At 44.0% G+C, this 60,948-nt stretch overlaps 1 long non-coding RNA gene across 3 annotated transcripts; it reads right to left on the reverse strand.

Moving 5' to 3' along the window:
- Positions 1-46,500: 46,500 nt before the first annotated feature.
- LOC136456033 (uncharacterized) lies at positions 46,501-59,417 on the reverse strand. Of its 3 annotated transcripts, none has more exons than XR_010759324.1 (5): positions 59,120-59,417; positions 58,921-59,032; positions 56,618-56,736; positions 47,947-48,169; positions 46,501-46,833 (listed from the first exon to the last, which is right to left on the reverse strand). It is a non-coding gene; the product is annotated as an uncharacterized lncRNA (long non-coding RNA). The 3 variants fall into 3 exon arrangements; XR_010759322.1 differs by lacking the exon at positions 46,501-46,833 and adding an exon at positions 46,873-47,345 and having other exon boundaries at positions 59,120-59,415; XR_010759323.1 differs by lacking the exons at positions 46,501-46,833; positions 47,947-48,169 and adding an exon at positions 46,873-47,345 and having other exon boundaries at positions 59,120-59,399.
- Between the last annotated feature and the right edge of the window lie 1,531 nt (positions 59,418-60,948).

The following is a 60,948-nucleotide window of genomic DNA, read 5'->3' on the forward strand; positions in this document are numbered from 1 at the left end:
TAGAGAGGGGACGGAGAAGAACACCTTATAACACACACACACACACACACATCTCGGCCGCCTGAGAGCAACGTCTTAGACGACCCACACGACACCTTGCCAAGACCTGGGACTAGCTCCCTCTCTCACCTAGCTTGTAACCCCCTACTACAAGCACTTCGGTGCAAGGAATACAAGATCAATCTCTCAGACTTGACGTAGGGCATCGATTGCCTAAACCAGTATAAACCTTGTGTCTCTTTGCATCACCATCCGAGATTAGGGGCACACAGTTCATATTTATTGGTTGGTTGAGGACCCCCCCGGTCCAAAACATCGACAGCGATGAACTTCAACTGTTCATCGACCAAAAGCTCAAGCATGACATGGGCGATGTAGCCATCCCGACAGGCCTCGCACGATAGGGCCATGAGTTTAGGAACCTCAGGCTCAGGAAGGATTTGCTCCCATTGCTCATTGGTGAGATTGAGTTGCTGCAGCCATGTGAATGTCCTCATCATGCCGCGGAGGGCATCACAGACTCCTTCCTAGTCATCGGGGATGCCCACGGCTTGATTCACCTTTAAGATCCTAGTGGTGCTGCCTCCTTTATACAGAAGTTACACCGACCGCTAGTGACCGCCGGCTTTGAGGGTCTTGGTCATCGTGCATTCTAGGGTCATAGAGAACGATGCTTCAAGGACGCTCCCACTAGATGGATCCTTGATGGTTAAGATGTTCTTCGACGTTGTTCTACACTTGATGTGGTGTTTGAAAGTGGAAAACTAGGCAACAGGAATTCTGGTGAAGCTCATGGCAATGGCTACTCTATGGGTCTAGTGGCTTAGTTTGTAGCTAGGATTTGAATTGGTTTGGAGTTGGAGCAAGGACGATTTAAAGGGAACCCGGTGTTAAATAGCTACGAGATGAAGGGGGGACAGTTACAAGGTGGAATTGGAAGTGAATCGCTTCAAATGTAGAGGACCTTAGATGGCTTCTAGTAAATGTCATCCTAAATTCTAGGGGTTGGTCGAACAGTCTGGCTCGGTTAGATTTACAATGCTCAGACTTTCTTGGGTGTGCTATATAATTTGAATAGCTATGTGGCTCCTCCGCTAGGCATTACATCAATGCGAGACTTGATCGGATGAATTCTATTATGCATGTTTACCATTCTACAAATCAAAAAGAGAACCGCATCAGGGATTCAAGTCTCAAGCATGTCATGGTGGTCAAAAGCTCCTTTTCTCAAGTATGAAGTCATGTTAATCATCTATAGTTAGAATTAGTATGTATTGGTAGTAGTTGGATGACATTGAGTAGTTCGCATCACGAGACCAGTTGAAGTAAAGATATGTTGAAAAGGTGTGTTAGCCCCATGATCTTATTATTGTATTACTGCCTGAACCTATCTAACTCGTGTGTCTCTGTTGCCTTCTTGTTCTTGATCTCACGCTCCTCTACCGATCAATCTACCTTCATAGGATACCCCTCGGAGGACTACCGACGATATTCTATCGATAGTTGGCGCGCCAGGTAGGGGCTGTGCGTGCTATTTCCTTATCGAACAAGATGGCTTTTTTCATAGGCTCTTCGTCCCTTTTGTAGCCCGGCTAGATCTTCATGGTCGAATCCATCTCGTGGGTCATCAACGCTGATGGAGTCAGAGAGCTCCTCGAGCCAGTGCAAATCATTTCTGCGTCGACCACCCCCGCGCCTGCAACTGTAGATCTAATCTTGGAACCACTTTCGAGGTCACCTTCATCAACAACCCGCTGCCCGCTTCCTCGCTACCAGAGGTGGTAGATCAATAATGACGATCTGATCGAATCCATCGATCGGGTCGGTCTAAAGCTCGTCGATTGCCTCTCCATCGCTGAATCAGCCCTGGACACTATGGTTCAGCACCGACCACCCTCCGATCTAGATCTATCAGAGGCTACTTAGAAAACTCTAGGAGTTGCGGCTCTGCCCTTCAGGCTTACCAACATCGCCGCTACTTACCAAGACGCCCTGAGGGGAAAATTCATCGACCAGGTGGGAGATGCCCATCCACTCGCTGACCAGCTCGCCGTCTAGCCTCTGCTAGCCGTCAACATGCTACACATAGGCCAGTGCCCTAGAGTGTCCCTCCAAACTATCCTAGAGGAAAATCTGGGCTCCAAGTCTTAGGGCTCTATGAAGACCCTCGCTGAAACCTTCACCGAGCAGCTCCTTTTCCCACCCTTCTAGGGTGGCACAATCTTCAATGTTAGCATTGACAGCCCTCCTTGGAATGGTGAAACCAAGAAGGAATGTGTTGCTCATGAGAACCAAAACGTCAACCGCATGTAGCGCCAAGAAAATGAGGTAGCTATTGCGCGGGCCGATGCTGCTCAAAATAATCGGCTTGACTCACAAGGAAGGCCATTTCCACTCCACCGTGACCTCGATGAAGAGTTTCTCTACATTGATGGCCATGATGTCTTCAAGACTCCAAGCGCCAATCTGGTAGTGGCCGCCAACAAGCTCACCCATCTCCCACTAGACGCCCGAGCTCACCAAGGTTGCCACCATGCTTAAAGCGGACACACTGTTAGGTTAATGAGTATTGTGAGGATCATAGACCTTCGTGCTCCACAAGCACGATTCACTAATCAGCTGTGCCGAGATCCAATCACCGCCCTAGTCAAAGCCATTTCACCGACCTAGTCACTGCCTCTCTAGGGGGGAGCTAGGGGCCATCAGCGTCGAACACCATCGCCAACATGACCAGGAGCTCGAACAGGATGCTCGAGTGCACCTCAGCAACCTCTGAGATGCATGAGGGTGTATCGAGCAACGTCGCTTCGGTCACCACGAAGACGAAGTACACCAGCCGCCAGGAGTACGAGTAGGAGTATGGAAACCTAGACTTAGCTCTCGAGGAGATCGACGTCGGCAACACTGTAGTTGACGCCGATAATAACCCCGAAGGGCCTCTAGTGCTTATGAGGGCATTCCAAACACTTCAATGGCCCTATGGTTTCAAAATCACTAGGGTCAAACCCTACAAGGAAAGGATGAATCCAACATAGTGGCTATAGGCTTACACCACCTGCTGTCTGCACTGCTAGAGGACACACCAGGGTCATGGCGAACTATCTCCCTATCATGCTCATGCCACCCGCAATGAGCTGGTATACTAGCCTTGCCCCGAACTCCATCGGATCCTAGGAAGAGCTAAAAAAGTCTTCACCGATAATTATATGGCTACGTGTACTCAGCCGGGCACCAAGCATAATCTCAACCGCATCAACCAGAAGCAGTAACACCCTAGGTGTTTGGCTTCCACATTTGAACTTTCATTTCATAAACATGAGCATCATTCATCCATTCATGAGCTTGGATTGTTGAAACATGCTTTTAAAACATTGCAACATATTGTTCTATTCCATGTGTGTTTGTTTTATGAAATGAATAGTGTGCAACACTCAAGTGCAACATGTGCAACTCACTCTTGAAATGTGTCACATACTTTAGTGAAACATGGTTAGTTAGTGCAATGCAACAAACTCATGAAACATATGAAACATGTCTTTGAAACAAAAGTAACATTTCACTTGTTCTTCCTTGTTTCAACACATGTGATGCTTGATTTTTGTGTGATCAATGTGTGGGGTGGCTAATTATCCTCTTAAACAACTTAGTTACACTTAGAATGTCATTAGGAATAATGTTCATGTTCACCATATTGCCTAATTATGCTTTCAAGTAATGGTTTGACTTGTGTTGACCCCTAGAGCTCTTTGGTTTGACTGTTTAAAAAGTATAGTTTAGAGTGTTTGCATGTCTGAGCAACCTAAAGCAAAGTTGTAGCAAATTATATAATGAAAAAAGTTATTTTATGACCATCGCATAAAAATGTGCAGAACATGCTCAAAAATGGCCCACAAGTCAGTTTTGAGGTCTAGTTGGAGACTTAGAATTTTTCTAAGTCTTAGGACTGAGCCTTGTATCTCCCAAACCAAGCTGAACCTAGCTCGAGCTCCAATTGTAAAAGTTGTAGTCCTCAATTAGATCTACCCACTTTGTCAACTATGCCATGAGCTAGATCATCACGGTTTAGTAGATATGGAGTGATGAACTTGCCTTGTCAGTCGGCACCGATGAGCACTAAAACGAAAGTTCAGTCCGGCACAGTGGCCGACCGGCGTTAGGCTGAGCTCACCGAGTGGTGGCCGTACACCAGCGCTGCCCCGCCTAGTCAGGCTATTGCTGCCATGAAGAAGCCATGCGCCTGTTGGCTCGCTTACTCACTTCATCCGCGCCTCATCGCCTCTCCAGTTCACCAGAAGCCGAGCAGCCGCGCCTTCGCCATTGCTGCCAAGCAGCGTCGCCTGTCGCCTAGCTCCCTTCGCCACCACAAAATTGCTCCCTCCAGCTAGCCTTAAGCTCTACCATCTTCCTCCCTATCTGCTCGACGTGTTCTCTGGACCAAACGAGCTACGGTGAGGGCGTATTTCACCATTTTTCCCTTGCTGGAGTTCACTGCCTCCTTAACCGCCGTCACAGCGAGCTCACCGTCGCTCTATGCCTTCACCCATTCCCTTTCCTTCTTCTTGATAGTACTAGCTTAGGGTGTCCTTTAGCTTAGGTGCTAACCTCACGGCGAGCCGTGACCTCACCGGCATCGATAACGACGGACAGCGCCGTTGCGCGCTCACCGCCGCGCGGACCTCTCCGTGGCCAGGTGTCCCATGAGCATCCCCTAACCCTAGGCTAGCACTAATCATTTTGCCTAATCACCATGGTGCCTATAGAGCCTCTCGCCTAGACTCGCCATGGCCAGAGCCGACCGGCGCACCATTGTGTTGCGCCGTCGTGCCGCCATGGCCGGCGACGAGTGGTCTCCGGTGCACCTCAGCCCCAACCACCTACACGTATAGATGCAAAGAGAGAGAAGAACACCATGGTAGGGTCGGTTTCGCTGGACGAGTTGCCACCGGTGAGCTAGCGCCATCCCGCACCATACTCTGTTTCACCGTCGCTGACAAGCGGGCCCCGGTTGTGAGTGACTCACAGTTAGAAGGATAGTTCAATTATTTCCAGATTTGATGTTGTTTTGTAAAATCCATAACTGGTGTTTTGTGGATCCAAATTGGATGGTTCCAATTTTGTTAGGATCTTGGTGAAGTGTAGTATTTAGGAAAAATATAATATTAGCACTTGTAGTAGAGTTTCTGGAACAATTAAATTGACACTTGTACTCAGGGTTTATTCCCTCTTGTTGCAGATGACCTTCTTTATCAAGGCTTCTGTAAGTATTGTCTCCACCCGGTGGGTGACAAAGACTAGATCACGGGCATGATCTCTGTTTATCTTATCCAAATGCTTTTATGGGATGTGATCGGCAAGCTGGTACTTGTATTTGAACTCGTGTGTGTGAGTTAAACTATTTGCTTCCGCTACTTTACAAGACTTGGTTTGTAATAACTATGACTCTGATGTGTTGTAATCCATCTGCAAACTGTTTGTGAAATGTTGTAACATGTGATGTGTTATGTTGAATTACTATGATCTTGGTTGTATACAAGTTGGTTTGAGATCCTTTGTGGTTTTAGTTGACTACCAGGTTTATATGAGCTCAAGTGCGAGAATTTGATCATTTCAATGATCGTTTTTGTACTTGTGCTCTTATAAATTGGATGGTTCTGCGACAGCTAGTATCAGAGCTAGATTCAACACTAAACATGTCATACGGGTATTTAAAAACAAAAGCTTTTGTTGTGAAAACGGTTTTCCCACTTATAGTTATATATAGGTGTTTCAAATCTAAAAGTTTATAGTGTGCTGGTGATCACATCCCTTGTAGCCCACATAAGGACTTTTTGGTGGCTTATATAATTACTAACTTGGGGGAAAGTCATTGTTTCTATTTCGCCAGTCCATGCGGTGTGCTATTGCATGGGTGCCATTCGCTTGAATGATAATGTATGGATCAATTGCCTCTACGCCAAGGTAAGTGTGAGTTGTGAGAGCAAGACCATCCAACTGTCGGTCTAGGGGAGAGTTAGTTGTGGTTACTGGAATATTTACATGTTGCATACATGTACATACAAAGGTACTTAATTGTGGGTATATCTGTCAGGTAGTTTTGGATACCAAAGTATATATATATCTAGGGATATCTATATAGAGAGTATCTTAGCTTACTACTTTCATTGTATGCTTAATTATCTCTTGTGGGGATGGGTTGTAATGAATTTTTCTATAGGTACGCTAACAACGCACCGTGTAGATCGACTAGTTACCGCTATTCGAGAGAACGTGTGTATGCCACCGTATATTCCGCTAGAACTTAACTTTTCTTAGGTTTGTGAGGACATACGGAACGTGCATGCATCATATCCACTCATGTCATTCATATTGCATTACTTCCTCCCTTATAATTGCTTATCCCAAATATTAATTTTCATCTCTCAAAAAAATAATCCTCTCATGAGAATTGCATCCCTTTTGATATAGATGGTCACGCCCATGTTTCCTCCTTGTAGCAGCTCCTTTTTGGACTAGTTTGGTACGCCTACCTTGCTCTAGGAGGGTGCTAAGCTTAGTTAGGTACCCGGAGGCGCCCCATTACATGTGGGTGTAGACGGTGCCATTTGGAGATGTGCCATGGTACAATGTGACCTTGGTGATGCTGCAGAACCCCGTGAGACTGTTGTGGCATGGGTGGAGCACAGAGTCGGATGGGCAAAGCCCATGGGAAGCCACGCAAGTTGCTGCCCTTGATGTGCTTATGGACAAAGCACAGAGTTTCGGAGATGAATTAGTGGGTGGATCAGCTGCATCCATTCCCTGAGTGGCTCCTACAGATGCTGCGAGGACTTAAGAAGCTGGCCAGTCCTTGGTTCAAGGCCGTGGTGAACGTGTTTAGAGCGACAATGTGGGAATGAGTGCTATGATAGCCGTTTTGAAGCTTTGTCGAGTCAGGCAAGACACACTCTCTAGAGTATTAGAAGAAGCTGACAAGGCAATGGCAGCCCAGCGCAAGTTCAGGTGCGTGCCCGCAAGTATCGCCATAGGGCAGAGGCATGTGGGCAAGCTCAGCTAGAGGTAGATGAGATTCAGGGCATTGTAAATTATCGCCTATAGCAGTGGGGGCAAGCAGCACGCGAGAGAGATGAGCTTCATAACCAGTTTATGAACCTCACCATAGAGAGAGATGAGGCAGTATAGGAGTTGGACCATGTGACCCGTCATAGAGATGCAGCTCTGGAGTTAGCAGAAGAAAGGCGTCAGGGATGGATCATGGCTAACCACAATGTTTTTCAAAGGGAGAATGCGCTCCAAGAGCAGCTAGAGGAGCTTCAGGTTGAATACCATAACTTGAACAACCGCATGTTTCCTATTCCTCACCCTCCACCAGTTTACCCAAATCTTGGACCTCAAGTGATTGAGGCCGATGAAGAAGAAGAGGACATGCAGATAGATGTCAATGTAGCTGAACCTGCAAATGAAGAGGAAGAAGATGACCCTAAAGAAGTCCAGGGCGTCTCCGATGTGGATAGTGACCACTACGGCGAGTAGTTAGCTAGCAAGTCTCGCTAGTTTAAGCTTTTGTAGCCATTTGTGTAATGGACCAAGTACTGTGGTGGATGTTGGATGTACCTTTAATTCAAACTTGGCATGTAATGTACCTTAATCCGCTCCCTTTGGGATGCTTATCTTAGTTGGTGGATTTTAAAAACTTGTCATGTTGGAATGCACTACGAATGGCGCTAGTAATCTATTGATGATGTGGTGATTGGAGAATGAATTATTGCCTCTGTTTTATTGCATGAATTTTACATTCTCTAGTAAATTCAGTTTGGCAGAATTACATTGTTCCTCTCCAATGTGCTAACATCACCAATAATTGCTGGTTGCGCATTGTAGTAGATGCCTCGCACTCGTTCCACTGGTGTGGCTGGTGGTGGATGATGATCTCCCACCGCCACCACCACCCACACTAGTGGAGTTGATGGCAATCCTTGCTGATGGATAGCGCACTATGGCTGAGGCTCTCCGCACGATTGCAAATCATGATGGCCGTGGTGCACGCCAAGTACCTGAACCAAATCAGTATAGCGACTTTAAAGATTTCCTTGACACTAAACCACTGATCTTCAAGGAGGCTGAAGAGCTCCTCCAAGCTGATGAGTGGTTGAACACTCTCAAGCAAAAATTTTGTCTGCTTTGCTTGACTAAGGTGCTGAAGACTGAGTATGCATCTCACCAACTGCATGGGTCAGCTGGTATTTGGTGGAGTCATCATCGGTCCACTATGCTCGTTGACGCCTAAATCACTTGGGATCAGTTCAAGTCTATTTTCAGGGGAAATTATATTCCTCCTGGTCTCATGGCAATCAAGCACACTGAATTTATGAAGCTAACATAGGGGAATAAGAGCTTGAATGAATACCTGTAGGCTTTCAATAACCTTGCAAGGTATGCTACTGAGTTTGTTGACACTGATGCCAAGAAGATTCGCTAGTTTCCAGTGGAGATTTAGCCCCAAATTAATGAAGACTATGGGAAATTATAAGTGTGCTACCTTTAATCAGTTTGTTAGTGATGCTTTATCTCAAGAAAACAACAATGCTATTTATGCCGCTTCAAAGAATCACAAGAGAGCCTATGAGGCGGGTTCCTCATAGTCCAAAGCTCCTAGTCACATCTAAGACTCCATTCCAGTCCTCCGGCATCAGCTGTTAAATTCCGCCCACCACTGAAGAAGAATCCAGGCAAGGACTGGATTTCGCAAGGCTTTTATAGTTGCTCTTCCAAAGGGCACTACTAGTCAAGGTAGCTCCAATGTTCCTCCAAGCAACATGCCATGCTGGAACTGCAACAAGCCTGGGTCACTAAGCAAGGAAGTGTCCTTATCCCAAGAGGAATAACAACCAAGATGGCCGCCAGGGGCAGGTGAACTACACTAATATTGCTGATATTCCTCAGGAGAGGTAGTCACGGCTGGTAAGTTTCTGGTTGATCAACACCCTGTAGTTGTACTATTTGATTCGGGTGCTTCACATTCTTTTATGAGCCCCGCATTTGCATCCAAGTTTAAACAGAAAACATACACTATAGAGGGTGAGGGTTATTGTATTAGGGCCGCCAGTGGTAATATCCCAACAAAGCTAGTTGTCGAGGGTGTGCAACTTGAGGTAGAGGGATGAAGTTATCAAGTGGATCTGGTAGTTTTACCGGGGCTGGGTATTGATGTGATATTAGGAATGAATTGGATGAGCAGTCATGGGGTGCTTATTGATACATTGACTAGAGTAGTCATGCTCAGAGATCCTAGTAATCAAGAAGGTTTTCTAGTGCAACTACCTAGGGACATCAATCTCTCTTGTGTGGCAAATGCGGTGCAAGCAAAGGCTATTGTAGATATCCTAGTAGTGTGTGATTTTCCATATGTTTTTCCTGATGATTTACCCAGATTGCCTCTGGATCGGGATGTGGAGTTCAAGATAGAGTTGCCTCCCAACGAACTAGCCAAACTTAAGACCCAGTTGAATGAACTTCTAAAGAAAGGCCTTATCCATCCTAGTTCATCTCCGTGGGGGTGTCCAACTATTTTTGTGAAGAAGGATCAATCACTGCACATGTGTGTAGATTATAGGCCTTTGAATGCAGTCACAATCAAGAATAAGTATCCTTTGCCATGCATAGATATCTTATTTGATCAGTTGTCTAAAGAAAAAGTATTTTCCAAGATTGATTTGAGATCTGGTTATCATCAAATCAAAATCTGACCTAAGGATATTCCAAAAACTGCCTTCTCTACAAGATACAGTCTTTATGAGTATCTTGTTATATCTTTTGGATTGACCAATGCCCCCACACATTTTATGTATTTGATGAATTCAGTGTTTATGCCCGAGTTGGATAAATTCGTGGTGGTATTTATAGATGATATCTTGGTCTATTCTGAGAATGAAGAAGATCACGTTGAATATTTGCTGAGTGGTTCTCACTAGATTGCGTAAACATAAGCTTTATGCAAAGTTTAGCAAGTGTGAATTCTGGCTTCGTGAGGTACCTTTTCTTGGACACGTGTTGTCCGATGGTGGAATTATGGTGGATCCCACCAAGGTGCAAGAAGTGTTGGACTAGAAGGCTCCAATCTCAGTGCACAAGGTTTAGGAGTTTTCTAGGATTGGCTGGCTATTATCGTTGCTTCATCCTAGATTTCTCTAAAATAGCCAAGCCTATGACTCGGTTGCTGCAAAAAGACATGAGGTTTGTTTGGACTTCTGAGTGTGATGCGGCTTTTCACACCCTGCGAACCCTTCTAACTTTGGCTCCAGTTTTGGCACAACCGGACATCGAGAAACCTTTTGATGTGTTTTGTGATGCATCCGGCATAGGTCTAGGAGGTGTTCTTATGCAGGAAGGACGAGTCATTGCGTATACCTCTCGCCAACTTCAGAAGCATGAGGTGAATTATCCTACGTAGGACTTAGAACTCGCTGTAGTTGTTCATGCTTTGAAGGTCTAGAGACATTATTTGCTTGGCAATATGTGCAACATCTACACTGATCATAAAAGTCTTAAGTACATCTTCACTCAACTGGAGTTGAATATGCGTCAGTGAAGATGGCTCGAGTTGATCAAGGATTATAACCTCTAAGTGCACTATCATCCTGGCAAAGCAAACGTTGTTGCGGATGCCTCAAGCAAAAAATCTCATTGCCACTCTTTGATTGAAAGTGACCTCCATTTGTCATAGCTCCTACATCCTGCAGTCCTTTACAACATCACTGTCAGTTGTACTCTTCAGAGTCGAATTATTGAGCTACAGAAGATAGATCTAGGTGTGTTCCACATCAAGCGCAAGATGAAAGAATAAGAAACCAAGCATTTTCGGGTAGATGAAAATAACGTGTTATGGTTCAAGGATAGGTTAGTGGTCCCAAAGGATAGAGAGCTTAGAAATCAAATTATATCCGAAGTACATTCCTCTAAATTATCTATTCATCCTGGTAGTAGCAAAATGTATCATGATTTGAAGCTTATTTTTGGTGGACCAAGATGAAGAAAGAGATCGCCGCTTATGTGGCTAGGTGTGACACTTGCTGTCGAGTCAAAGCTGTGCACATGAAAGCTAGATTGCTTCAGCCACTCTCTATTTCAGGTTGGAAATGGGAGGAGATAAGTATGGATTTTATTGTTGGACTCCCTACTACTTAGAGGAATTTTAACTCTATTTAGGGTGATTATAGACCGTCTGACCAAGTCTGCACACTTCATTCCTATTCGCGTAGATTTTCATCCAACTGACTATGCTGAGTTGTACTTCAATCAGATAGTTCGACTTCATGGGATACCTCGCATTATTGTCTCTAATAGAGGACCAAAGTTCACTGCTCGCTTTTGGGAGCACTTACATGGATTATTGGGAACTAAGTTAGTAAGAAGCTCTGCCTATCATCCATAAACCAATGGGCAAACTGAACGAGTGAATCAAATCTTAGAAGATATGTTGAGAGCGTGTGTCATCTCGTCTAAGGGTTCATGGGAAAAGTGGTTGCCCCTAGCTGAATTCTCTTACAATAATAGTTATCAAGAGAGTATCAAGATGGCACCGTTTGAAGCTTTGTACGGCCAAAAGTGTAGAACCCCGTTGAATTGGGTTGAAGCCGGTGAAAGGAGATATTATAGAATTGATTTTGTTCAAGAAGCCGAAGAACAAGTCCATACTATCAAAACCCATATGGCCACTAGCTCAAGCTAGGCAGAAAAGTTATGCTGATCACCATAGAAAACCTATCGAGTTCGAAGTTGGAGACTTCATTTATCTGAAAGTCTCGCCCATGAAGAGTGTCCAACGATTTGGTGTGAAGCGAAAGCTTGCGCCGAGATATGGGTCCATTTCAAATCATTGGACAAAGTGGTAAGGTAGCATACAAGATCCAATTACCTCCTGATATGAGTGCTATCTTCAATGTCTTTCACAGTATCTCAGTTCAAGAAATGTCTTCGCGTCCCTGAAGAGAGAGTTCCACTGGGGGATATCAAGTTAGAATCTGAATTTGACTTTTGAAAGAAAAACCTAGTCCAAGTAATTGACACTCATGAGCGAGTGACTCGAAGTCAGGTGGTCAAGTTTTACAAGGTCATGTTGAGTAATCAGGGATAGTGAACACGATGCAACTTGGGAAAGAGAAGATTATTTGAGGGAAGGTTATAAGGAATTCTATCAACAATGGTATGCTTGTCAAATCTCGGGACTGAGATTTTTATAAGGGGGGAGGGCTGTAACACCCCAGGTGTTTGGCTTCCACATTTGCACTAGCATTTCATAAACTATGAGCATCATTCATCCATTGATGAGCTTGGATTGTTGAAACATGCTTTTAAAACATTGCAACATATTGTTCTATTCCATGTGTGTTTGTTTTATGAAATGAATAGTGTGCAACACTCAAGTGCAACATGTGCAACTCACTCTTGAAATGTGTCACATACTTTACTGAAACATGGTTAGTTAGTGCTATGCAACAAACTCATGAAACATATGAAACATGGCTTTGAAACAAAAGTAACATTTCACTTGTTCTTTCTTGTTTCAACACATGTGATGCTTGATTTTTGTGTGATCAATCTGTGATGTGGCTAATTATCCTCTTAAATAACTTAGTTACACTTAGAATGTCATTAGGAACAATGTTCATGTTGACCATATTGCCTAATTATGCTTTCAAGTAATGGTTAGACTTGTGTTGACCCCTAGAGCTCTTTGGTTTGACTATTTAAAAAATACAGCTTAGATTGTTTGCATGTCCTGAGCAACCTAAACCAAAGTTATAGCAAATTATATAAGGAACAAAAGTTATTTTATGACCATCTCATGAAAATGTGCAGAACATGCTCAAAAATGGCCCACAAGTCAGTTTTGAGGTCTAGTTGGAGACTTAGAATTTTTCTAAGTCCTAGGACTGATTTTTAGTTTCATGTGTCGATGTTTGGAGCCTTGTATCTCCCAAACCAAGCCGAACCAGCTCGAGCTCCAATTGTAAAAGTTGTAGTCCTCATTTAGATCTCCAACTTTGTCAACTACGCCATGAGCTAGATCATCACAGTTTAGAAGGTATGGAGTGATGAACTTGCCTTATCAGTCGGCACCGATGAGCACTGAAATGAAAGTTCAGTCCGGCACAGCGGTCGACCGACGTCAGGCTGAGCTCGCCAAGTGGTGGCCGTACGCCGGCGTTGCCCCTGTCAGTTAGGCTGTTGCTGCCACAAAGACGCCGCGCGCCCATTGGCTTGCTTACTCACTTCATCCGCGCCTCCTCACCTCGCTAGCTCGCCAGAAGCCGAGCGTCGCGCCTCCGCCATTGCTGCCAAGCGCGTCGCCATCGCCTAGCTCCCTCGCCACCACAAAATTGCTGCCTCCAGCTAGCCCTAAGCTCCACCATGTTCCTCCCTATCTGCTTGATGTGTTCTCTAGACCAAACGAGCTACGGTGAGGGCGGATTTTGCCATTTTTCCCTTACCGGAGTTCACTGCCTCCTTGACCGCTATCACGGCAAGCTCACTGTCACTCTATGGCTTCACCCATTCCCTTTCCTTCTTCATGATAGTACTAGCTTAGGGTGTCCTTTAGCTTAGGTGCTGACCTCATGGTGAGCCGTGACCTCATCGGCGTCGAAAACGACGGAAAGCGCCGTCGCGCGCTCACCGCTGCATGGACCTCTCCGTGGCTAGGTGTCCATGGTGCTATAGAGCCTCATGCCTAGACTCGCCATGGCCGGAGCCAACCGACGCACCATCGTGTTGCGCCGTCGTACCGCCATGGCCGGCGACGAGTGGTCTCCGGTGCACCTCAGCCCCAACCACCTACACGTATAGATGCGGAAGAGAGAGAGGAACACCATGGTAGGGTCAGTTTCGCCAGAGGAGTCGCTGTCGGCGAGCTAGTTCTGTCCCGCACCGTGCTCTGTTTCGCTATCGCTGACAAGCAGGGCCCCGGTTGTGAGTGACTCACAGTTAGAAGGATAGTTCAATTATTTCTAGATTTGATCCTATTTTGTAAAATCCATAACTGGAGTTTTGTGGATCCAAATTGGATGGTTCCAATTTTGTTCGGATCTTGGTGAAGTGTAGTATTTAGAAAAAATATAATATTAGCACTTGTAGTAGAGTTTCTGGAACAATTAAATTGAAACTTGAAAGGTGTTTTTAAATGAATGTAAACTTGTTTAATTTATATCTAGAGTTCCTGTGCTCCAAAAATTATGAAATTTATATGGTGAGCTCTTCTTCATGAGTAGAAGCTCTGGTAAAAATTTCAGAGTCAGTGCATGAATAGTTATTGAGTTATAGATTTTCCTTTTATCATTAGATGATCCTTGTGTGAATTTTAATAATTAATCTATGAATCCAATGATCATAAAATTTATTGGAGGTTGTCCTAGTACCTTAAGGATGCTAAGAAAAATATAAAATCTATTGCTTGACACTTTTTAGTAGGGTTTCCTATTTATGTTATTTTAAGCCTTTATGCCTTATCATTTTTGTGTAGGATGTTATACTTGTTCAAATGTTATGAAATTTTTACAGTAGTCTACTCGGAGCATGTAGTATATACTGTAATTTTTGTAGATTAAATTATGCAGTTTTCATATATGTTTATTATTCCCCTTAAATAATTAAGTAAATTAAGAAAGGCATTAAAAGAAATGAATTGGTTGTGAACACTTTACTTTCTGGTGTTCTTTTTATATGTGTGATGAGTTATTAAAGTTGGTTTTGTCAATTTATATGTTTGCCACATAAGTTAATAATTATTTTCTTGCATTATGTCTTGCTGGATAGTTCTAGGAACTTTGCAAAGTTCACCATGATAATTTGGTTTTCTAGGAAAGTGGTGAATACAAAAGTTGTAGATAACTTATTTATCTAGCTCCAGTTAAAAGTTGGTGACATTTGTCCCAGTAGTTTAGGAGTTACAGTCGTTCAAAGTTGGATCGCTAGTTTTGCTTGCTCTCTGTCTTGTTTGGACCTGATTATGTGGTTATGTAAATTTGACCAGGTAAAGGTTGGAATCATGCCTTGTGGTCTGAACACGAATTGTAGGAAATTTCATAAGCTTTCCAAATTGTCTTGTTGCTTGTCATTTTGATTTGTAGATCTCCGGTTATGATCAGTTTACTGTACCACTGTATAGTTCATGTTTTGCTGAAATATGAATGTTTGTGTGTATGCTTTGTTGCAATGTTCTTGTTGATTGTTTAGGTGCTAGCCTAACTTGAGAACATGCTTAGGTGCAGGTGCTAGGTCCTTAACTGAAGATGAGCAATTGTACATTAGGTTGTATAAACTTGGTAAGTTAAAGTGATTTGAATAGAGCTTAAGTTAGAATATGCGGACTGCAGTAAGCATGTGCATTCCCCGAGCATCCCTAACTTCGTTCATATGCATCCATGATATTTATCTTATGCATACATGCAATAGTTGTATCGAAGGGAGTGACGCTTCTAGAAGTTCGAGGGAGCGAGCTAGGAGGAGGAGCCCGAGCTTCAGGCAACCGACGAAACAGCCACCGAGGAGGAGTTGCCCAAGTGCCCTGACCACCACCCATCCTCTTTCCTAAAAGGCAAGCCCCAGAGCATTCTAAGTCTCCCATACTTTTACAAATATCTTGAGTATCGTTTATTGTTGATGATGCATTAAGTATAGGAATTGGTTGGAACCAATTGTTGTATTATATATCTATCCTTGTCTAGATATCACACTTGAATCATATTTAAGTTCAGGAACGGGTTAAATGCTTAGCCATGCTTAGTGTGGTAGAAGTCGGGTGATTTCCTGTCACCTGCGAGCTTTAGGATGAGGTGGGTCACGATTGGCTATATTTGCTATCATGGAAAAGAATCATGTTAATAATGAATTAAGACCGGGCGGAGTCTTGTGTAGGTTTGGACATAGTGACTCCGTCTGTGTCGTTTATGGACCTGATACGCTGTATGTCCTCATGTCATGTTGAACGTAGCTTAACACTTAGCTAGCCAGATAAGTCAGTTCCAACCACAAAGCCTAGTAGCTCGATTCAAGCCAGGAGCATGAGCAGTTGGTCGCAATTTGGATGGTAGTAAGGATGTGTGGAGAACCATTGGCGTAAGTCCCAAGGGTGGGTTAAGTCACCGAGCACTCATGGCAGAGTGGTTCTCTTGTTTTGTGGCAACTGATCGTACCCACGACTCCTGAATTGTATCAAAGGTGACTTGTTTGCGACCCTGATAGGGGAAGCAGGATTTGTGTTAGGAATACCCCTCCAGCTAGATAGGAATCGATTCGAATCGCCGTCTCTCCTAGATAGTGAGAACTTGACTGAGCAGCGGCAACATAGATTCACTTAATTTAACTGATATGGTTAAATGGAGAATGATGAAAATGTTGCCACAGTTTATACCTGCTATGGTTAATAATGTTTGCATCTTAATCAAGTGATTGCTTAGTACAGGTGCTAATATAGATGATAGGTTAATGGCTAAAAGTCACTACTAGCTCAGGTTAAGAGTTGATCATTATAACTTATGCTTTTCCACAAAAAGAAAGTGTCAGCCAGATCCACTAAATTAAGCTATGCATGATCCTTGGTGTCTATTATTTTTGGTTTCCGACGGGTAAGTCTAGCTGAGTACATTCTCGTACTTAGGGTTTATTCCCTCTTGTTGTAGATGACCTTCTTTATCAGGGCTTCTGTAAGTACTGTCTCCACCCAGGTGGGTGACGAAGACTAGATCATGGGCATGATCTCTGTTTATCTTATCCAAATGCTTTTGTGGGATGTGATCGGCAAGCTGGTACTTGTATTTCAACTCATGTGTGTGAGTTAAACTATTTGCTTCCGCTACTTTACAAGACTTGGTTTGTAATAACTATGACTCTGATGTGTTGTAATCTATCTGCAAACTGTTTGTGAAATGTTGTAACGTGTGATGTGTTATGTTGGATTACTGTGATCTTGGTCGTATGCAAGTTGGTTTGAGATCCTTTGTGGTTTCAGTTGACTACCGAGTTTATATGGGCTCAAGTGCGAGAATTTGATCGTTCGATGATCGTTTTTGTACTTGTGCTCTTATAAATTGGACTGGTTCTATGACAGAAGCCGTCCGAGCTCCTTCCATAGCTACATTCGACGCTTTTCCAAGATGAGGAATTCTATTCCAAATATCACGGAAGCTGAGGTCATCACCGCCTTCACCCGAGGACTCCACCATTGTGAGCTTCGCTCCAAGTTCAACCGCAAGCCACCCAGAGGCATTGGCGAGATGATCACTACTGCCAACCAGAATGCCGATGCTGAGGAAGCTGAGGTGCGCTTCAACGAGGATGCGGGCACCCAACGCCCACCTCACCGCTATGACGACCACCCCGACGACCGACGCCACAAAGACCGCCGCTTCGATGACCATAGTTACCATCGTGATAGCGGGCGTGATCGAACAAAAGGACCCAAGCCTAGCCAAAATCACCGCCACCGACCAGACCACATCATCATCGCCATCAATTAACCTCGCGCCAAGCGCAACTACGATGAGCAGTACCAAAAGATCCTCGACGGCCCATGCCCTCTTCACAAGAATGCCAAACACAAGATGAAGAACTGCCTTGGCTTGGCTAAGGAACTTCAAGACAAAAAGCTAGAATACGACTGCCAACGATGGAGCTAGAGGCCTGCCGACCACCTAGGGGCAACAACAATGCCTTCTAGGACCACGACAAGGTGGTCGCCACCATCTTCGGGGGCCTCGCCTCCACTGAAAGCAGAAGAGAATGGAAGCTCGCCGCACGGTGGGTGCTCTCTGTCACTACGGAAGACACCACCGCCAACCCCAGTTATCATCCATGGTCCTGAGGTACCCATCACCTTCAGTAGGGCTGACCAGTGGGCGGACATCCCCTACATAGGGCATTTCCCCCTCGTCCTCAACACAACTATCTAGAAGGTGCTTTCTAGAAAGGTGCTCGTGGACGGTGGGAGCGCCCTGAATCTCCTCTTCGCTAGGAGCCCTAAAGGAGCTGGGCCTCGGGTTATCAGATCTCACACCCTCCTGACTCCTCCTTTTGGGGTGTGGTACCTAGCAGGGCCTCCAAACCGCTTGGGGAGATCACCCTACCAGTATGGTTCAGCACGGTAAGCAACTACCGCATCGAACACATCAACTTGTACATCGCCGACTTCAACACCTGCCTACCACACCATACTTGGTCAGACCAACTCTAGCCAAGTTCAAGGCTATATCTGCACTACGCGTATCTGGTGCTGAAGATGCCTTCAGCCTACAGGAGTTCTGGCCCTACGGGCCAACCTCTCCATCGCCTACACCTGTGAGACAGAGAGTCTCGCTCTCGCCCAAGCCACCGACCTCTCCATCTAGATGGCCAGCATGGTCACCGAAGCCAAGACATTACTCGTCGACAACATGGAGATCCTAGAGCTAGAGCCTCCCTGTGCCTCCCCAAGTCTAAGGAAATAAAGGAGGTCGGCCTCGGCCTCGACGACCCTTCCAAGACCATGAAGATTGGGGCTCACCTTGACCCCAAATAGGAATGCACGCTCATCTTCTTCCAACATGCCAACACCGACGTGTCTGCTTGGAAACCTATAGACATGTCAGGGGGTACCATGGGAGAAGATCGAGCACTCCTTGAATGTCTCACCGACCGCCAAACCAATCAAGCAGAAAGCTTTGTCGATTCACGCCAGATAAGAAGGAGGCTATTAGGGTAGAAATAAAATGGCTCTTAGTTGCCGGATTTATAAAAGAAGTGTATCATCCTGAGTGGTTAGCAAACCCTGTTCTCATTCAAAAAAAGAATAAGGAATGGAGAATGTGCATTGATTACACTGATCTTAATAAACACTGCCCTAAAGACCCCTTCGGTTTGCCTCAGATAAATGAGGTTATAGACTCCACACACCAGCTGCGAACTGCTCTCCTTCCTTGATTGTTACTCTGGCTATCACCAGATCTCCCTCAAGGAAGAAGACTAGATCAAGACATCAGTTCATCACTGCCCTTCGGTGCATGTTGCTACACCACCATGTCCTTAGGACTCAAGAACTGCCGGGGCGACCTATCAAAGGGCCATTCAGATGTGCCTCGATTAACAGATCAGCCAGCAATGTCAAGGCTTACATCGACAATGTGGTTCGTCAAATCCAGGACCGCCAATAATCTCATTGCTGACCCTGAAGAAACGTTCACCAACCTAAAAAAGTACCGATGGAAGTTGAACCCTTCAAAGTGTATCTTTGGAGTTCCATCCAGTATACTGCTAGGCTACATCGTCAGCGCTCGTGGCATCAAACCCAACCCTAACAAGGTCTCTACCATCACCAACATGAAACTGGCCAACATGCATCAAGGATATACAGAAACTTATAGGCTACATGGCCACTTTAAGTCGCTTCATATCACACCTCGGTGAAAAAGGGCTACTATTCTTCAAACTCCTCAAGGCCTCTGAGCGCTTTTACTGGTCGGAAGAGGCAGATACAGCTTTTGAGCAGCTCAAGGTGTTCCTAACAAATCTTCCAATCATGACGGCGCCATGGCCAGACGAAACTCTCCTGGTATACATCGCTGCTACTTCCCTGCATCGTCAGCACAACCATCGTGGTCCAATGCGAGGAGGCTAGGCATGCCTATAAGGTGCAACTGTCTAGTATACTTCATCAGTGAGGTCCTTAATGAGCCCAAAACACTGTTATCCTTAGGTCCAAAAGCTGCTATATGCCATCTTGATTACATCGTGTAAACTCCGCCACTACTTTGAGTATTACAAGGTCGCCTGTGGTCTCCGAGTTCCCTCTAGGGGACATCCTTCATAACAAAGAGGCCAACAGCCATATCATCAAGTGGGTTGTCGAGCTCGACACTTACTCCATTGAATTCAAAAGTAGGCCTACGATCAAGTCTCAGGCGCTTGCTGATTTCATCACTGAGTGGACCGAGATCCAAGAGCCCATCGCCGCCACTTGCCCCGAGCACTGGGTGATGTACTTCGACGGCGCCATTAACATCAATGATACTGGTGCGGGCATTCTATTCATTATGCCAACAACGGATAAGCTCTAATATGTTCTCTGGATACACTTTCCGGCCTCCAACAACGTCGTCGAATATGAAGCATGTCTCCATAGACTCCAGTATAGCCAGTTGAGCTCGGCGTCAAATGCTTCATGGTATACAGGGGACTCCGCGCTGGTCATCAACTAGCTTAACAAAGACTGGTCTTGCTCCAGTGAGAAGATGGATGCATATTGCGCCAAACTCAGGAAACTTGAAGGAAAATTCTACGGCATCGAGTACCACCACGTGGTACGCGACCAAAATCAGCTCACCGACCATTTATCCAAGTTGGGCTCTTCTCGCGTCGTGAGTCCACCGAGGGTCTTCATTCAAGATCTCCTGGCTGCCGTCCATTAAGGAAGATAAGGAAGTATAGGAAGTTCCCCCCACTGAGCAGCTGGTACTATCGGTACCTTTGCCGACCACCGATTGGAAGGAATAATTCATCAAGTACCTCACCAGCACCGAAGTATCCGCCAATAAGACTGAAACCAAACTTCTAATTCGTCGAAGCAAGCATTACATGCTGGTAGATGGCAATTTGATGAGGAAAAGTGCTAAGGAAGGGATTCTGTAGAAATGCATCACCCAAGAAGAGGGAGTGAAGCTACTTCTCGAAATTCACTCTGGTTCCTACTGACAATCACACTGGCCTCGAGAACACTGGTCGGCAAGGCTTTCTGAGCAGGTTTCTACTAGCCCACAGCCATCTTTGATGTAGAAGACCTTGTACGACATTGTGAAGGATGTCAATTTTTGCCAAGCAAATACACATGCCGGCACAAGAGCTGCAAACCATTCCAGCTTCCTGGCCCTTTGCATGCTAGGGACTAGATATGATTGGGCCTTTCAAGCCTACGCTAGGTGGCTTCTAGTATGTATACATTGCCATTGATAGGTTCTCCAAGTAGATTGAGTATAAACCGGTCGTCTCGGCTACTACAAAGAAAGTAGTCGAGCTCTTCGAAGATACCATCCACAGATTTGGTCTACCAAACAGCATCATCACCGACCTTGGAACTACATTTACTGACCATCACTTTTGGGACTTCTATGAAGACCGTTGCATCTCCATCAAATACGTCTCCGTTGCTCATCCTAGAGCCAACGGACAGGTCGACCGGGCAAACGGCATGATCCTTGATGCCCTCAAAAAGAGACTATAAGAAAGAAGAAAAGCACCCGGGCAGATGGCTCAAGGAGCTACCAACTGTAGTCTAGGGACTACATACTCAAGCTAGTCATAGCACCGGTGTGTCTCTATACTTCTTAGTCTATGGCTCAGAAGCCATCCTACCAGCAGACATTGCCTTCTGAGCACCTAGGGTGAAAAACTTTGATGAAGAGCAGGTCGTAGTTGTTCGGACAGAGGATGTTGATAGGGCCAAGGAGGAACGCCTAATCACATGCGTTCACACAACCAAATATCTGGAAGGCTTGCAGAGGTACTACGACTGCAACGTCAAAGGTCGTTCATTTGCTATTGGCGACCTCGTTCTCCGTAGAAAACAAAAAACCGAAGGGATGCACAAGCTCTCTTCCCCTTGGGAAGGGCCTTACGTCGTCAAAGAGGTCACCTTGACCAGGGTTTTATCGCCTATGTGACTTAGACGGAATTGATGTTCCCAACTCATGGCACATCGAGCACCTTATATGTTTCTATCCTTGAAACACTCTAGATATGTTCTCCCCACTTTATGTTGAATAAAGTTTTGGTCACCATAGCTTGTCTCCACTTTTTCTGCATTGTGGTTTAAGCCCCACTTACGATCGCCAAGCTCTATACTACTCCATAATAAACTCCAATACGAAATAGGCATAATTGTGTCGACCATGTTTCTCCAAATCTCCAACATTATCGCCGAACGGTTCACTCTAATATCGCCGAACGATTTCTCCAAATCGCCAACACATTTTCACCAAAAATCACCAAATAAGTCTTCTCCAAATCACCAAACACTTTGCTCCAAATCTCTAAGATATTTTAGCCATTAGCGAGTAGCATACTTTCTTTTCTGTTCTCTTTGCAGAAGACCTAGTTTTCAATCTCTCCCTACACGTGCTACGGGCTCCGCGCTCTACGTTATGGGTGGTCGGCTACGGTTCCTTGGTCATGCCTGTTCATCCTATACGTCCACAGGCTCCACGGCTCATCGTTATGGACCATGGGCTAGCCAAGGCCTGAGAGCTCAGCACAAAACTAATTGCTCAGACGCCGCTTATACTACCTATATCTCCAAGTTCTTTCAACAATCACCGAGCAGCACATGTTTCACTCTATTCTCTATGGAGAAGACCCAGTCTCTAATCTCTCCCTACATGTGCTACAGGCTCCACGCTCTGCGTTATGGGTGGTCAGGCTATGGTTCCTTAGTCATGTCTGTTCCTCCTACACGTGCACGGGCTCTACGCTCGACGTTATGGACTATGGGCTAGCTGAGGCCATAGGGGTCAGTATCGAACTAACTACTCAGGACTCTACTTATACTCCATATAAATACATCATGATCAACACTACGAGGATTTTTTTCGCCAAAAATACAAGCAAACTGCATACACATGCACCTTGTAACATTCCTCACATACATAATTGTTTTTCGTGCTTTCGCAGTGTTCTAACTACACTGTCAAGATATTACAGATGACAATCTCTGAATAGATCACCGAGCTCCACCATCACCGTCCGTCTCATCGAATAGGTCTATATCGCAGGCCAGCTTCGTCGTTGCATCCCCTACCTGATCCTCCAACTACTAGGTCTCCGCATCACTCAGTCCTTTGGTGAACCCACCCCCTATCACCTGAAGGTCAATGGTTGGGTAATGGGACCAAACCACCGCAAGGGTGTGAGTAGTGATGGACACAACTGTGTTGTGGTTGAAGCTCTTGAAGTTCTCCCATGCTGCCTTGCACCTCTAGACGATGGTGTCCGAACATTGCCGCCTACCATCGAGCTGAATATCTGGTTCCAGGTCGACGCAGTCAAGCATCGGTTTAATTGCGGCAACTACAACATCGAAGTTATCCCTTTGGGTCCTAGCCTCCTGCACCAACACATCAAACTATGCCTTGGCTTTATGATGGTAGCCTACAAGCGTTACAATGTTCCATCATACAAGGAAACTACTTTGATAGTAATTCTAACCAAGAGGTATTCACCTTTCAGCTCCTCGGCTAGTTTGTCTGCTCGCTCAGACTCCTTTGCCTTCTCCTGTCGAAGTTGTTCGATGGCCTGGCATAGTTGGTCGAGCTCTACATCTTGCTCTACAAGCGCAACAGTTACCACCAAACATATGGTTGTTCAGCAATACCAAGTGCATTCGCCGATATACCACACCTGCTTTCTGCTCGGATACACTTCTGAGCTCTTCGGATTTCTATTCCAACTGCTCAGAGGCACTGCTCAGTTGTCAAGAGACAGTAGCTAGCTGCTCGAACTAGCTCCATAGCTGCTTGGACTGGCTGCGTAGCTGCTCGGACATAGCTGCTAGCTGCTTAGACAGGACCCCCCTCTGGTATTCTAGGTCTCGCGTGTTGGACTCTACAAGGTCTCATTCGTGTCGAGCCCTCTATATGTTTCTCTCCGAGACGTTCACCGCCTCTTTGAGTTTTTCATTCTCCTCAATGAGGGGCTCCATCCTCTTTATCATCTGGCAAGCGCTGCTCAGCAGTCTGAGTTTTCTCCTGCAAATGCACAATGACAATGTCGAAATCCAATTCCCAACATCAAAGAGGAGCATTCTAGACGCAATACTAACTTTGATCTGCTTCATCACCCTAGCAAGGGCAATTTCTAGTCTCCTGAACTCCCTGGTGGTGTCCTCCTCTTTGATAATTACTATGTCATCGCCGCGCTTTTGGAGGATTCGAATAGCTTGGGGTCAAGGTTCCTCATACTCGATCTCCTCCACCTCATCCTCCTCTGCTATAGCCGGAGGCACCACATAGGGGCTCGGTGGCCGGATAGCAAGTCTGACCATGCCCTCTGATGCCTCGGGGAGTGCCGTCTGCTCCTTCGGCACCACAAGATTCTCCACTCTAGATTTCGACACAATGCTAGTAACTATAGCTTCTACTCCAGAGGACCTGGCGGCACCTCTAGTTGTCGAGGATGCCGTCGTTGACTCGTTCACCGTCGACGGCAACTGTTCACCACCGCCAAGTCCACCAACGGCGGTAATTGGCTCCCCCGCGGGCTAACGAGCACCTAGGGACTCTAGGATGGGGTCCACCGGCATCCCCTCCATCTTAGAGCCAGCCTTTGGCTGCTCGTCAGTCTGGATGGGTGGGACTGGATCCATCGTACACCTTGCTCTACATCAAGTCAGCTCGTCAGGCACTGCAAAAGTTAAGAAACTACAGCAAATTAACTCAAAGACAAGGATACTTACGGTTTGGTCTGCCGATTTAATTTCTTGAACCGGCGGTGCCTGCCCGAGCACCCAGGCGCAGCCATGGGGTCAACTCCTGTACTTCCGCGGGGGAGGTCATGGATCATCCATAGTTGACCTCTATTCTGCCTGCCGCTCGAGGACCCTCTCCACCTACTGCTCCGGGTTTGCCTCCGCCTGTTGCTTGGGGACTCCCGTTGTTTGCCCCGTAGGGACTCCCGTCGTCTACTATGTAGGAACTTCCATCATCCGCTGCTAGGGGACTTCCCTAGTCTATGGCTTAGGGACTTCTTCACCTCCCCTTGATTGATTCCCCATGGGAGTGCTGCGTGGAGGCTCCTTCATGCTCGGTGAAGGGTCTGTCGGAACTTCATCGTCATCACACCAGTCGAACACATCGGTCCTTCACGTTTGACTGGTATGATCATCACCAAGCAAGATGCTGCCCTGGTTTGATGGGAGCAGCAACCATCATCTTCCTCCTCTTCTGGGCTGGCTCGTCTACCGCTGCCCTCTTCCCCCGGGTTTTCTCTGACACTAGGGGAGAACTCTCCGTCCGACCAACATCCGTGCCTCTAGAATCCGATGAGACACCGATGGCACTTCCTTCAGGTTGAGTAGGTGGTCATGCATCCATAGCTACTGGCCAATTGCCCTTCAGCACACTTGAAAAGTACATCCGCCCTATCTTGTGACTGGATCTTCACATAGGTAAATCAGTCCACTGTTCAGCAATGAAGAAGGATAAAAAGCATCAGGAATACACAACTGATATATTCACATGAGGAGGCAGATTTTTGCAGTTGAAGGGCTTCATATACCCTGACATGTTGAAAGAGGAAAATGGAGCGAATAGCTCTATAGCTCGCACTTCACAAACGTTCCTCGACAGCATCTCTGGCCTCTCTCGGGTACCGTCGGTCTCCCCCTTGAACTCAAAGGCTAGATGTGCCCTCTCTTTATAGGGCTGCACACGGCATACTATAAATCTTGCTGCTACCAATCCGCTGTTGGTTCTCACACCCTTATTAGGGCAAGAAGCTCCCTCACTTGCTCCATGTCAGCGTTGTTCGGTGTCTCCGACTCTCAAGGATGTGGTCGGTGTCACAGCGGATGGCTGGGTGGCTCTATTTCAAGTAGAACCACCTGGCATTCTACCCCTTCAATCATGTGTTCAGTGGCATAGTAAGGTACTCGCCCGCCATCCCATCGCATTGCTGAAGGTACACTCCGTCGACCACTTTGGAACCACCGCCACCTCTCTTTTTTAGCCAGAACAGGTAACGGAAGAGGTTGAAATGGGGGAGGATTCCAAGATATGCCTCATAGAAATGGATGAAGATTGAGATGTGTAGAATGGTATTGGGATGGAGGTTGCACAGACTAACCACCCAAAGCTCCATCAGATCCCTCAGGAATGGATGAACAGGAAATCCCAACCCACGCTAGAAATAATCCTCGAATACCACCACTTCATCGGTATGAGGCGTTGGGAAGGACTCACCAAGGGCTGGCCACCATCCGGCGGTAGCACGGTTAGGAAGAACGCTAGCCTCCACCAATCTGTTAAGCTCTGCCTCTCCCGTTCGTGATGGCACCCACTCTTCATCCCGCCGGGCGCTGGCACTCGCTTTCTTGGGGCTTGTTTTCTTCGATTTGACAGCTCCTTTCTTCGGCGCCATCTCTTCGATGTGATTGGGGTTTGGTGGTGGAAGCAAATGTGGAAGCGAATCTAGAAACATGAGGATTGAGGATGAAGATGGAATGGCAGAGTGGCAAAGGTATGCACGCGGGATGCGGTGGCACAATTATAAAGCACTTTCCCCACCGTCTCGCATTCGAGGGTTTTCGGGAAACCGTGCCCGCAATTTGCGCCCCTCCGAATTCTCTGACACGGATTAATGGGCCACAGCCTGGGCTTTCATGTAACTACAGCCCATGTCGCTCATTTATCACCACCGTTGGTTATTACTCACCGAATAATCGCTGACTTCTCCACCATTTATTGAGGCTCAGTAACGGTTACTGTACAGCCATTACCCCAATTTTTTCTCCATGGTGGAGCTTTTCAGATATCTCCGTAAATGACTCAGGGACTGGCTGCCTGCTTAGGCCGGTCTTTTTAATATTTTTCTGTTTCTGACCCTGGCACCACGTGACTGCATCACCTACTGTTAGGCTTGGGGACTAAGTGGGCACACTCCCTCTCTCTCATTTTAGGGCTACGCTCGAGAACTGGCTGCCTGCTCGGCTAGTCTTTTACTATTCTTCTACTTTGGACCCTGGCACCATATGACTATGTCATCTACTGTTAGGCTCGGGGACTAAGTGGGCACACTTCACCTCATGGTGAATGTGCTTGCTTTATTCTAGAAGACTCCGTGCCTCTCGAAGCTGAGGGAGATTATCTTCTTTTCTCGTGGTCAGACTCTAAGTGGGCACACTTCATCCACTATAAAGAAATTTTTGATTCTAACTTAAGCTCCTTACACCCTTATGGCAAGCCATGCTTGGGTTATCCTGCTCAGCTATGGTTCGTGCTACTCGATAACAGTACACACTGCTCGATAACTGCTCATAACTGCTCGGCAACTCATCATGGTGGTCGGACCATGAGTTCGACTGCTTAGCTTTGTTCGCACCTGCTCGAACAAGCTCAAGATGGTGTTGCACAATGGGTACAAGGTGCTCGTGGACTAGCTGTGGGGGGTATGACCCTGGATACCCATGGCAGACCACATGGGCTACGCCCTCAGGGGCAGCCCAGCCCATAAGACGAAGCCTTGCGGGGCACGACTCTGGTCGGCGCCTTCCGCAAGACATCTGGAAGATATCCCAAAGATACTATGAGATCTGTTAGGATATGTATGATCCCAAGATTCCTATAATTAGTTATTACTTTCCAATTATCTCTTAGATCTAACCGATTTGTAACCCTACTCCCCGGACTATATAAGGCGGGCAGGGACCCCCTCCAAACACACGCAATATCAGACGATAGCTAATACAAAACAACAGACCACAGGAGTAGTGTATTACATCATATTGATGGCCTAAACCTGTCTAACTTGTGTGTCTATGTTGCCTTCTTGTTTTTGATCTCATGCTCCTCTGTCGATCAATCTACCTTCATGGGATACCCCTCGAAGGACTATCGACAATATTCTGTCGATAATTTGTAACAGTTGTAGTAGTAGTCATGAGTGGCTTTGATATATGTTCAACCCAACTCATCTTATTTTCGTGTATTTGATAAGATTTGTTGAACTTGCAAGAACCATGCATCAATGATGATTTTTATTCAGAATTTTTATACTTCACAGGATCACACAAGGTCCGATCGTTTGAAATCTTGACTACCTGGACGACGTGCTCCTGCATTCCCATGTAGGCGCATGTGTGTGGGTGGCATCAACAGCCTGTTCTAGCAGGGGACGACGCATTCGGCCCATCGCATTGACATGATGGGGTGAAGCCCCACCACCCACCCAGGCAAACGTCTCAGGCGTGGGGTGATCGACGGCCCCCAAACCATAGCAGTAGAGACAAGGGGCGAGAGGGAAGGTTATACACCTATTGCCTTCTCTTTTCAGAGCTCCTAATTCCATCCCAAAGCTTTGGTCTTCCACCCTACTTCACCATCAACGCCTCCTGCTAGGACCATGGCAGAGCCAACGAGGTCGTCTATCGATGAGGAGGCCCTGGAGGCCTTCCACGCCGGCAATCCTCCAACGATAGATGGACCTCTTGTCAGTGTGGTCTCTCACCTGATAGTTCCCCTTTGGAGGTGGATCATCACCGTACCACTATTCATGTTATTTATCTTCATTTAACTAGAGTATATGCGAGCAATGCTCACACTGGTATTTGTGTTCATGCTATTTAATTTAATTAGTATTTGGAATCTGCCTACTATCTCAATAGGAGGACATGGGCGTGATGGCATCCCAAGCCTCGTTGGCCCTGCAGCCTGGTTCTTTGTTTGCGGTCTTGCTTGGAAAGCGGCCCCATGAGGCATCCCACAATGGAGGCAGTTGCCCATGATTCTGTGCCATGCTACACCGGTCAGTTTGGTAAAAGTCGTTTGCCTTCTCAATCAGATCACTCTCCATCTTATCCTATATGGGCTTGAACTTGGCTTGCATTGTGCAGTGCTTCCTCCATGGTGGTGCCATCCCCGATCGTGGGGCTTTCCCCCGGTTGTGTCGGAGAGTCGTCCCATCACTACTTGTCACCGTCGAGCCTATCTGTCCCCGCATAGCCCTCTGGTTCTAAAGTGGGTGAATCATCAAAAGAGCGTGAATCCTTAGATGACATAGGGTACCGTCAATTATTGAAGGATTACCGCGAGGCACAAGCGGATTTGTCATCGACCAGGCTAAACGCTGAGATGTTGCGTGCTGAGCTAGACACCACGTGCGATGCAATTCATTTTTCCATGACAAAGGTCTCCAAGGTGCAAGTCAACTGGGTAATCCACCTGGAGCAGGGCTAAAACATGATGAACCTTCTTGTCGATCTGAGGACGTGGGTCGATACCCTCGTCCTGTGCATGCAAGACGCCATTAACTTGGGCTTCCCCATGCAAGCAGTGGATAATCTATTCATCATAGAGGAGCCATTCTGAGCCCTGCTGGCCCACCTTCAAGCCATTTTTCAAGGGGCTGCCATGGCGCTGGCTGCTGCCCAGCTTCAGATTGGCGCAATGTTTAACGTCTGGGTGGCGGAGCAGGGTTTTTTGCCACAATCGAAGGACAATGATGTCACCGATATGGTCAAGGGTTTCAAGCCAGCCACCAACGTCGTCTTAGCGAAGGTGGACATGGACAAGATCATGCACGCCCACCTCGACCCTTGATCTATGGGACATACTAGTAGCACTAGTAGTCATGACTAGGTTTGATCTATGGGATGCCCTTGTGAATATGTGAACTCTTATTTGCATGCATGTCTGTGTGAACTTTTGCTGCACTTTGTATTAGGTGGGTTAAACTCTGTTGAGCGTGGTGTAGCTCAGGTCGTTTGGTCATTTTATAGCTGGTTTCTCTTCGCTATAGATTTTGTTCTAGTTGTCTTTGATCTAAAACTTAAGTTTCCAAACATTCATGAGTGCCTTTGCTCTTTGTTAAAGTCAACTCGTGTCTTTGATAATATTTGTCGAACTTGAAAGAACCATGCAGTGAGGAGTTCATCTAAACAAGTCTCACCTCAATCTAATGCAAAATGGAGGAGCCAAAGCTATTGACTGTTACTGCGAATGCAAGAAAGTCTGGTTGCTGCGTATTTGATCTCGTAGGACAATAGAGTGTCATAGCAATCAGTCTACCCCTCGATTGCCGTGACTGCTTGGATTGGAGTCAAATAAGTATAGAAAAGACCTATCACAACCGCACTAGGCATTCAAGTCTCAAGCATGTCATGGTGGTCAAAAGTTCTTTTTGTCAATTCACTTATGTCTAGTTTTCCTACCGCATTCGCTTCATTCTCATATTTTACTGCACTTGCAACAAAGTTTAGATGCGGCACATTTGATCTCGTCGGACACTATATAGTATAGAGCTATGGGTAAAACTAGTGTGTATGGAGTGCACTCGGTCACAACATTCATATCAATAGTAGTAGTAGTCATGAGTGGCCTTCCCCTTCCGTCGATTGACACTAACTGAAATCAAGCTTATAGGTGGCAACTAGTTACCATACCACGGATGTGTAATCTACAACATGAGATGTGTTCAGCCCAGTCAGATTTACGATGCTCAGACATTCTTGCATGTGCTATAAAATTTAAATAGCTATGTGGCTCCTCCGTTAGGCATTACATCGACATGAGACTTGATCGGATGAATTCTGTTATGCATGTGTACCATACTACAGATCAGAAAGAGTACAAGAAAGAAACCTATAGGCAAAAACCTCTGTACATTTGAACACGTCTAACACAAAATGCAAGGGAAGATACATAAGGAAGAGTAACAACATAAGGAAAGAGTAACAACATGTACTCCATCCGTACTCCCAACATAAGGAAGATACATCAAATGCAATGTGAGATACATCAAATGCAACTTTATTTACTCCTCTTCTCATCATTGGTATCACTCTCCTTGTCCTCATCCTCATCATTGGTATCAACGTCGCTGTTGTCCTCCTCTATAGCCATGAGGCCCTTTTGCTCATCAGCGGTGGTGTGGTTGGCCACCTGCTCAGCATCAGCACGAACTAGGTTGTGCCAGTGCTTCTCGGTGTTATGGGAGTGTTGATTCCTTGTGTCATGATGCTAGTGTCAAAGCACGATTCTTGTTTAGGTAGGCTGGCAGTTCTTCTAGGACATCGGTGAGTTGTTGAAAAATGAAGACATAAATGCTCACCTTTTCCTCCCATGGTGGGTTGAGGGTGCCCACACTAATGTTCTGTAGCACATGCCAGATCATCAAGAAAGCCTTACTCATGATGCCAATGGCCAATCATCTCTATTTCTAAAGGGATCCACCAGAGCTTCATCTAGATTCACCACGGACACCATGTCATCCTCCTTCACCACAGGCATGGCGTCATCCTCCTTCACCATAGGCATAGCGTCATCCCCCTCCCATGCGAGCTTCGTAGAAGGCTTGCCCTTCACCATGGTGGTGGCTAAGAGTGAAGTAGGTTTAGAGAAGGTAACCGCACGTTCCTGGCGATTTTAGATCTATAGTGGGAATGGGAGGGCTCGGGGAAGGAATGAAAACAAGCGGAGTTGCGGAAGAGATCATGGCGGTTAATATATCACTACTATAGAGGAGCCATTGGTATTTTTTTTATTTTTTGGGAACAAAGAGGAGCCATTGGTGCTGAAATGTTACTGCACACGCAAGAAAGTACGACCTCTGTACATTTGAACGCGTCTGACACATTGCACAGACATTAGCTTACATTACAAACAAGTTAAAGTTGCTGCAAAATAATAACAACATCCATCCAAGAGGAAATTAACATGTCCATAGTCAATCAAACAACATTGATCCATTTAAACATGTCATGACAAAGAGATACATCAAATGCATCTTTATTTACTACTTTGTTAATGACTCCAACTCCGAGAACAAGGCAACATAGGGAAGATAGTAAGGTCTATCGATGATTTATGGCAGGATGTTACGTCTGCCATACAAAATGTAATGTATAGAGATGACATGATCTTTTCTGTTGTCCATGTTATATGCGATGATGGCTCTTTCCACCCCAACCACAAAGAAAACTAAATTCCATTCTAGGTGAACTATAACTGTTGTGTAGCATGACTCAAAATCAAAGTAACCCATTTATTTCTTAGTCTTTCCAAACAACTTATGCAGGCTGATAGTATGCTTCAATGTCCATTTATTATAGTACCATAGCCTTCAAGGATCCCGGTCGAAAACTTGGACATATTGCGACCACCAACAGTACATTGACACAAGTGACCCTGAGCTTGATGGATGGAGCATGAAAAATCACACGGACAGTTAGGAATTTTCCTCCATGCCTTTCTGTTGTCACAAAATGTGACGCACTGTGCCTCACACACAGCAAGCCGAAAAGCGTAGCTTCAACCGGGTTCCCGGGTGCTTCGTTATCCGGAAGCGTGCCAGTCAGTTTGACCTGAAAACTAACAAGGGATAAAGCAATTAAATGTCAAACCGGAACATATCTGGTATTACCCGACAGTTCCACATATACGGCCCTGAAGCCACTTACAACGACATACAGCTATAGAGAACTGTCTGCCAATGAATTCATAAACCATTCAGCTAATAGTAAAATAAATACACGTGGAGACCTGATTGCCGAATGCACGTGCATGGGAAGACACGTTTGAACAAGTGAGACTAATTATGAGTTAATGCATAGCCAAGTCCGGCAGTTTAGCCGAATTGGGGTCCATGAAGAAGGAACGTGCAAACAAAAAAAACGATTAAACTAATCTAAAACCTGCATCTGCCGCACGACACCTGGTTTTGTTAAAGCTTAAACGTAGTTAACATGCATGAACCCGCGACATGTGACAATCTAGATTAGAATAATTCAGCCATTATATGCACACTATCTAGTTGCAAAGGTATTATGAAAAAGCAATGATCGTTGAAGCACGAATAAAATCACAAGAGAGAAAAGGCCGAACAATATCAATCTAGATTGGGCAGAAGTGTGTTACAAATATATATAAAATATTCCGTAACATGCAACACTGGATAACTTAATGAATCTATTTAGATTTTGCCATATCTAAAAGAGCCGATAACTGTCTTGCTTTTACTGAGCATATTGAGCAAACGCCTGCCGCACGGTATCTACTCATAAACAAAGCATAAGCAAAGACGTCTTGATTGTCAAACAAAGATCCGCCGCACGACCATTGAAAACAAACAAGACTACTTGCATCATGTCTAAATCCACCGCATGATACTAAACATGATAACAAGGTTGTCGGAACTTACGGAGGTCGACGGATCGATGACTCCTCTCGAAGAACTCGACGACACGACAAAAGGACTCGAAAATTGGCACGGGGCCGGTTGTATTGATTTGGTTGTGAACCCTTATTACAATGGTCGAGGGTCAATATTTATACCCTAGACAAAACACGAGTCCTGGAGGACTACGATTTACAAAGGAACCTTAAAATAAACTTGGAAACTCACGATTCCTTACCCTAAACTCTTAGAGTCCTTTACTATTACAACTTTCACCTCTTCGATCGGCCTTGCCTGCCATCTTCTGTTTTTCCCGAATGGAATCACCGCCTTCTGGAGTAACCGACCGCAATGCATTTAGCCGACCGCTCGCCTCGTTTGCCGAATACCTTTCTTCCCGCACGTGGGTCTACCTGTCATCTTCTAGAATCGACCAAAATCCAGTGTTAACACATGCCCCCTCAATTTCGGGATAAAAGTTGTTTTATTCTGAAATTGACCACAAGCTCTTTCATTCTCCTAGGTCATCACCGTTCAAAACCGCAGCCGCTGCCCAAAAATTCAAGCTTTCAGCGCAACCTCGGACCTTCTTCAAATCTTCAATGGTGACCCAGGATGAAATCCCAGAGGTAAACTTTACTTATATTCGGCAACTTTCATTTTATCCTCCCGTTCCTCTTTTGATTTACTCCCCTTTGATTTCAATCATCTTCTGAAGGAATACAAGAGCCAGATTTTGATCCCCTATGCTGCCAACCCCGACTCCTATTTCCTTGGCCCAGTGGGAAATCCTGACCCTTCTGAAATTATTGAGAAGGAAACCCAAAGAATTCCTTTCAAGTCTGGGATTACCTCGCCAAATCGATGGCCAAACACGTTCAAGAATTGGCCATTTCCCCCAATCACCGGATGGCGTAACTGGTACAGGAGAATGCTGGAGAAAAGCAGCAGCCACTAGGGAAAGTCAGGACATCAGTCATTGTCTGGAGTTATCTTTAGCAGAGACACCCAGGAATGACTCCCTTCTGATAGCAGGCTTCTCATTTTTGGTCTGACGCCATCAATGCTTTTATCTTCGGTCATGGTATTATGACCATCACTCTAGCCGACGTATTCATGATGACTGGCTTGAATGTGTCATTGCCAGTATATCCCTACAAATACAAAAGCAAAAGTAACCAAAGAGCCGTCAGCTCTGGATGTGGATGGGTCAGACATATTCAGAACTACATGAATGCATCTGGCGCCGTTTCTGACAAAGAGTTGAAAGCCTTCATGAATATGTGGCTATGCAGATTCATCTTCTGTGGAAAATCCAATGAACCAACCCTGAATCACATGGTAATGGCTGAAGACTTAGCTGCAGGCACTCAGATCCCACTAGGCAAATATCTCTTAGGGTCTGCTTATCATATGATGCATCAGATCACCCTTCAGATGCGCCAAGGTGGAGAAATTTCTTGTGTGAATGGTCCCTGGTGGCTAATTCAAATGTGGCTCCAACTATATATGCATCAGATAACCCCTGTGAGCCTCTTCAACCTAAGTTTCCCCTCAGTTAACTATGCTGAAGGCAGCACAGCAAAGGTTAAGGCTTGTCAGACTTACGGGGAAGCAGCAGCATCTATAAGCATTGATATAGACATTGGTCATTTCTTCAAGCTATTTTTCAAAGGATTCGGCAATGTGCTCTGGTTTCCTTACAGAGAAAATGAAGATCTGACTTTGCCCTGCAAGTTTAGCTATGAAATTGGTTGTTCAGGCCAAGAATCCACGGAGATCTTCAACTCCTTTATCAAACCTTGCACTCTGCCAGCTGAATTTCATCATGGGAGATTAGTACAATCAACCTATGAATTCTATTACCCAAACATGGTGGCCAGACAATTAGGATGCGGCCAACTGCCTCCAAAATTCCTCTTCTCAACAATCATAAAGTCAAGGGAAATAATAACAGAAGGAATGGAAGCCAAGAAGGTCTTTGAATTAGGATGGGAATTGCCAATATACGAACCATCTCCATTTGGGCTAATAGATGTTGCTCATCCCTTCTTTGTTTCTTGGTGGCAAGAATGGCATGCTCATATCTTCAATATATCAGTTCATTCTTTATGCAAAAATTTGCAACCCTGATTTTGCTTCTGACAGTGAGGTAATTTCATTATGCCCATCATTTCTCGTTCTTGAATCCACTTCTTACTTTAACATCTGGTCATGCACAGGATCTTGAGCTTACTCCCCCAGCCAAAGCAATCCAGTACTATTCGGCTGGTCCCAAGCCTGCTCTGGGGTTTGATGCTCCAGACTTGAAGGAATTCATGAAAACTCCTGTAACTTTGGATTCAGCACCTTTAAAGGCATTCATGAAAACTTCTGCTACTTCAGCTGCTGCATCTTCAAGAGGAAAAAGCAAAAGGAAAACACCTGAAAGTTTCCTCTTACCCAAGAAACCAAGGACCAAGAAAGCCAGATTACCTCCTAAGGTATGAACCTTTTATTTTCTTCATCAAGTTAACAACCTTACTTAGCAGTAAACTTGACCATCTCTACATTCACTTCTTCCATTGCAGCCACAAGTCGAAATTCCCACACTGGGTAATACCTCAGCGCCTGCAGAACCAACCCCTGAAGTTTCTACTGAAGATGAAGAAATTCATGATAGCGAAATTTCAGAGACTCATGAAGCTGAAGGTTCAAGGGCTTATAAACCTGATGAGACTATAGGTAACATTGTTCAACCAATTCTCTTTTCCTTTCCTTCAATAACATCTATTCTCTTATGCTCATTATCATTTACTTCACTGAAAACAGATGAAATCTTAGATGAACTGGCAAGGGAAACCTCTCCTGATCAAGCTCCAAACCTGTCCCCTCTGAATCTTCAGCCAAGTTCCCCAGCAAGCCATGGTATAACCCATCCTGATGATCAACCAGCTCAGCAGGTAATCCTTTGTTTTAACCTATATTTTTAGCAAAATTACCCAATCGGCTAACACCTTCTTTCTTTTCTTTTCTTTAGAAGAACATCACTAAACCGACCACCAGCTACTCCTTCTCTATTGAGGACTACGTCATTGAGAAAGGTGAAGAGATCACTTCCCATCAAACCTTATCACTGGAAAATCAGGCTCGGCTAAAAGAAGTGATCATTCTGCTGAACAAGGATACCATCAGTCTGGTTCAGGATGCAGACCAGATAAAAGACCTCCTTGAACTCATTGATCAAGATATCCCATCTGCTCTCAAAGCTCCCCTAGAATCTGCAGCTCATCTTGACGACCATTTTGCTATGGTAAGAAGAGCAACCAAAAATATATCTTCGAGGACCGCTCTGCAGAAGGATAGATCTCTGAAAAAGTTGGAGATTAAAGATCTTCACTCTCATATCCAAACTACGAGAAATTCCTTGGCAACCTTGGAGCCTGAACTGAAAGCCATGGAGGATGAAAAAAGCAGACTAGAAGCTCAACTAGCCGAACTGAATGCCAAAATTCAGTCTCACAGGGCCCATATAACTAACTTGCCGAAGAACATAGAAGCAGCTTCACTAAAGATAGCTTCGACCATCAAAGAAGATCAGCAGATCAAGACTAAGCTATCCAGCATCCAGAGTTCTGAAGATGAAGATCAAAAAGTGCTAGATAATGTTAGCCGAATCAGGACTGAGGCTATAGAGGCAATTAATCATCTTCTGAACCAGTAGACATTGGATTTGTAATAAACTTAAGTGTGATATCTTCTTCCCCTCGATTAACCAGCTTTATGTTTACTTATTTTTATTCATTCAAAAGCAATCGGCCCCTTTCCCTTAAATTACTCGATTGGAATGTAGCCAATTGTCTCCATTCTTCCGATAGCCGAACGAGTCCAATTCAAACATTGTGAGGGTATAACCGAACAACGTTGGCTCCAACAAACCAAGGAGATATTCGAGCGACGTTCGACTTAACCCATGCCTGGCCCAGCCCAGTAACGGCCCAGCCAAAAGGGAGAAAACCTACTCCGCCGTTCGGGATTCTCGCCCCACAACCCCGTGGAATTCGCCACTGATCCCTCGCTTCGGCTTATAAATAGACTTTTCCGTTGGCCTTCATCACTATCTTCGCCTCAGCGTTCTCACATCCGTCTCTTCCACTTCCTTCATCCGATTCACTCCAGAAGGAAACCCTAACTTCCATCAACGCAAATGACGAACAGTGGCAACCGTGGCAAGCGTCCTGCTGATGGAGAGGCTGAAGGAAGCAGGGCATCGCGCTGCCGGCGTCGTGGGTATGATTCGGCTTTTTGCCCCCTTTGCAATTTCCTTGTTCATCTCTTAATTTCGATTTCTTCTTCCTCATTCATCAGGATAAGGGTCATCAGCTCCAGCCAATACCATCTCCTTCCTCCAGTGACGGCAGCTCAACCGGGAACTCCATCATCCGGCTCCTCCGGGTCTTCTAGCTCTTCAAGCTCTTACCACTCCAATCCTTGGGGTTCGGCAGAGCCAGCAGATGCACACCATCCATACTCTCACGAGGAGGCGCTCAAGTTTCGCCAGGAGAGGGACGAAGCCCGGGAGGAGCTAGGCGACGTCTCCAAGAAGTTCGGCATCGATCAAGCCGAATGGGAGGACCAGCGGAAGCAATTCTGCGACGCCATCACCGGTTTGATATCCTCATTTAGTTTTATCATCCTGGCTTCCCTTTGCTTGCCTGATTCATTTCTTCTTTTCTGTCCAGCTCTTTCTGCGGAGAATGACCGCTTGAAGGTGGCGGCGAACAAGATCGCCGACAAGGTGAATGCCCAGGGGGAGACATCCGAAGCACGCCTTGATGCTGTGGACGGCCGCATTGATCAGGCCGTCATCCAAGGTGTGCACCTCGGTGCTTCTCTCGGACTGGCGGCAATGACCTCCCAAACCAACGAGGACTACTCCTCCCAGCCAGTCGGCTTCGTTGGAGGACGCCCGGACGAGATCGACGACATTGATGAACGTCTGGAGGCCTACGATGATCATGCCGCTGCCCTTGCTGAAATCACAAACCCCCAGTCCATCCTCAACAAGTTATTTGAGGAGTAGTTTGTATTAGGATGAACTTTTATAAATAATCTCGTCCTTTGGAATAATATTTACTTCTTTGAATCTTTCCACTTGCGACTGTCAGAAAAATGCTGAAAAACAACTCAGTTTTGGATAAACATTCTTGTGCTAGAGGCGATGCAAACTGCATCGGCTATTTTGTGCTAAAGGCGATATGAACGATATCGGCTATTCTCAATCTTGTATCTGATTTCTAGGCCAAAGGCGATTTTCTCTTTGTCGGTTTTTCTGATTTACATTCATGAACCAACCTCAACACTGGGGTAGTATTTCTTAAGAAATCTTCCATTAATAGCTCTGGTAAACTCTTCTCCAAATAAAGTCTTTAATATGTATGCATTGCCAGGTACACATTCTACTAATTCGGAAAGGACCTTCCCAATTTGGAGACCATTTGCCGAATGCTCTATCCTTTGTTCCAACTGGCAATATAGTTTTCCAAACCAAATCTCCTTTTGCGAATTGCTTCAGCTTAACCCTTTTGTTATAATACCTGGCAACGCGCATTTTATTTTTCTCAATATTTTCCAATGCCTTGAGACGAATCAAATGTAAATCTTCCAATTCATCCATCATCAGATTCTTATAATCTTCTTTTGCCAATTCTTTCTGTAACACAACTCGCCTTGAATCTAACCGTAACTCCCATGGTAGTACAGCATGATGCCCATAAACCAGTTCATAGGGAGACGTTTGAGTGGATCCATGACAAGCCATTCGGTAAGCCCACAGTGCTTCATTAAGAACCAAGTGCCATTTCTTTGGTTTTTCATCAATCTTCTTCTGGATAATTTTAATCATAATCTTATTTGATGCTTCTGCCTGACCATTAGCTTGTGCATAATAAGGAGAAGAATTATACAACTTAATCCCCATACTTTTGGCAAAGTCACAAAATTCTGAAGAAGTAAATTGAGTTCCTTGATCAGTTGTTATAGTCTGAGGAATCCCAAATCTGTGAACTATATGTTCCTTAACAAAACTGATCATATTCTCTGACGTTACCTTCTTCAAAGGGATAGCCTCAACCCACTTGGTGAAATAATCCGTGGCCAAGAGTACAAATTTGTGTCCCTTACTAGAAGGAGGATTAATCTGACCAATTAAATCTATACCCCATCCTCTGAACGGCCTAAGGCTTAATTATAGGATTCATAGCAGACGCTGGAACTTTTTGAATATTGCCGAATTTCTGACAATTGTGACACCCTTTGTAATATTCAAAACAATCTTCCAACATAGTTGGCCAAAAATAACCAGTTCTTCTAATTATCCACTTCATCCGATAAGCTGACTGATGTGCACCACACAATCCTTCGTGAACCTCATACATCACTTTCTTGGCCTCTTCTTGACTTAAACATTTGAGCAATATTCCATCGATGGACTTGTAATATAACTGATCATCAAGAAACACAAATTTGAGAGCTTTGTACCTAAGTTTTCGGGAAACCTTTTGAGATGGATCTTTCAGATAATTGGTAACTTCGTATCTCCAATCACCATCTACTTGATCAGTATTTAAAACATCTTCTTCCATAGCAAAAACTTCCCGACTCTCTCGATATCCAGAAGCAGCTTGAGCTAACTTATTTGCTTCTTCATTGCACTCTCTAGGGATATGATGCAAGGTCACTTCCAGAAAATTCTTCAAAAGTTCTCTACACTCCTCATAATATTCTCTTAATACATTGTTCTTGCATTCATACTGACCATTCAGTTGATTAATCACCAACTCAGAATCCCCAAAGATTTCAACAGCATCGGCCTTTACTTCTATAAGAAGCCGAAGCCCTCTAAGCAATGCTTCATACTCTGCCTGGTTATTAGTAACATGAAAGTCAATAGGAACCGCATACTCAAAAGTCTTTCCTTGTGGGGAAATCAAGAGAATACCAGCACCACCACCTTTGTTACAAGATGATCCATCAAAGAACAAGGCCCAAGGCACAATGCTTATCGCCTCAACAGAAAGATCCCGATGTTGGGTAATAAAATCGGCAATAATTTGACCATTTACCGCCTTAGCCGATTCGTATCTTAAATTAAATTCTGACAATGCTAAAATCCATTTGCCAATTCTTCCATTCAAAATCGGCATTGATAACATATGTTTGATTACATCAAAACTAGAAACCACCACGCATTCGGAATTCAACAAATAGTGCCAGTGATTTGGTACATGAGTAATATACACACAAGCAAAGTTTTTCTGTAGCCGAATACCTTGTTTCTGGGTCTAGTAGTTTTCGGCTAAGATAAGCTATGACTCTTTCTTTTCCTTCAAACTCTTGCATAAGGGCCGATCCTATCGTTAGGCCATCAGCCGCCACATACAACTTAAAAGGCTTGTCAAGTTGTGGAGGTACCAGCACAGGTGGTGCTTTCATATATTGTTTGATCTCATCAAAAGCCTTTTGTTGTATGTCACCCCATATAAATTTTTGATCTTTCTTGAGTTTTAATAAAGGGGAAAAGGGTAAAACTCTTTCTGATAGATTGGATATGAATCTTCTTACAAAGTTGATTTTGCCTAACAATGATTGCAATTCTGTGAGATTAGTTGGCGGCACAACTTTGTCTATTGCTTCCATGCTCTTTTTCCCAACTTCAATTCCTCCTTTATGAACTAAAAATCCCAAAAACTCACCAGCCGAAACTCCAAAGGCACATTTGTTTGGATAGATCTTCAAGCCATGCTTTCTTGTGCACTCCAGAGTCTTTCTTAAATCGGCTAAATGTCTTTCATGATTTCTAGACTTGACTACTACATCATCGATGTAGATTTCTACAATCTTGCCGATCAGCTCGTGAAAAATATAATTCATAGCTCTTTGATAAGTTGCACCGGCATTCTTTAACCCAAATGTCATGACTATCCACTCGAACAAACCAATATGACCAGGACATCTGAAAGCTTGTTTTCGAAATATCTTCTATTGCCATAAAAATTTGGTTATAGCCAGCATTACCATCCATAAAACTAATGACCTCATAACCTGCTGCTGCATCTACCAGCAAATCGGCAACTGGCATTGGGTAACCATCCATGGGAGTAGCCTTATTAAGATTTCTAAAATCTATGCAAACTCTCATTTTTCCATTTTTCTTGTATACCGGTACTATATTTGAAATCCACTCTGCATACTTGCATGGCCGAATGAAGTTTGCTTCTATTAACCTTTCAACCTCCTTCTTCACATCGGCCAATACTTCCTCTTTGTATATCTTCCTTGGAGGTTGTTTATAAGGACGAAATCCAGGTTTAATGGGTAATCGATGCTCAACAATGGAACGATCCAATCCAGGCATTTCCATGTAATCCCAAGCAAAACAGTCTTTAAACTCTTTCAACAAATCTATCAACTTTGATTTATATTCTAGGTCTAACTTTGCACTAATATACATCGGCCTTGGCTTAGAACCATCACCAACACTAATTTCTTCCAATTTATCAGCCGACATAAAACCACGTCCCAACTTTCCTTTGTTGCCATCGACAGGATTTCCCATTAAAAATTGCTATGAGAGCCGACTGCTTGGATCGGTTGTTGGCCTTCGCTGAAAACATTTACAGGACCTTCTTTCCACACTTTTCCAGAGAAACAATCGACGCCCTCATATTCCCAATAGGTAGATTCTGTGGCAGCAACACTTACCGAATTATCAGCATGTACAACTTCAACATCATCTCCAATCCATTGAATGAGAATTTGATGCATAGTTGAAGGAATGCAACAATTAGCATGGATCCAATCTCTGTCCAAGAGTAGACTATATGCCCCCTTGCCATCAATGACAAAAAAGGTAGTAATCAGAGTTTTTGACCCAATAGTCAGCTCGACATGGACAGCACCTCGGGTATCGGAAGGATTGCCAGCAAAGTCCCTAAGCACCATGTCAGTTTTCAACAATTCTTCATTATTCATCCCAAGTTTCCTGAAGGTAGTATAAGGCATGATATTGATAGCAGCCCCTCCATCGACAAACATCTTAGTTAAAGGCTTGCCATTGACATATCCCTTTAAATAGAGTGGTCTCAAGTGACGATTCTTGATTGGTTTATCAAAAACAGCCTGCTGTGTTAATACAAGCTGAGCCATCAAATCCTGACATTCACTTTCATCAAAATCAGAGTACACCTCTTCTTGGACATCTTGGGTTTCGGGAGCTATAAATTCTGATGGGAGGAAGAAAGCCATACAAGCATTAGCCGAAGGATCACATCCATCAGGCTTCTTTTTTGGACGCCATATTTGTTTTGTTTCGGTAACTTCCAGCTCTAACTCCCTATTCCTCAACCGTTGCACTCTTCTTTTCTGACTTTTCCTCAGACCTGGAGGACACCATTGTCCTTTTTGCCATACATATTTATAGAAGTCAGCTTCTTCATCATGCACTCTATCATGAATCCAACCTGAACCTGCAACTCTTTTCCTTTGCTGACTCTCAAAGCCACCTATTTTTAAACGCCGATCATCCTTAGAAACCTTCGTTCCAAGTCTTTCATCGACGGGACGGCGGTTGACTCGAGATTGCCTATACTCGGAGTACTGAGCACTACACTCCGGACAATTATTTCTTGCAGGCAACCTCAAACCTTCATTCCAACAATGCCTAAAGAACGAACAACCCCAATGAGACTGCTCCTGTTCTGTCATGTATTCTTCTTGCTCCCTTCGGTATACTTCTTCCTCATACCTCCGGCGTTCTTCCATAAACCATTGCTTCTTACAGTATTCCTTCTCTTGTTCCCTCTGCCACTTGTTTAGCAAAATACGTGATGTAACTCTGGGTTCAGAAGTTTGACCTTTTTGGTTCGGCTATTCTGAAACCGAACTCGTTGCTGCAGCTCTCTATTGGTGACTTGCCGATATGGGTCAACAGCACCACTCTCCTTTGCCCTATCAGAAGTCAATACCTTCACCTTGCCTTTACCCTTGAGATCATTGGCAGAGACCATATTCATAGAGAAAGAAATCATATTTTGTGGAAAAGGCTGATCGTCAATTTTCATCTTGCCATCAAACCTCAAATGTCCCTCTTGGATAGCTTTCTGGATTCGTATTCTGAACACTCGGCAATCATTGATAGAGTGAGAATTAGTGTTATGGAAACCACAATACTTTTTGTCTTTCACTCCTTCAGGACGTAGCATAGGATGTCCTTCTGGCAGCTTGATGCGTCCTTCCTTTATCAACAATGCAAAAAGTCTGTCTACTTTAGTAACATCAAAATCATAGGTTCCCTTTTGTTGTTTCAACCAACGTTGACTAACTTGAGTGGGTTCCTTTGCCCAATTTAACTCAGCTGCAGCTATTTCATCTTCATCAATATACTTAGTCGCTTCATCCAAAAAGCCTTGATACACCTCATTAGTGGCATTGTTTTTCTGAAAGCGATTATCTCTCCTGAATCCTTGGGCTTGATTACTCATAGCTGCTAAATGCTGTGCAAGTTGGCCAAGATCATCAAACTCTAAACCGAATAACTTCTCCCTGATATTCGGCAACATTCCTGCTATAGCTATTCCAGGTAGTTGATCATCTGGTAAATTTAGAGAATAACACATATTCTTAGTCTCCCTAAATCTGCGAAGATACTCCAATGGTGTCTCATTTGTTCTCATCCTCAGACTCATGAGATCAACCAACTTCTTCTCATTGGTACCCGTATAGAAATATGAATGAAACTTCTGCTCTAGTTCTGCCCACGTACCAATGGAATGAGCTGGTAGAGACGTGAACCATGTGAAAGCTGGTCCTGTAAGAGACAAAGGAAAATATCGAATCCTCCAAGCTTCATCTGAAGCAGCTTCTCCAAGCTGCATTAAATACCAACTGACGTGCTCTATGGTACTAGTATCATCTTGACCAGAAAACTTGGTCAAATATGTTGGAGGCTTCACCCTTGGAGGCAATGCCACTCTGTTGTACCATTTTGGATAAGGAGACTTGTATGAATAGGATTGATTCTTTGGCTTCAAGCCGAACTGATTTTGCATCATATCAGCCATCCTGTGCATCAAAACATCAATGCTTGGATCCTGATTTCCTTGTACTTGCATTCCAGAAGGCAATCCTGAAACACTTCTATACCCTGGATTTGGCACAGCATTGATAGCACTGTAATCAGTAAATTCTTGCTATCCATCTCCATACATATTCCTCTGCAATATGTTTGATGCTGGAGAAACTCTATAAGCTGAAGGTGGCACTTCTCCTGTGGTACCAAATGTCACCTGACCATAGGTGGGATGTGATTGCTTTTCAGTGTGAGTCAATCCACCTATATTTGAAGGCGATGCTACTTCTTTTCCAACAGGCTTCTCTTGATGCTTTGGAACATTGAAAAGCGTCGGCCCACTGAGTGGTCCAACATTTTCTTCGAAATATTTATCAACCATTGGACCAAAAGTACTGATCATGATTGCTCGAAAGGTATTCAGGAAAGCTGTGTGATGGTTTGTCATGGTTTCTCCCATAGCTTTATAAACTAGGGCTGCCATCTTCTGAGCATCCTCCTCTTCAGTGTAATCAGTTTGATGCGGAAGAAGAACCCTTGGCATTGACTGCTTTTGAAACACTTTATTGCTCTTGTTTTTGGAAAAAGACATCAAGCATTTCCGTTGGTATTGCTCACATGCTTGTAGCACTAAATCCTTGTAATTATCTGGCAATTCTGCCATGCTTACATCCAGAACATGATCATTGTTGATCTCAGACGCCATCTTGAACTAACAGATTGTCCCACCGGGCGTGCCAAAAAGTGTGTTGACACAAAATGTGACGCACTGTGCCTCACACACAGCAAGCCGAAAAGCGTAGCTTCAACCGGGTTCCCGGGTGCTTCGTTATCCGGAAGCGTGCCAGTCAGTTTGACCTGAAAACTAACAAGGGATAAAGCAATTAAATGTCAAATCGGAACATGTCTGGTATTACCCGACAGTTCCACATATACGGCCCTGAAGCCACTTACAACGACATACAGCTATAGAGAACTGTCTGCCAATGAATTCATAAACCATTCAGCTAATAGTAAAATAAATACACGTGGAGATCTGATTGCCGAATGCACGTGCATGGGAAGACACGTTTGAACAAGTGAGACTAATTATGAGTTAATGCATAGCCAAGTCCGGCAGTTCAGCCGAATTGGGGTCCATGAAGAAGGAACGTGCAAATAAAAAAAACGATTAAACTAATCTAAAACCTGCATCTGCCGCACGACACCTGGTTTTGTTAAAGCTTAAACGTAGTTAACATGCATGAACCCGCGACATGTGACAATCTAGATTAGAATAAATCAGCCATTATATGCACACTATCTAGTTGCAAAGGTATTATGAAAAAGCAATGATCGTTGAAGCACGAATAAAATCACAAGAGAGAAAAGGCCGAACAATATCAATCTAGATTGGGCAGAAGTGTGTTACAAATATATATAAAATATTCCGTAACATGCAACACTGGATAACTTAATGAATCTATTTAGATTTTGCCATATCTAAAAGAGCCGATAACTGTCTTGCTTTTACTGAGCATATTGAGCAAACGCCTGCCGCACGGTATCTACTCATAAACAAAGCATAAGCAAAGACTTCTTGATTGTCAAACAAAGATCCGCTGCATGACCATTGAAAACAAACAAGACTACTTGCATCATGTCTAAATCCACCGCATGATACTAAACATGATAACAAGGTTGTCGGAACTTACGAAGGTCGACGGATCGATGACTCCTCTCGAAGAACTCGACGACACGACAAAAGGATTCGAAAATTGGCACGGGGCCGGTTGTATTGATTTGGTTGTGAACCCTTATTACAATGGTCGAGGGTCAATATTTATACCCTAGACAAAACACGAGTCCTGGAGGACTACGATTTACAAAGGAACCTTAAAATAAACTTGGAAACTCACGATTCCTTACCCTAAACTCTTAGAGTCCTTTACTATTACAACTTTCACCTCTTCGATCGGCCTTGCCTGCCATCTTCTATTTTTCCCGAATGGAATCACCGCCTTCTGGAGTAACCGACCGCAATGCATTTAGCCGACCGCTCGCCTCGTTTGCCGAATACCTTTCTTCCCACACGTGGGTCTACCTGTCATCTTCCAGAATCGACCAAAATCCAGTGTTAACACTTTCCCTCCATATCCACAGCAAGTATACGATGGTAATCCTCATAGAACCCAATATAGTGCAGACAACCGTTAAGAAACATAGTTGCTGATTTTGACAATGTCCACTCAGCCTCCTCGCCCCATTTAGATTCCTTAAAGATCCATGCTATAGTTTTAGATGAGTAGATGTCCACACCCACACACTGACCATCCTCCTCCATATATTCAAACACATGGAAGTACGAGGAGGCTGTCGGATCAATCCCTAATTGAGCCTCACCAACAGAATGGATTCTAGGTGGCAGTACCTTCAACTCCTAGGTTGCCGGATTGCAAACAACATAGTGGTATCCATCAGTCCCAAGGCACCAGCATAGGATGAGGTCATTGCAGCAATCTAAGATAGCTACATTATTCATGGTAAAGGGCAAGAACAACAAGGAGGGGTAAACACCGATGATGCTGGTAAAGTTTCTTTGATCGTAGATTCCATCATAGAAGAAATCGGCCACAATCTGGGGCATCAACTTATGGTTGTCTGAGATGAGGCATCTCCAGGAGTGACAGACACATTTGCAGTAGAACAAGGAGCGGGCGGGGAGGCGGCGAAGGATCTCAACTAAGACATCATCCATGAGGCTGGCTAGTGTGTTCCTCTTGTTGGGCGCCTCCTCCATTTTGTCATGTGCATGCAGTAGGATGAGAGCTTGCTCAATAATGAGATCACTGAGGCGGAAAATAATCCAACAAAGATCTATCAGTGAAGTTCACAACTCATACCAAAGTGCAACTTTAACAACCATTAACAATTTTAATGGTACGACCTCATCTAAATTTAGAGTAGGCACCACATAGATATATATAACTCAAACTAGAGTAGCAGTTAATGGAGCTATAACCATTACAATTATTCTAGCTAAATCAAGTCTAACCATGACACTTACAATCAATACATGAGCTCAGAGCTTCTTCCATAAGAGACAAACAAAGATTAAGAGGACTACAATTACAATAGTTTTCAAGGACGAAGAGGGTGGAGCAGCTGTTGGGTTTTGAAGATAGAAGCCATCATCATGAGCTAAGGCTAGATTTGAGTTGGTTCTTGACTTGAAGGCAGCAATTCCTTCTTCATAGGAGTTGTACTTTTTTTAACAAGCACCACGAAAGCTATGAACTTGTAGTAAACTCCTGGCTCATGGCCATCGAACACAACATAGCAGGGATGACTCATCTCAAATCTGCACAAATCGAATAGGTTGTCTCAGTTTTCACAAGTAGAATGCTAGTGAACAAGTCATAGTGATCATCATTGGCATCAGTAGCAACATGTGTAGCTTAGACATTAATTAGTGGCCTTAGTCATGTGAATGATGGACACAAAGCATTGATTTGCTTTCGATGCCTTATTGTTCGGAACCAAATGGATAACTTGGTTGTCAACAAGGAGAAGACACAGAAAGCAAACATATGAGCCACATCCTAATACATCCAACAACCAGGTAGACATCATTGGCACAGAAATGTGGCCTCAGATATGTTATAAGTTCAAAATACCATAAGGACTCACTGGTGGCACTAAAGCATATGAAACAGAAATGTAGAATCAAGCAAGCACTAGACAGAAAAAATAGTTTAAGGCAGAAGCGAAGGTCCTGTTTGTTTGCCTAGACAGATCTGCAAGTGACACGCACCGGCAGAAAACCAACCAGTGCCACCTCCTAGTTCTTTTCATCATCATTGGCCTAACCAGACCAGAAATGCTACAATGTTTCTTGTATACCTCATGTTCAAGTAAGGACCAAAACAGTGAAGCAAACAAGAAAAGGCGAGAAAGGAGACCTGCAGATCAGATTTGTCGCCTCTGCCCCGGCACACGATGGACACGGATGCCAATGCCACCACGCTCCACCAGGAAGACCCACTGCCTAGCCTCCAAAAGGAAGCCTAAGCAACCACAGCACATTAGGGATCCTCCGTTGCCTCCGCCGCCATCGTAAGTCCAATGGGCATAGATTTGTTTCCACTTGTAGAGGATAGGGATATATCCAATATATAAGTCAACCTATACACACAGAGAACATATAATACTCCAAAGACATGTTAACACAACCAGGCATCTAGCGCAATGGTGAAGACGGTCTATTCCATGCTTTGGATCCTAGGTTCGACTCCTAGGTCTCATGGTTTTTTTAAGTTTGAATTTATTAAACCCTGGCGGCAACAAGTGACACGCAAGCCATAGGGTCCCACAGGTCGGATGGAGATGGGGAAATGTCCCACAGGTACATGTGACATGTAAGCCATTGGGTCCCAAAGGTCAGATGGTCCCATAGGTACATGTGACACGCAAACCGTTGGGTCCACAGGCCGGATGGAGATGGAGAAAGGTGTTGTTGGGTCCCACAAGTCGGATGGATAAGGGTCCACAAGCACAAGTGGCACGCAAGCCGTCAGGTCCCACGGGTCGAATGGACATGGAGAAAGGCCCCATAGGTTTGGGCCCCACAGGTCGGGTGGAGAAGGGTCTCACAGGTACACATCGAATGGAGAAAGGATCGAGCAGAGACTTTTATGACAAAGTGCAAGCGTCACAGATGAGTAACTGCAGGTCCCACAGGTACACGTCAGATGGAGAAGGTACCATGTTGTAACACCTCTGGTGTTATGAGCTCGCTAAGCACTGAGATTATGGTCTGAGGGATATATCTATAAATATAGTGAGTTAGTTATGTAAATGCCTATATGTGTTAATGAAAAATCCTAACGTGAAGAGTAGAATAAGTAGTTCTAAACATTGTCACAGAAGCTATTTTTATAAGCAAAAATTAAATATAATTTGTATGTAGCACTTGAATAAAGTTTAGAGTGTAAGTGTAGTAGATGGAAATGCAACATTAATTTTTGGAGAATAAATACTATTAGTTAGTAATTTGGGAAGTTCAACAAAATCAAACTTGGAATTTTGAAGGGTCATTTTTTGTTGACAACAAGCACTTGAGCTTAGGTTTAAAAGTATCCTTCTTTGGCAAATTATATTGGATAAACTAATTAGGAAGTGCTTGGATATTATGTTTCTAAGAGTTAGTATGTAGTATGGGCTAGGTCGTGGTACAATTGTTAGTTGAATCCAGCAAGGTTTAGACCCTTCCAAAATTAAGGCAAAAGCGCTAAAGGTTGTTAGTTCTAACTAAGCCCTTACTCTGTCTAAGTCAGAAAAGAATCGTAGACAATGTCATTTTAGCATTTAAAATTCAACAAAAATGATTAACCAATATATCTATGTTTTTGTACGATTGGTTGCATATAGGTGTATACTAGAACGTGGTGTAGGTCGTGGTTACGTTAGAGTTATGATGCTCATACAAAAAAAATGGCCGATTTTTGTAAGAACGTGCTGTGAGCATGTGGTTGGTGCTCTGTTCGCGAACCAAAGTTTCAGCGATGAACTGATCTTAGCACTCGTTGATCTTCTTCTATAGTCACTGTTGAAATGTGGGATTTGCTTCACTAACTAGTGGATAGTGTCGGCTTTGGGTTAGAGTAATTGGTTGAACTTTAGGCGAGTTAGTCAATAGTTTTTTATTCGCTTTAAAACTCATGCATGTCACCACTCACTCTGCTTCGGCCTAAGCCCTACGGTCACCACGCAAGCATGCCGCCACTGCCTGGTCGCTCCTGGTCATGGTCGCTGCCTCGTGGGCCGTTCTTGCTAGCTACTGGTCGCACGTCAAGTTGTGTTGGCCCAGCCGTCTCCCGTGGCCTAGGCATTTCTGCGGTGCTGCTCCCGCGCAGCTGCCATAAGGGCATTGCCGGCCAAGCCATGCGTAGGACCATGCCAGCATCATGACAGTCATCGCCTGGCCGTCATGGCTTCTATTGCACCACTTAGTTTACCAACCCACCGAGTCGTTGTTTGTCTCGACTGTCTCCTAGTGTTGCCATCTCACCACCGCTGTCCAGCCGTCCACGCGCCTTTGTCGCCTAGGCGCAAGGTGTCGATGCCTTTGCTTGTCCAGTTTCTGCCCTTATCCCCTCACTAGCCAACGCATCTCTACTACAACTCGCACGGCCATGTCCCCGCACGGCTATGTCCTTATCATGTCTTGGTCGGTCCATCCTAAGTCGAGGCCGCGGGCCACGACATAGCAGCGGTGGTGCGCCATTCCCTTCATAATCCATAGCTCAAAGCTTTCTAGTCTAATTCCTTGCGTTGTTGAGTAGAATAAGAAGTTACCTAGACGTCCCATTCTCGTCGAGCTTAGCCATGGCCTTTTGGTGGCCAATTTCAGGTTTTCCTCACCGCCGGTCATCCCACTACCATGGGATGGCACATTAGGGGTAAGGCATTACGCTTGGTTTTAGTTCAATTCAATCTGAATATAGGCTCATCTTGATACTCTTGTGTTGGTGCTCGCCTTAGCTCCGCCTAGGATATAACCAGTGGTAAGCTAATGCGTCGGTGTCCGCCCTATGCATCGCCGCCCCGCTAGCTCGTGCGAGGCTAGGCCACCTCAGCACTTGTCTGCCTCAACCAGCACCACAGCGCAAATCCTGGTGAGCTACTGATGCTTCCCTGCTACATCTACCCTTCTAAAGAGCGTGTAGGTTTCATCGGATGGCTACGCCATCACCACGTATCCACCGCCTGCCAGTAGTAGCATACCCTAGGGCACCTCCTAATGCTCCACCGCTTCCAACCGTCATCGTCTAGATCATTGATGGTGGTCAGGCCCTTTAGTTTGTCTAGAAGCGGGCCCCTATTGCTTGGCGTGATAGCGGTTTGCCATCGGTCGCCAGTGCCAGGCGAACGCGATGGCATCAGGGACCGTCCTCATGGTGAAGATAGGATAGTTCAGGGGCTTAGCTACTAAGCGCGTCTCTTGCAGAATAGTGTGCAAGTGCTCCGTGTAATAACTCGCTAGGTTAGGGGCTCTTTCGCAAAATGCGCAAGAGCGCTCGCGCTGTGGGCCTGTTGGGCCGGCCTGCTACTATGCGCGGGCTCCCCGTCAGTGGGCCATTTAGGTTGTTGGGCCGAATAGTTGGTCGCCAGCCTTTTATTTTTCTAAAGCGTTTTCTAAATTAGTTTCTAAGGTAAATTTGTAAATTCAAGGTAAATTTGTGTAGATGTCCAAAAATAGTAAAACTAATTTTGTTAGGTTTCTAAAATCATGACCTATCTGATAATGTATTTTGTTCTCTTAGTTTCACAGAATTTTCTAGAGTAGACTAATTAATTTGAAGCACTTAAAATGGGTAAAACAAGAACTTGTAGGAATTATTGTGATGAATTGGTAGAAGTACTGGCCCTAAAATTTTTACAGTGGATTCCTAACAATATTAGATGCTCACTGTAAATTTTATAGCCCCATAGGAATTAGTTTATTAAGGTAACTAAATGAGCCCTAGTCCAAAAATATATAATTAATCAATCAAATGCCAAAAATAATTAAGGGTTTGTAGAACCAAAACATTTTCGAGAACAAGCATTACTTAGCGATGTGGATACATAGACTAGTACGTTAGTCATTAAGCTAGCTCATTAGCTCGTAGAGCGTAATAATATTATAGAGTTGTTGTTACCATTGATTAATTCCATCTCTACGTTCCATCCACGTATATCATAATAGGAACAATGATGGATCGTGGAGTTGACCAAAGTAGTGGAAAAGATGGTGCATTGATGATTGTGTCACCATGATGGAATGCTAACTTTTGGTTATATCTTACCTAGGCAAGCCCTGGTGCATAACCTCTATTATTCTGCACTTTATTTTATGCTTGTGCATTAAGTTTAAGGAGTTGAATGAAACCCCCTTGCATATATATATCCTTGTCCCATGAGTCTTACTAGTATGATAGGATCATGTAGATTGCTATGCTACAAAACTTCGATAGAAGTTGAGTGATTGTCTATCACTCGCGAGAGATTAGAAAAATATTATTGTTGTTATTATATTACTATCACATGGAATATATATGAATGATAATTGGAGACCGGGTGGAATGGTACTTTGGATCTGGACTTGGTTTGGCATTCGAGCAAGGCTCGGATTATACTTGTTTCGTCTGTGTTGGTTAAGGACTGGCCATTGCATTGGGTTCTAGGCAGGTCACAGACTTATTATCCTAAGCACATACTTGTTTATGGGAGTAGGGAAGGCTCATTGCTCTCTTGTCGTGGGTTTCGGCTCTTTTTGGACTGACTAATTGGAGGCGGGGATGGTAGAGGTCTAAGCACCACACTGAGTCTAGGACTCAGGTGTGGGGGCTTGGAGTCCAAGTTTGGACGGGGACCTAGACCCCTTGATAGGAGAGTGGTGGGTTGGTCCTGCTTATGCCTGGGGTACAAGCAGGGCGTGTGTTTTGGGGTACCCAGCTGGGCACATTGATTCATGAATCGCCGAGTAATCCGGTATGACTTGTCTACAGTCTAGCACTGTAGTAAGAACTGAAACTTGGAAAGGATAAAATGGTTCTAATTGCTTACCACCTGCTTGAAAGGAGCATAGGTGTTTTACATAGAATGGTTAGTTAATGAACTAATGATGACGGCTAATAAAATTTGATATAAGAACGCACGTGTTAGTAATGCTTCCTACAGATGCAATAAAACGTTTGTCAGATGGCTACGCCATCACCACGATCCACCGCCTACCATAGTAGCATACCCAAGGGCACCTCCTAATGCTCCACCACTTCCAACCATCATCGTCTAGATCATTGATGGTGGTCGGCCCTTTAGTTTGTCTAGAATGGGCCCCTATTGCTTGGCGCGACAGTGGTTTGCCATCAGTCGCCACGCCGGCGAACGCGATGGCATCAGGGACCGTCCCATGGTGAAGATGGGATAGTTCAGGGGCTTAGCTACTAAGCGCGTCTCTTGCATAATAGTGTGCAAGTGCTCCGTGTAATAACTCGCTAGGTTAGGGGCTCTTTCGCAAAATGCACAAGAGCGCTCGCGCTGTGGGCCTGTTGGGCCGGCCTGCTATACGCGCGGGCTCCCCGTCATGGGCCATTTAGGTTGTTGGGCCAAATAGTTGGTCGCCAGCCTTTTATTTTTCTAAAGTGTTTTCTAAATTAGTTTCTAAGGTAAATTTGTAAATTCAAGGTAAATTTGTGTAGATGTCCAAAAATAGTAAAACTAATTTTGTTAGGTTCCTAAAATCATGACCTATCTGATAATGTATTTTGTTCTCTTAGTTTCACAGAATTTTCTAGAGTAGACTAATTAATTTGAAGCACTTAAAATGGGTAAAACAAGAACTTGTAGGAATTATTGTGATGAATTGGTAGAAGTACTGGCCCTAAAATTTTTACAGTGGATTCCTAACAATATTAGATGCTCACTGTAAATTTTATAGCCCCATAGGAATTAGTTTATTAAGGTAACTAAATGAGCCCTAGTCCAAAAATATATAGTTAATCAATCAAATGCCAAAAATAATTAAGGGTTTGTAGAACCAAAACATTTTCAAGAACAAGCATTACTTAGCGATGTGGATACATAGACTAGTACGTTAGTCATTAAGCTAGCTCGTTAGCTCGTAGAGCGTAATAATATTATAGAGTTGTTGTTACCATTGATTAATTCCATCTCTGTGTTCCATCCACGTATATCATAATAGGAACAATGATGGATCGTGGAGTTGACCGAAGTAGTGGAAAAGATGGTGCATTGATGATTGTGTCACCATGATGGAATGCTAACTTTTGGTTATATCTTACCTAGGCAAGCCCCTGGTGCATAACCTCTATTATTCTGCACTTTATTTTATGCTTGTGCATTAAGTTTAAGGAGTTGAATGAAACCCCCTTGCATATATATATCCTTGTCCCATGAGTCTTACTAGTATGATAGGATCAGTGTAGATTGCTATGCTACAGAACTTCGATAGAAGTTGAGTGATTGCCTGTCACTCGCGAGAGATTAGAAAAATATTATTGTTGTTATTATATTACTATCACATGGAATATATATGAATGATAATTGGAGACCGAGTGGAATGGTACTTTGGATCTGGACTTGATTTGGCATTCGAGCAAGGCTCGAATTATACTTGTTTCATCTGTGTTGGTTAAGGACTGGCCATTGCATTGGGTTCTAGGCAGGTCACAGACTTATTATCCTAAGCACATACTTGTTTATGGGAGTAGGGAAGGCTCATTGCTCTCTTGTCGTGGGTTTCGGCTCTTTTTAGACCGACTAATTGGAGGCGGGGATGGTAGAGGTCTAAGCACCACACTAAGTCTAGGACTCAGGTGTGGGGGCTTGGAGTCCAAGTTTGGATGGGGACCTAGACCCCTTGATAGGAGAGTGGTGGGTTGGTCCTGCTTATGCCTGGGTACAAGCAGGGCGTGTGTTTTGGGGTACCCAGCTGGGCACATTGATTCATGAATCGCCGAGTAATCCGGTATGACTTGTCTACAGTCTAGCACTATAGTAAGAACTGAAACTTGGAAATGATAAAATGGTTCTAATTGCTTACCACCTGCTTGAAAGGAGCATAGGTGTTTTACATAGAATGGTTAGTTAATGAACTAATGATGACGGCTAATAAAATTTGATATAAGAACGCACGTGTTAGTAATGCTTCCTACAGATGCAATAAAACCACAAGCCAGATAGCCTTGCATATCCTTGAAGTCTTTTCTTTTCCTCTTGACGGGTAAGTCTTGCGGAGTATAATTGAGTACTCAGGTTTTGTTCTACCCTGTTGTAGGTGATAGGAACATGTGGAGCTGACACTTGTGTGTGGAAATCTCCAGGTGGGCTTAGCGAGGATTTCCTTTACGTTGCGGATATAGAGTTTATTTGAAACTTCCACCCAAAATGTTTTACAATGGAAAACTTATAACTTGTTATGATGTATATAACGGACCATCATTTTAATGTTTACCTTGTTAGTAAATGATTTTCTTTCCATTGAGACTCTGATAACATGGTCATATTCCATTGTTATAAACAATAAATATTATACTCTAATGTTGCAAGGAAAGTGATGTAAGAGATGACTAAGAATGTTGCAAGCTTTATTCTCTCATTTGTGATCCTAATGGAAAAATATGGATTTTTGGGTTCTCCCTTAGGGTGTGCTCGACGGAACCGAGTAATTTAGTGTCCTCCCCTGAGTACTTAATGTCTAATGGAAGACAAGTACTCCTAGGAGGTATTAGATTAGGTAGTTCTACCACACGTGTGGAGATCTATGACGAAGCGCCATCGTTATAGATCGAATATTGTTTGTCATAGATCAGTAATTAATTCAATGACAAAGTCTGTTCATCATAGTTCTAAATATGATCGTCACAAATGAGTAGGAACAGTTGCATGAGTGATCTGTGATGAAATCCTATGCTGTTCTATGATGTTTTTTGTGATGATACCCAATTTCATCATAGATAAGGGGGTTCGAGGTTCGTCACGGTGATCTATGATGAAACCGAAATTTTCATCATAAAAAGCAATTTTAATGATGGTTTTGGATTCGTCATTAAAATTTTCATCATAGAAGTAGATATTCCTAGTAGTGTCAATAAGTCTTACCCGACTAAAAAGAAAAGACTCCAAGGGTACGTAGTCTTGCAGGACAGTCTGAAGCAAAGACTATTTTTTGTAGAAAAGCTTACTATAGGTGGATCCTTACTTTCAATGTTTAGCTGTGTATTAAGTCATTAGTAGTATCCCATTTGCACCTGATCTAAATTAATCACTTCTTGAATCACCTCATCTCATATTCATCTCTTATCCACATGTAACCATGCTCCATTGATTAACTACGATGTAGATCGGGGGATTGAGTTTCTATAACCGAGGAGCATGATGATTCAAATCGATTTGGTCCAGATGGGGTTCCCTTACCACATGACATATGTAGGTATAGGTTCAGACCTGAACCTACATATATCAACCTTCACTCGGATCCTCCAAAACAAGAATAGGTCCAGCGCTACCCGAGAGCACTCCCTGCGCCACTCCTGGTGGATTCACAGGATGTGTACACGCTACTCTCGCCATCTCTCCACTCTCAGTGCGTGGTTAGCCTTTTACATAATGGAATGCCGAGGTATTAGGCTTACTGGAGTATATGGCCAGTCATGCAAGGTCCTGAACACGACAGGTCTACAACGGTACGGTCCTTAATCGATGCAGGCAAGGCGAGCATGACCAGGCAAACATGTCTGCCCAAGAACCCATAACACCAAGTCCCACCCGATCTTAATTTAGCATTATCATAGTATTCACATGACCCAAAAGTAGGGCTGAGGTAAACCTATTTCTCGTGAACGATGAAACCATCATTCAACTTCTATCGAAGTCTAAGCATTACTAACATTAGAGATATCGTCCTATTCATACTAACAGGGTAGAATTATGGATACCTAAATATCAAGGTAATCATGCAGCAACGGTATTCGACCAACTCCTAATTACTTAATGCACATCTCACAAGACTTAAAGTGTAATAAAGATTTGTAAATACTAGAGAAGGGTTTATGCTCTGGGGCTTGCCTGAGTTGTAAGAAGGTTAGATTCCACAGAAGATCCAATAGTCAGACTTGACACCAACACCACGGGTGGACGGACCTTCTCTAGAACTTGATTGACTCGAATCCTTTCACTCTCGTGCACTACACATAATAAATGATGTTTGCTTTAACATGATGGACTACATGCCATGATACATGATGAGGGACACCTAAGTGCATTAACAAAAGTTAAACAAACTTAAGAAAGTTGAGTACAACTTTTCTTCATGGTACAACTAGGGTTACGCTTCACAAAGCATTCTAATCATTTGATTAACAAGTTAATTATGTGCTCAATAAGAAGGAAATATAAATCATATAGCACAAGTAAGACAAGGGCATGACCACATCATGTTGACTTAAGCAAAAGAGAGCTAAACAATCAACTCTAGTTACACTCAGATCCCAGACAGCAACACTACAACTACTTCTAGCAACCATAACTAGAGATCTAGACATCCAGCAAGGATGAACCTAGACTTTTTAGAAAGCTTAAAAACTTGTCTACAACTTTCTTATTATCATCAAAAGGTGATTCAACACTTAACAAGGTCAAACAACATGAAGAAATAATTATGTCCACATTTGGACAGAATCTGGCATCAAACTTTAAACAGCTATAACTAGAGTTCTAGATCACTAAAAATAGTGATCCTTAACATGTTGGAAAGCTTATGAAAAACACTACAACTTTTCAGTTGTTTCCAATAGAAGATTCAAAGCTTAACTAAGTCATAAAGCATCATGTATCAGATCAGTTCAGAAAGCAAACAAAAAAGTGATATGGAACTTGCAAAAACAACTCCTAAACTAGCAGGCCTAAAATCATGAAATTCCAGGACAAGCAAAGATATGGAACTTAACTACAACTTTTGTATTTAACACATTCATAGGAAACATGATTAACATGGTGAAAACGGCCACTAAACAAGAACTGCTCATGCAGCCATTTCAGCAAACATGTGCAAATAGTGCTTCACTAATCTATTATCAAGACTATGCATGAGTAACTAATTACAGAGATCATCAACCATTATTTAACATAGCTACTATCATAGTCAACTCTAACATGAGACACCTTAAACACATCTTAAGTAAAACTAAACAAAAGATGGAAACTTGCATAAACCACACATCTACTAATTATCATATTAATAAGGGATTGTGTATACATGTTATTCAAAAGATTACACTAGCATTACTATACCTCAGCCATCATCTTAGGTCATTGCATACAAAGGACAATCATATAAAGCATATTCGTGCATCTACTAATTACACAAGTTGCTAAATCATTTTAATTATTAACCAACATGTGAATTATGAGCACCACAAAGAAGTAAAGGGGTTGCCAAGGAACAACAGGGGGTTTTGTGTCCCAAGGTCCATAATCAAGGTATAAAATATACCAAAGTCATTTAGGCATTTCCTAATTCATTTTAACATCTATTAATTAAGGAAAAGGCATTTAAAAGCATTTAAATTACTTAACCAATTTATAATTATCAAAACAGTACCAAACTTTTTGTGAAGGTAGATATTAGCACATAACATTTATACAAAAAGTTTCAGCATCACATGATTAATATTTTTATTTATAAAAATCATACAAGGTTCATTTTATAATTAAAAGGCGTGATTTTTAAGCATACCAAAGCTACGAGAAATGACCAACTAATATTTTTCTCTGATAGAGCACATCCAGACAAGGTTACACAAAAAGTTTCATATTTTTCTCATCCTCCAAACATTAGTTATGAATTTCCAAAGTTCAGCACATGTTTATATTTTTCTAAAAATCAAAACCGACGTAATTCTTTTCTCACCCACCCCTCATATACCCACTATCACTGACGCGTAGGGCCAGGGTCAAACCCGACCCTGCCCGCCTTGACCACGGCTCGCCGTACTTTGACCAGGTATTTGCCATCGGCGAGGTCGCCGGCGACGAGACCACCACCTACGTACTCAGGGTGATCACGCGCATCGTTCTAGGGTGATGATTGATCGGGCAAGGCTTCACGGCAAGGTTGGCGCCGGTCATGGCGGCTCGGCGACGCTCCGGCGAGGCGGAGGCGGCCGACGGTGAGGCTATCGGTGACGGGGAGACCAACAACGCGTTCCCCAAGACCTACCAGACCTACCCATGGTGACAGTTGCGCGAACTAGGGTTTGGCTCGAGCTCGGCTGCAGGCATGGCGGTCACGGCGGCGCGGCGAGCGGCGTGCTGGCCTTAAGCGACCGGTAGAGGTAAAGCAGAGGGTGCGGATAGCGTTAGTAGCTCACCGCGAACACGTTCTGCTACTCAGTTGAAGCGGGAGGGAGCGGAGCTTGCTGCCGACGGTGAGGACGAGCGCGGCGGCGCGAACGGGACGGCGAGCTCGCGTTCTGGCGCGTCCTGTGGGGTAACAAGGGAACCGACAGGCCGATGAGTAACACAGCATCAAAAGCAACCCGAAACAAGAGATAGGAGGGAGGAAGCTACAGCGGAAAGAGCCAGCCATGGCGGCGGCGCCGCGATGGAAATGACGCGCGCAGCTGCGTTGGGCGATGAGAGACGAGGCATGCGCGCTCCGCGGATGCGCAACGATGAGGCGAATCTACTGGCGCGAGCAATTGGATAAGGATTGAGTGGTGGAGGAGAATGCGGCTGGTGAGACGATGGCGGCTCGACGGTGACGGCAGAAAGAGAGAAGAAGCAAGACGACGGCCGGCTTTGCGGTATAAGAACGGTGGCGCGGCTTCTGGACGAGCCAGCACCAGCTTGAGCTGCACCACGGAAGCAGCTGCATGCCCTATGCGTGCTAAGGCGGTAAGCGGGGGCGGCGGCCGACCACCGAAGGCGAGCAGAGCAGCAGGCTGCTGCCGGTGAACAGTAGCCGACTGACATGATATTTTCCTCCTTTTTCTCCAGAAACCAAACAGCAACTCGATCAACTCTATTAACAAAAGTTGATCATCTATCAGAGATCTACAACTTTGCTTTAAGGATCTACCCCAAAAACTTGATAGTTTTCAAGATTTTGATTTTCAAAAGCAGTAACTTTGAAACTGAAACTGAATTCAGACTTCAGAGCTTTGAAACTGTTTTGGGTTAGCAATCTTTGGGAATTAATTAAGGAACCATTATTAATCAATCATCACAACTAATTACACAGTAGCAAAGATCAAGCATTACTCCAAACAATGAAATGAAAGTTGAACAATTTTTACTTATGAAAATTTATTTAATAATTCAACAAAAACTGAACTTAATAACTTTATTTCAGGGACAGTCAAAATGGCTGTGAAATTCAGTATTAAATCCAACTTTTGAGCTGAAATTTAAACATATTTGATTTGAAAACATTTCCCAACTTTACTTCTATGTTTAAGAGCATATTTTAAATGACAAGGTTTATTTTCACAAAATTTTAATTGTTTAAGCAAATTTACATATATAAATTCACAAAGAACATTAAATGATGTTTATTAACATTTCATGGATCACTTGAAGCATATCACAACCAACTTTGTCATGTCTATAACTTAAACATGAAATGCATTAGTGACTTAATATTTGATGATTATGCATGATGATGCTCATGATCAAACTTTTAATGGCATTTAACATCTAGGATGTTACACGGACCTTAGCAGCTCCCGGTATACATGGTTTAAACTTTGGCGTAGCTGACAGTTGATTAATTATCATTAGCATGGCCTGGTGGCTTGAATAATATAATCCGATCGATGTGGCACTTTACCTCCAATGATCTCTCTAATCGATTATTAGCGGCCTTGCAATAATTATATGCTTCGTCAGTTTCGTCCCCTCTATTTCAGAATGTATGCTGCTCTATTTTTTTTAGTTTAAACAACTTCTCTATTCTGAATAACTTTGATCGAGTTTACATTAAAAATAGTATACAATCTTTGTCGAATTTTTTCTGAATTAATTTCACTAATTTCGTTACAATCAGTCAAAGTTAAAGAAATTCGACTTACTAAAAAGCTAAAATGACTTGCATACGTTTTGGAGAGCTCTCGCACCGAGTGTATTACAAATGTAGACGCTGTATGGTTGGAAGATTGAGAAGTTGCGTGGGTAGGCAACCTCTCCTAGACGTTGGATTTTATCAACCCGAGGTAGAGATGTCTGTCTGGCTATTTCTATACCTCTCCAAATAGTCTTGTAGTCTCTCCACACTAAAAATTGATTCAATTATAGCTTTCTGTTAAGTCAATATATCCCAATTTTAACGCATGTATGAAAATATTATTATTTATAACACTCATTAACTATACTTAGATTCATCATGAGAGTTCCGTAGC

The sequence above is a fragment of the Miscanthus floridulus genome, chromosome 6 (assembly GCF_019320115.1).
Source record: "Miscanthus floridulus cultivar M001 chromosome 6, ASM1932011v1, whole genome shotgun sequence".
Classification (NCBI taxonomy): Eukaryota; Viridiplantae; Streptophyta; class Magnoliopsida; order Poales; family Poaceae; genus Miscanthus; species Miscanthus floridulus.